The sequence below is a fragment of the Nematolebias whitei genome, chromosome 2, assembly GCF_014905685.2.
Source record: "Nematolebias whitei isolate Nwh7 chromosome 2, NemWhi1, whole genome shotgun sequence".
NCBI lineage: Eukaryota > Metazoa > Chordata > Actinopteri > Cyprinodontiformes > Rivulidae > Nematolebias > Nematolebias whitei.
Window position 1 is genome coordinate 26,399,838 of NC_056499.1, and position 72,089 is coordinate 26,471,926.

The following is a 72,089-nucleotide window of genomic DNA, read 5'->3' on the forward strand; positions in this document are numbered from 1 at the left end:
TCTGTAAATGTCACTTTTTGATTAGCTGTCACCCAGCTCCTGCTGGTGTTTTAACCCTTGTAACATTTTACAAAGTTGCCCACATCTTTTGTGTTAATGGGTCAAATTTAACCAGGACATAATGTAAAAAGTTCAAAATGATCAACTTTAGTCAAGTTGTGTTTATCTGCACATTCAGTTAAATGCATCACAAATTGTAAAACAATAGAAAAACTCAATTACTGCAATTGCAGAACTCTGCTGAAGACAAGAAACTCCCACGCAGCATCATTACTTTAATCAAATATGGGCAAGGAGCTCATTTTTGCATTGTTTGAAGAAATGCAGTTGTTTAATTTGGTCCGAGCACACGATCCTGTGGCATGTCATGTGATGAACCCTTCTCTTCTGGGATGCAGCCCTCTGATGGTCAGATAGTCTGAAACTTGTAAAAGTTTCAGCCAGTTGGGAAACCGTTATGCAAAAACTATAAAGGACAAAGGGAAGAACTAAAAACAATCTGTAAATATTGCGTTAAACATTCAAATTAAAGCCAAATTGGTTTAAACGTGATGAATATGATCCAGTGACAAGATGCAGATAAACAGTAAGCGGAAGCTGACTGATGAGGCAGTTCCCTTGGCGCTGACCATTTTCCAATCCAGCACATAAACATTCCTGGAAACTTCATGTTGGAGACGTTCAATAATTCAGTAGGGACTTCAGTGGAATCTGTAACATTTTTAAAAACTTTAAAAAAAAATCTTGCCTCAGTCAAACCACATACAAAAGTTAGAATCTGGATGGATGGATGGATGGATGGATGGATGGATGGATGGATGGATGGATGGATGGATGGATTTCTGCCCATCATATTCCAGGAAAATATCTCTGGGGACAATTATTGAGCAGAGTTTTGTATAATTTGTGCATCAGAGCAGCAATGCCTGCAACATGTAGCTGAATATGTGTCACGGTGGAGCAGGTGGTGGTGGTGAGAAGTCTAATTTTATTTTCCCTCATCAGTTTCTGTACAACAGGTTTTGGAACAATCAGCATCGAGATCTCTTGGAGATGATCCTTTGAGTCACTTTCAGGACTTTGCAGGGAGCTGAGAATAAATCAGGGATTTGAGTTTGATATTTTCAGAGTTTTGTGGATTATGTTCCGACAGCAGGCCTGTGTTTTCTTTGCTGTAGGTCGTTGTCTTGTTAAAATGCAACATTTCCTTGATATTTTGATCATTCTGAAAAATCTTTTCACCCAAGAAGACTCAGGCCTGTTTTTTAATAGATCCACTTTTTTTTCTTTTGTCCTCTGTTGTCATATAAGACAATAAAAGCAAGACATAAGATGATTCTTTTCTTCCTCTTACAGTGCGAGGATCTAATGAAATACATTAACAAACAGTAAAAGTTAAGTAGTTAAAACAGAAGGAATGAACTCATTTGGCTGTGATTTGGTGAACATGATGGCCAGTGATGTATATAAAAGTGATTATTTTTACAAGGAGCTTGTCTCTGGAACAACCTAGAATGAATACCGGAGAGTATGAGCGGTGACATCAGGAGTGGAATAATAGTGTTATCAGGCAATTGCTGGACAATCAGACAGTCAGTCAAACCAATGAATTAAGGTCACCAAGCACAGAAGATGCCTTATAAAAACAACATAATCTACACTTGATGGACTGTGATGGGGGCCATATACATATGTCACATCAGATGATGTTGCAGTGTGAACATGAGGGGCATTCACACATGTTGTGAAGGTTCTGATCACCCAAGACAGAGCCCTTTAAAAGAAAACGCCTGCTAATAAAACTTATATAATGGAGTCTTTACAACACTCCATGTCGGTGGTCCTCAATCCTGTTCCTTGGGGGCCACTATCCTGCATGTTTTAGATGTTTCTCTGCTTCAACACGATTTTTCAGAATTTAGAGAAGCGCAAGATATTGGACCTCCAGGACCAAGATTGAGGACCACTGCCATCTGTGTTATCTCACACAGATGACTGATATCAGATGGACTACTGGTTTTCCATCCCATGAACAGGTTTTTATGTACAAACAACAGAACAAAGACTGCTGTGTTGGAGTGGTGTCATAATTAGGATGCATGTGCAGCATAATATCACGTTCAGTGACGGATCTCAGTCATTTCTACCTCCGATGACCATATAGCCAAAACTCATCATTGACATCCTGCATGTCCTACCCCACCTCAGCACCCTGTCTTTGAACAAAACAAAACAATGTCTCTGGTGATATTTGGCAAAATACCTGACATTTTTCTTTGCCCTTTTGTTGGCATGCCTTAACAAAGACTTAAAAGTGGTAACGCAACATCCCTACCACACTACAAATGCATAAAAATGTGAAATTTAAAAAGTTGCATCGAGCCACACAACTTCAAACTTTTAAAAGGCAGATCAAAAATCTCAGTCTTCAAGTCTCAAATTTTAATTACGGTGTAGACACATGACATTTTTATGAGCCACTGATGTGCAGCTTCTAGAAGATCTGGATATATTTTATGTGGGCGTACATGAAAGTCCAGTCTGCCCACTCGGCGAGCAGAACAGTGGTGTTCACTGTGAGCAGCTCGCCGGTGTTGGTTGACAGCTGTTAGTCGGGGCACAAAGCACCCTTTATGTGAGTGAGGGTTCCACCCTGTGACTCAGGGAACTACGTGTGCGTGTGTGTGTGTGTGTGCACACATGTGTGTTTGTGTCCTAGCAGAGGTAGTGCGGAGCCCCCAGGGGTGATCTACTGTGAGGTGAGCTCTGTTGTGCTGCACAAAAGAAACCAAGAACACCTTTCCTGCAGCACTCACGAGTCCATCCACTGCCAGAAAATGAGTGAAAATATGTCTGGATTACCTCATTCACATCAAATCTTTGAACGTGACATTTTGTGCCCTTCCCTGCAATAAAAGAAAACTTTAGCCCATAGTTTTTTTTTACTAATTGACACTCCTGAAGGAAGGAGTAATGTTCCCCAAATACTTTGTGTGAAACTCCTCTATCAGGTTTCAGCATCACTGAGAATATTCAAAGAATCACCCACAGAAAAGATTGGAAAGACAGAAAATGGGAAATAAAGTCTTTAGAATGGCAACCAGCTGTGAGTCAAATTTCTGAATTTGTTCTTGTTTTCTGTGTGCCCGTTTTAATTTTATTTAAAGTAATGAAATATTTACTCCAGTGTGTTTCTGCTGGATATATCAAGAGAGAGAATTTTGTTTTTCCTAAAGGCTAAAATATGATATCAAAACACAGCCTCTTACTCAAACTATGTGCTGTGGATATTACACAAGTTTTACTTAAATTACATCATGATTCTTTACCGCCTGTCGCCAACGGCAAAGGTGAACGATAATGTGTTTGCTCATGGCTTTGCGTTCGTTTTTCTGTACAAAATATCTTATGAACCACCAGATAGATTTTTAGGAAACTTGTTACTGTATTTTTCAGACAATAAGGCACAATATCAGTGAACGGGTTTGTTTTCGTGCATAAGGCACAACAGCTTATAAGGCTCACTGTCGATTTTTAAGAAAATTAAAGGATTTTAAGTGTGCCTTATAGTCCGAAAAATTATGGTATTTTCTTAAGTTTAAGTTCCTCTCATCTTTGAGAGTTAAAACTTCTTTTAAAACATGCAACCGTTATGTTTGACTGTATTTTAAACAAAAAATAAGAACTTCTAATTGGTCACTTAGCAGATTTTACACAACAAGAATTATTTTTGTGCATTTCTAGCTTTCTAAAACTGCGATTTATCAGACTGGAGAGGACAAAATAACCCCAGATTATGTCATCATAAATGAAACTTGAGCATCAGACTTCATGTTTAAAAACAGGAAGTCAGTACGCATAAGTCAGCAGCACAAATGGAGGTGTGGAGTATGAAAGGTACCTGCAACAGATGGTCGGGTGAATCATGCTTCTTAGTTTCAATCCAGAAGATACAAAATCCAGCATTTTTGCTTTAGTTTGTTTTTCTTGTAGATTTATTCAGACACTAAACTGCATTACACCAAAAGGGTGACAAATTTACCACACCTGCAAGCAATGTTTCCTGATGAGGCTCCAGGCATATATATAAGGCACCTGATGACTTCCCTTCGACACTGGAGCATTACCCTGCCTATGGTTCATGCTCCTAGCCTTTCTGTGAATCTCTAGTCTAGTGAATACTTACTTTTTGCCTTGTGATCTTTCCAGTGTACCTCCTGAGTCTATCCTGATTACTGGACCTCTCTAGTGAATCTCTTGAAACCTACCTGTGCTCTCTTCAGCTGTTCACCTTGCCCTCATACCACATGCCCTTTTGAGTCTACTGGACCTTCTCATGGTTGTACATTCATTCATTCAACCTTTATTTAGACAGGTTAATCCCATTGAGCCTCAGGGACTCATTTACAAGAGAGATCTGAATTCTAACAGAGTGATAACAACAGTCAACAACAACAATAGGCAATCATAAAGGATGCGTACAATTTTTTTTTTAAAGAAGTGAAAATAAAATGGTAATTCAATGGATAATTAGAAGGAAAAGTGGCCAGAAAACAGCTAGATAATAAGGTGGTGTAGAAAACTAAAAACAGGAACATAACTGCATTGTATCCTGATGCATGCTCAATAATCCAGGTAGAAAAATCCAAAAAAGTTCAATCTGGTCCTCTGGACATTCAAAAAAAAAAAAAAACATGCTTTGTTTTGTTCATTTATTTATTTATTTATTTTTGAATGTCCAGAGGACCAGATTGAACTTTTTGGGATGTCTGCATTGGTTTTTGCCAGGAACTTAACAGATGTTTGAAGCCACTTTAGAGAGGTCAAGGTCAAGCTTCAGATCTTTTTGCAAGATATTCCAGGAAACAGGAGCAGAGTAGGAGAAGGCCCTTTGGCCTAGTTCAGTCCTCATTGAGGGAACACTGCAATGTCCTGAGAGTGCACGCTGTAGCTGCACTCATGCAGAGACATGTAGGAGGAGATGTATGAAGGCAGCAGACCAAGAAGTGATTTAAAGATGAAAATGTACCAGTGAGAGAGTCTGTGTGAAGTTAATGTTGTCCAGTTAACCAGTGAATACAGGGTGCAGTGATGGGTACGGTAGTTACAGCCAGTTATGAATCTTAGTGCACCGTGATAGACAGCATCCAACAACTGCAGGGTGCTTGTAGGAGCGTTCATGTAAATAATATCACCGTAGTCAGTGGAGGGAAGGAAGTCACAGTTACAAGGCGTTTCCTAGCATTCAGAGTGGAACAGGATCTATTTCTGAAAAAGAAACCCAATTTAACTTTCAAATTCCTTACTAGGTTTTCCACGTGAAGCTTAAAAGAGAGATACGAATCGACCATGATACCCAAATATTGATAGGAATCAACAAACTCAATAGTCAGAGAGTCAGAGTTTCTTTATTGTCATTCCACCACATGTACTACGGTGGAACGAAATTATGTACACAGGGTCCCAGTTACATCCAACAATAAAATGTAAAAGAAAAACAATTATAACATCTAAGATATGAACTAAGAAAAACATCAACTATAAATACACTAAGCACTATAGCATAAAAACATTACGCCAAACAGCAGCACAAATATGAGCATGAATCTGTGTGAGCAGATGAGCACGCATGAACACCTCAACATGAAACAGATCAGCAGCATGATGTGATTTTTCACAGTGATTATTCTGGTAAGAGATTCATGAGTGTAGATGCTGTTACTCAGTCTAGTGGTTCTACACTTAATACTCCTCAACCTCCTTCATGAGGGGAGCGGGGCAAAAAGTGTGTGTGCTGGGTGAGTGTGGTCCTTCATGATGTAGGTGTCCCTCTTCCTGCATCTAGAGGTGTAAATGTCTGTGATGGTGGGGAGACTGACTCCAACAGTCTTCTGTGCAGCCTTCACCACTCTCAGCAAAACTTTTCTTTCTGCAGCTGTGCAGCCTCCATGCCACACGTTGATGCTGGAGCACAGGATGCTCTCCACTGCACACCTGTAGAAGGAGGTGAGGACCGAGCTTCCCAGTCCAGCTCGTCTCAGCCGCCTGAGGAAGTAGAGTCTCTGATGATCTTTCTTGATCAGGCGAGACATAGCAACACCATTTGAGGATAAAATCAGAGGAAGAACTGCTGGGACCGACTTCCTGTTTGAAAAAAGCATCCCTTTGGTTTTGTCAGCATTTAGTACAAGTTTGACATGGAACTAATCAGACTGGATGATGTCGAAAGTGGATTGCAAAAGCTGGAAAACCTAACAACTGTTTTAGCTTGACAAGAAACAACTGTCTCAACAGCATAGAAGTGTAAGGATGCATCAGGGATGCACTGATCTACATTACCTACCTATGTAGATTGTAAAGAGGGTAGGTCCTAAGACTGAACCTTGTGGTACACCATTGTTGACTGTTAAATAACTGGAGGAAGTACCATTATGTTCAACACATTGCCTCCGAATTTAAAAGATAGGTAGAGAATCAACCATTGGTGTGATCTGAGAAACCAATTTCTGAGAGCTTATGACACAAGATGTCATGATCCACAGTGTCAAAAGCTTTAGACAGGTCTAAGAAAAGTGCAACACAATAATCCTACAGGATATTGTACAGGATATTGGAACCAAACTACCATCTACTAGTAAGGATCCTGAACGTTCTGATCAACCCCTTATTACAGAACTTTCTACATGACCCATCTCCTTGCTCTCCAGAGTTCCTGATACTTCCTGATCCATTAATAAAAGCACTGAATTTATACTATTGTGTATGAGTTTTTCATGCTCAATCCTTTTGCTCTGGGTGTTCTGTTCTTGTGACAAAAATACAATACAAATTATTCTCACGTATCGTCAATTCTCTGATAAAACCCCACATTTTTCTATCATAAGAAATAGCAGAGGTGAGCGATTCCTTTTTAAATATGACTTCATTATATTGATGCTGGACTGAGTCACCTTTGTTAAAAGATTATAAAACAGTGAGGCTTAAAACACACAACCCTGCTGCCACCTCTACGTTGTTAGTGACTAAAAGTCAGCTCGGTACCAAATCTGATTACAACCAGAAGCAGAAACCAAAAGAAAAGTATGACTGCGAGCCATTATTGGAGGAACTGCTGTGATCATGATGTTTTTCCAGTGAAAGCAGGAGCCAGCGTGGGAGTACATTTATTTTTATGTATGTTTCTTACATTGAAATGCAGATAAGGGCCAGATGTTGGTAAGTTTATATCTATAGATTCATTAGAAGCTGTAAAGATGGAAAGCCTTAACTTGGGTGCTTAATATGCAAATAAACCTACACAGCCTGCTGGAAACTGACACCAGGTATCTGGTAGTCTATCAAAGAAAAATTACTTAAACAAGTTTCCAATTGGTCAGGAAGTTCTACACTGAGACTGAAGTTCAGCATCTTCCTTTCCTTAAATCATTTTGAGACCAGTTGTTTCACTGTGGCTGAGTTCCACGACACTTAAACATTTTCTTTTAGAAGCATAATAACACCAGGGGTTTGAGCATATGCATGAAGAGGTTGTTGAGGTTAGAGTATGCAAGAAACAGTTTCTGCATTGTCCAGTTTGTGGGGATGTGCAGAAAATGGAGGGGTAACAAGGAGACTGTGCAAACTACAGCCCTCTGAGGACGTCTCAGGCTCCGTTGGGCCTGCCTCTACCCATGTACTTGACTAAATCTTTTTATAACTCTTGTAGTCGTGGGAAAAATGAAACTGGGCTTGACATGCCGGCTTCTTTTAAAAAAGAAAAAAAAAATTAAACATCCTCCAGGGTTTCTCTGTCACTGTTGACGACAGCCACCGGTCACTGGTTTGCAGGGTGGACATTTAGCCTAAAAGAAAGTTATCCCTGAAGGTTTCTGGGAGTGGGAGGACAGCTGAATACATGAAGCAGTCCAATAAAGTTCATGAGGGGAATTTAAAAAGCAACTGGCTGCAGACTTTCAGGCCACCCTGCTGCTCTGAGGCTGGAGTTTAAACTTTATTTTTTACATGCAGGGATGCTGATCTTCAAACTGCTTCCAGCGCTGCAGCTCATCATGACCACAAAAGTGTTAAGAACATAAAAAAAGAAGACAAAAAACATGCATTTAAAAAAAATGTTTGTGTCCTTTACACATTCAGATGTGTCCAAAACTCCACTCCAGCTCTGCGTGATCTGTAGGGTCTGGCAAAGGGTTATGTTACCATGACAACTTTGCACTGGGGAAGGATGGACGAGGAGGAACAGACAGAAGGAAAAGAAAGTTCCTGACTAACAGAGAGTGAAGAGGAACGTGAAGGTGTGCAGCTGCATTGTTTCAAAAACATCTCAGGAACGCATACAGAACGCTATCCGTGCTTTCAGGCTTTGATTTCACAAGCCCGGCCCTGCTTGTTGTTTCCTCGTGTCAACGCATTTTCTGCTGCTTTAATTCAACACAGTGATCACTGAAACACAATGAAGAAGTGGCTAAGTTCATAGAGGACACATTGCAAGTAATAACTCTAAGAAAGGAAGGATGTACCGGACCAACTTACACGCTTTTGTATTTTGTTTCAGAGCTAGAGACAAAAAAAAAGGACAAGTTAGACTGAAGTAAAGTAGTGTTGCCTGGCAACAGCAATGAAAATTCAGCAATGTCTGGGGGTCTGCGATTTCCTTTTTAATTTTGTGTTTGTCCTCGTGCACACTGTAACTGTACCCAGAAGAGAAATGGAAACAAAGTAGGAATGCATATCGCCCACCACCTTTCATCCCAGAATTTTATGCTAAAATCATTTTATGATGTGAAAGGACGGAAACACAGAAGTTTGTAAATGATGCTGTGAGAGCTATTTTTCCTCACAGGATGTAATAACACTCAGACTGCGTGTTTAGGGTGACTCTCAGCTACTACCACACCAAATTATAGTTTAATATCTGTGAAACTGACAAAGGCACACCTATTTTGTGTTGGTGACGACTGGCAAGCTGTGGCAGCCATCTTGAATTGGGTGGACTCCACTGTTTTAGAAGCACACAACCAATGATGAATTAATTTCTGGGAGCCTCATTAGGATATGTTCAGTGGTTTGTGACAAGGTGGCAACCGCTATTGTAAATAATTTAAGCAAAAAAATCTGCACAATGTGTTTGGGGTGATGCTCAGCTACTGCCATAGCAAGTTTTAGCTCTGGAATATTACTCATAGACATTCTTGTACTATGTATTTGGCTGTGGTGGCCATCTTGACTTGCAGTGACACTAAAAGGTAATCAATTACAGATGTCCACTGAGAGATTGCTAGGCTGAGTTTCATTCAATTCTGCCCAGCCGTTCATGAGATATTTTGTTAACAGAGAGACATCTTTCAATCCAATAGGTATTGAAAAAGTATTAAATAATAATCAAATCTCATCCAATCAATTAGTGCTCAAATTGTGTGTTTTGAGTGACACCACAGCTATTAAAACACAAACCTTTAGCTTAATATTTATCATATTAGCTGAGTTATAGCCATGTTTGTGTTTGCTACAGTCACTTTGCTGTGGCAGCCATCTTGAACCATCTTGGGGTTGACTCCAAATGTTAATCAGTTGTAGAGCTGCATCCAGTAATTATTTACTGAGAGTTTTGTTCTATGAGAACTCTTGTTTCATGAGATATTTTGCTAACAGACAGACTCAGACAAAACATCCAGGTAATAAACGTCAGCTTCATTGCTAACAGGATACTTTATTGCTGGACGTGTTTGGGTCTTCTTCATGTGAATATCACATGTGACCTCATGTTTATAGAAGAACATCATATAGGAAGTTTAACATGCTTTTGAAACGTTTTGTTTAGTGATGCTTAGTTTCGGTGTCAGTGAGCTCCAGATGCTGTTTGTTTTTCTCTTCTGTAAGTGGATGCAGCGGAGTCGGGGGATTTGTGGTGGGGGAAGAATGCAGGACAAATGAATTGACCTTTGACCCTTTGTTCCAATAAATGCTCTTTTCTGGGAGTTTTGATCTGCTCCCAGTCAAATAAACTGGCTCTCTGTCGCCATCTAGTGACAAGCAGTTTGATTAATTAGTTCTAATCTATTTATGGGCTGGCTCATCTGTAGGGAGAACACTGAACAACACAGTCTGAGTGGAAATGGAGAACTGAGAAACCATATTTATTTCAGAAACAAACTGTCTTGTAACGACAGAGACGGAGCATCACTCCAGTCTGACACAACAAACACAAGAAAAGAAGATTTCTCCCCTCACAGTTGGGATCAAACTGGAGAACCCACAGTTCGGATACATTCATGATGAGAGGACATGCATGCTTCAGCTCGGCTGTGGGGGAGTGACCAGCTGCCTCAGCCAGACTCCAGTCCAGGCACACCTGAGCCGAGGAGACGGATAATGACAGGCAGCAAAAGAAGGAATAATTAGGCTTCTTAAACTCAGGCAAGATTCTTCTTGAGGAAGTTGATGAGTCCGTTGGTGGACGAGTCGTGGGAGTGGACCTCTGCGGCATCCTTCAGTTCTGGCTCGATCTTCTTGGCAAGCTGCTTACCCAGCTCAACTCTGATGGTGCCGAGGGGAAGAAAAGGGAGCATAAGTAAAAGAAGAGCAACTCATGGATTTATTTTAGCTATATAAATATATAACTTAAATCCAAACTATAAAACACGTTATGGGCAAACACTGAATATAGAAATCGATTTACCCCCACTGATCAAAGCTGTTGATCTCCCACATCACACCCTGGACAAAGATTTTGTGCTCGTACATTGCTGCAAAACAGAATAATTAATGTAACAGCAACAACATAAAGAAGCTGAAGCTGATTACCGTTACACTTTGAAGCTAGTATGTGTATTCATGTAATATATTGTGTTTGCTCAGGTTGGCAGTTCAAACTGACTGTTACTATGCAACAGTGTTCAGTGTCCTCACTAAACCTCTGGATGATGTTTCGGCTGTTTGCTACATATCTGATGCTGCTATTAAATGTCTGCCACAATAGTTTCTATCCAAACATCTAAAACAGAAGCAAGACTTGGGTTTGTAATTGTGTGCACACTCATTTGGCATTCCTGTATTGTATTTAAAAAAAAAAAAAACATTTTTGCAAACATATTGTTATCTAACCACTGCATTCTTTGTGTTATTTTAGCTTTTCATTTGTCAAACTGCCCAGCTCATTCAGGAGATGAGTGTTATTTTTTTTACTTTTATGCTTCTTTAAAAAAATTAACTGTATTTACAAACTTTTTCCTCATCAAAATGTAATGAGAGCTCTTCAAAAATCCTTACAGAGCGTTGTTCTCTTTGGCACCTGCTTCAAGATGCTTGCTCTAATTTTGACTTCTTAGGCCACTTTTGGCTTTTAGCTACTATTTTGCTACATTTTTCTAGCCTTTTGTGATATTTAGATTGAAGATAGCCTTATCCTACATTAAGCTTTATGTAGTGTTTAGCTATTTTTCAATAATCTGTCGCTACTTTTGGCTTTTAGCTGTTTTTATAGTCTAATAGAGTCCTGCTTCATTTAGCTTTATCAACCTTATTTAAGTTTTAGCTAGTTTTACTTGAACTAACTGACACTTTTTTAATAGATAATTGCCACCAAGCTGAAAGCCTTTAGGTGGTTGCTCCTTTCACAACCCTGACCACTTCATGCGTTACTTCTACAAACTTTTCTGTCATTTTCTTCCTCTGTTCCTTTTTAATTGAGTTTAATTGGTACTGCCATAAAACTTCTAAATTTCTTTATGTTTTTGAAACACCCCTTAGCTTTACTCTAGGCTGTAAAATATGTGTCTTTCAAGACTTTCAGGAAATGGACTTCAAATTTGATTACACTTTAAAACTGTGTTTAATGGTCTTCTTTTTGCAGCTCAGAGAGGTGGGAAATGCTGCTTTGTTGCCAGAGATTTAAAGTGATAATAACAACAATAGATCTGTTGACAATTTAAAGATATAAAATGTTAAAAAGCAAAAACAAACAAAAAATGCACCAATAACATGAATGATTAATAAAAAGAAAGATTCAAAGATCAGCAATGTCATTTGATAAATGATCACCGATGCATTCACTGAGTCTCACCTATGAGCGCTCCCAGAGTGTAAGGTGTTAATTTCTTGAAGATGATTGAGTTTGTTGGTCGATTTCCTTGGAATACCTGCATCAATGAAGAACAAACACATGAAAAGTCAATTTTACTGCATGGTGCATTTATGGTCACTGGAGGGCACCACCTCCTCCGATCTCCAACCTCTTTAATCAAAGGTGCAGCGTCTTCTCAGAACAAGTGATGATACATTAGCCTCCAAAAAATCAGGTTGAGACTTTTTTTTTTTACTCTGAGAGCTGCAGCAGGTTCATTCTTGATAATAAAAGATTCATATATACTTTTTAAATGTTACCTTGTGAGGCAGGAGTTTATCTAGAGACTCCCCACTCAGTCCATTTGCCTCCATCTCCTTCTTGGCCTCCTCTGTGGTCTTACCCTTCATCAAGGCTTCTGTCTGAGCCAGAAAGTTGGCCAGCAGGATCTAAAGCCACATGAGACAGGTACAGCACGGCAAAGTGTCAGTTTCACATCTGGCTCAGATGCAATGATTTTTATTTTATTTTTATTGACAGGCAGGAGTAATCTTTGCTGGGCAAAGATAAGAATTTTTAATCGCGATTAATCTTAAATATCCTGTGATTAATCACAATAAATCTCATTAATATGTGCAAAATTAAATTATGACTTAAAGTTGTTTAGAACATTTTTAAGATACTGTTTTATATAAACAATGTTCAATACATTAAAAAGGCACTTTTTAACAGCAGTGTTCTCCATATACATACATATATATATACATACATATATATATATATATATATATATATATATATATATATATATATATACATACATACATATATATATATACATATATATATACATATATATACATATCTATATATATACATACTGTATATATATATATATATATATGTATATTAGTATTTTATGATTAAATACAAATTATATTTTTTTGCAGCATTTCCCATCTCTCTGAACTGTAAAAAGCAGACCATTAATGAAGTTTTAAAGTGTAATAAAATTTTGAAGTCCATTTCCAGAAAGGTTTGAAAGACAGATGAATGTTTACAGATAAGGTTAGAAAATTGCTTAAACTTTTTTTCATTGTCTTCACATTTCACATTGTTTTTCACATTGTCTTCTAGGAGACATTAAAAAATAAAATAAAATAAAAGAAGACAATCTATTCCTCCTTGACACCAGACAGAATTTAATTACCTAGGAGACACCCCCTTTTGAGCAAAGACAGGACTTCTTATCAGTCATGAGTCTTATCAGTCTCTATGTTAAAAAGATCCCGACTTCCCTTGGGTTTATCGGTTTGAAACAAGCCTAAAGGCCGGAAACCTCGTTGAGTTTGTCTCCCACAGAGAGCACAGGACATAACACCTACACCAGCTTCCAAAAGAACTCTTCTGATACCCTCAGGCATGTTAACTGGATAACAATCTCAGTTGTATGGTAATTAACTGTGGAAACCACAGGACATTTGTCCAGATGGATAACACAAATATTACATATGTTTTGCACTTATGTTAAGTTTGAAATCAAAGTTGTTTTCCACATTTGTTTTAATGGTAAAGTATCTCCCAGAATGAAAATTGATTTTTATTTGTCTTTTTTGTTTAAGATAACATTCCAGCAATCAGCAATGTGGTAAATGACAGTATATCCTATGAGAAAAGTATGTTGATAAAAGATTTTGCATGTTTTGAGATTACTCATAAGAAGGTTATTTCTTTATTTTGAACTTTGAGACAGGAGTAACATCTTTGAGGTAAAAAGTTTAGCTAAAGACCACCTCCTTTGGAAAAATAGCTGTTGTGACTGGATAAGGTTTGAAAAGTGAGACGCCCCTTCAAAAAATAAGGTGAGCTGACACTCAAGGAGATGGGGTCCCTTGTGTTTGGTCGTACGTTTTGTGACTTCATCTTTAAAAGCAGACAACCATCACAGAGAAAGCATTCCACTTTCTGGGATGACTTTTCATCTGAACAACCTTTCTCTTGGTATCCACTGGTAAGTGAGATGCTACGACCCGGTAGGCTGTGGAACTTCCGTTAATTCAATTTGATTTGATTTGATTAAATTCAATTCAGTTTATTTATGTCACAACAGAAGTCATTTCAGGGCACTGAACAGAAACATTCATATATCAAAATAATAAGTTAACAGAAGCATTCATACAAATAATAATTAAACATTATTTATCTGCTTGGAATTGAACTCCATCACAGAACTCTCATCTTGAGCAAGCCTGAAGGCGACAGTGGAAAGGAAAAACTCCCTCGTGAGGAAGAAACCTTTAGCAGAACCAGGCTCAGGACAAACGGCCATCTGCTTCAACCGGCTGCGTTTGGTAGGAACAGATACACAATGGCAGGTCAAGAATCACATGTTAAGACAGAAATAATATCAAATGAAATCTATTCTATTTTAACAATTCTTTTTAAGGAAATGAGGTCAATTTGTCCTCTAGTAGTGAAAGCTTATTCCGATTCTTGCGGTATACGTACTGGTGAGGGTCCTCCCTGATGTTGATGGCAGCACGACGGCTCAGTGGTTTGCACTGTTGCCTCACAGCAAGAAGGTTCTGGGTTCATCTCTGGACCTGGTGTCTTTCTGTGTGGAGTTTGCATGTTATTCTCATGCTTGCATGGGTTTTCTCCGGATACTCCGGTTTCCTCCCACAGACCAAAAACATTAATGTTAGGCTGCCTTCAGGCCCATGCCTCCCTTGCAAAAGAGATCTGTGATCTCACTGGGATTTGCCTAGTTAAATAAAGGTTAATAAATAAATAATGGTTGTTTTGATGTGGGTCATGACCAGTCTTTCGAAGCATTTAGCGACTATCAGGGTGAGGGCCACTGGCCGATAGTCATTCAGACCAGTCACTGCAGAGCTCTTTGGAACTGGGATGATGGTGGCAGTCTTCAGGCAGGTGGGAACTATTGCCAGGGTGAGGGAGAAGTTAAAGATGTTGGCCAGCATTTTGCAGAGCTGATCGGTACAGTCTTCCGGTTCCTTCCCTGGGATGTTGTCTGGGCCAGTTGCTTTGTGAGGATTATTCTTCCTGAAAGTACTCCATACTTCAGATGAGGTCACACTGAAAAACTACTCTTCCGGTAGTGAGGTGAGTCTTGTGCTGGGTGTTTTTTGTTTTTAATTCAACCTTTATTTATACAGGTTAATCCCATTGAGCCTTGGGGACTCATTTACAAGAGAGACCTATTGGGTCTTCAAAGTATGCATAGAACTTGTTGAGGACATCAGGCAGTGATCGGTCTCTGGGGCATTGTGAATCCCTTCCTTTACAGTCTGTTATACACTTAATGCCCCTCCACATGCTCCGTGGGTTTTGTGAGGAGAAATGTCCCTGGATCATCTGTGCACATGTGGCTTTGGCCCTTTTAATACCAGCAACCAGCTCTTTCCTTGTCCTCCTCAGCTTCTTTGGGTTGCCAGACCTGAAGGCAGTGTCCCTGGCTTCCAGCAAAGTGCGAACTTCTGCATTCAGCCAGGGTTTCTGGTTCGGATAGCACTTCAGGGTACATTCACACCTGATAGTCCAGTAGACTCGGTTTGGTTGGGGACCAATATTCATGACATTTTGTTTACATTTGAGCTTGCGCGTTTGCATTCACACTGCACTGTGCAGTCGAGCCAACCTGTTGAACCAACCTGTTCCCCCACTCGCCTGTGGGGGCACTGCACCAAGAACTACTGAAAGAAACAACACAAAAACCTCTGAAGACACTTCTTCTTCTTCAGGAAATAAAAACAAAAAGGGAGTGGCATCAAGTTTTAGCAGTTTTAGGAGTAATATTTTGTCATTTTTCGAAATGGACTCAGCATGAGCAGAAGATGAGGCAGAAGACCATGGAAAATATTGTTTTTCACACAAGACGGCTCCATGTGAAGTAAGAGAAATGCGTGTTTGTTTGCCCTGCGCTGTACTCCACTTCTTGCTTGTGGAGCGGGGCCGGTCTGTTTGCATTCACACTGCACTCGAACCGCGCTGGAGTTCTCTTGTACCGGACCGAGACCTAGGTTTTAGCCCGGGCCAGAGTTCGCCTTTTTGTTCCGTGACAGAGTTCGATGGCGCGTTCACACCTCCCCAAATGAACCGGACTTTCTAGGAAAACAAGCTAGAGTTCGATTAAAGCGGACTAAACAAGGCTGGTGTGAATGCACCCTCACAGTCCTGGTGGTGGTGACATCATCGACACACTTGCTAATGTATCCAAGGACCACAGATGTGTATTCCTCCAGATCTAGCTCCCCTTCATTCACAGCAGCTTCTCTGAAGACCTGCCAGTCTGTACACTCAAAACAGTCCTTCAGTATGGAGTCACTGTTCCTCACCCACCCCCTGATGTTTCTTTGTGTTGGTCTGGAACGTCTCAGCAGGGGGAGGTAAACAGGGGCCAGAAAGATGGAGGTGTAATCAGAGAGTCCAAAGTGGGGCAGGGGACAGCTTTGTATGCGTCGTGTATGTTGGTGTAAACAGTCCAGAGTGTTATTTCCTTGTGTTGGTATGCTCACATGCTGATAAAATCTTGGCAGAGTGTCCCTCAGATTTACGTTAAATCCCTCAGATTCAACCCTAACCCAGCCACCACGTGAAAAGCCTCTGGATGCTTGTTTTACAGTGAACTGATATTCTCATGTAGCTCCTGCATGGTGTCCCTAGCATTAGCATCCAGGCTATATAGACAGCTATTATAAACACCACGTAAACTCCCGAGGTAAATAAAGTGGTCGACACACACACAGTTGCCCTAAAGCCTCAGAGCATGAACTGTTTACCAGAGTACAGTTTGTGGACCAACTTTTTTTATGTAGACGCACACTCCCCCTCCACATGTCATCCCCGTTAGTTCGCTGCAGCGATCTGATCGAAAAACAAGTCTGTCATCCAGCTGGAAGGCTGAGTCCAGCATGCAACTATTAAGCCATGTTTCCATCAGAGTACAGCACATATTCTCATCTCCTCTGAGGCATCCACTCTCAATCGAAGCAGATCCATCTTGTTATTCAAAAAGCGGACATTGGACAGAAAGAGAGAGGGTATCAGGAGTCTGCCAGCCTTAGCGTTAGCTTTCAGTCTCACTAACAAACCAGCCCGGCATCCTCTCTTCTTCTCCCGGACACAGCACCTCCTCTTCCCATTTGAGCGCTGCTGTCTCCACGCTGATGTCCTTAAGAGCTGTAGTCTGCTGAGCGTAGTTTTAAGATTGTTGTTGATTACTGCTGTATTCAGTGTTAAATCCTCTCTCGTTCTCATCAGCTAGTTCGGCTATAATTCACACACTTGCAGCGTGCGGAGTCAGGCTTGGAATTGATTTCAAAACTCATAAAAACTGGGCTCTCACCGAGAGCCTGTGAAGCTGTGGCTCTGATGAGCGAGGCCATCTTGGTGGCCACTTGTAATTTCTTGTAATATCTAATATCTTGTTATTAGTCTCATTTAGTCTCGAGGACTCATTTACAAGAGAGACCAGTTTTAAACAAAGAACACAGATGAGGTACAGACAACACTAGACAATCATATAAAAGAATTTAAAATGAAAAGTAAATAGAAGAAATGCTTAAAACAAAAACAGTTACTGTACATTATAAAGCGATATAAAAACACTATAAACAGGAACATGTCGCGTTAGTTTTTGCCATGAACTTAACAGGTGTTTGAAATCCCTTAGAAAGGTCAAAGTCAACAACTTCAGATCTTATTGCAAGGAATTTCAGGTTACAGGAGCAGAGTAAGAGAAGGCCCTTTGGCAAAGTTTGGCCCACACTGAGGGGACACTGCAGATAATGATGTCTCGAGAGCACAAGCTGTAGCTACATTGATGAAATGACATGTAGGAGGAGATATTCATTCATTCAACCTTTATTTTGTACAGGTTAATCCCATTGAGCCTCTGGGACTCATTTACAAGAGAGACCCGGTTCTAACAAAGAACGCAGATGAGGTACAGACAACAATAGACGATCATATAAAAGCATTTAAAATGAAAAGTTAATAGAAGAAATGCTTAAAACAAAAACAGCTACTCGGGGTGGGCGATATGGCTCAAATATAATATTGTGATATTTCAGAGCATTCTGACGATAACGATAAATTTCACGATATAAAAAAAACAACAGAAATCATAGTTATTTATTTGACAAAATTAACTTAACATGCTTCTTTGCAGTATTACGTAAAATAAATAAAAAACAAGGGGTAATTTTACTGAAATTACTTTATTTAGTAAAGTATTCAGTCTACAAGTATAAAAATAAAAAATAAAAATGATCCTTCTGTTATTTAGATTGAAAATGTTTGCACGAAATATAGATTAATAAATCCACCACAAAAACTAAAGTGCAGGTGAAGTTTTCCAAAATAACTAAATAAAATGAAAGCTTAAGATCTGGTGAGCATAAATGTAGCTTAAACAAAATATATGTTGCCTTTAAATGAGCTATAACTTCCAGAACTTGTAATAAGGTGATCAGCTGACCCTGAAGCTTGTGGTGTTTCAGCTTCCTCTGTTCCTGCAGGAATGATTAATTTCTCTGATGCTCTGTCTTTCATCACCTGACTCTGTTCTTGGTCCACGGACTGTGAACTCGAGACAGTTTAGCTGCGCGTGTTTGTACCGGCAGTTTAGAGAGGGGGAGATGCAACCCGCGGAGTGGTGAGAAAAAAAAAGCGAGTGGCAGCTTAGAGCGGGGAAGGGAGAGACAGTTGAGTTGTCTGTACCTGCAGTTTAGAGCTGGATGGAGAGACAGTTGAGCCATGCGTTGCTTGTTTTTAGCTAGCTAGTATTACGCGCAGCTAATTAGCGTTACACCCATAGATATATCTATGGTTACGCCAGTACTAACAGGTGGAGGGGGGTGGGGGGTGCGCAATTCGTTGTGGTCGTTCGGCGCACTCGGTTCTGTCAAACGGGTGGTGCGCCCTGACGTATTATGTCATGAAATTAGCATATTTCGGGGGAGTGGTGGCGCAGAGGTTAGAGAGTTGGGCCTGTGATCCGAAGATCGGCGGTTCACGCCCCGGCCCCAACAACATCAAAATTGTGGGTGGGGTAGGTGAAACATCCACACTTGCCCCCACCCTCAATCGCCCCACTCTGGGCCCATGAGCAAGGCCCTTAACCCCCACCATGTGCCTCCTAAACAGGTCTCTCTTGAAAATGAGTTATCGTGGCTCAATGAGACTACCTGTATAAATAAAGGCTAAATGAAAAAAATATATACATATATCATGATATAATTTTTTTTGCCCGGGCAAGCTTTTTTTAACCAGTATTATCGTGAACAATATGATATGGTCCAGCCCTAACAGTTACTGTACATTATAAAGCGCTATAAAACACTAAAAACGGGAACATGTCTGCTTTAGCTTTTGCCATTAACTTAACAGTTGTTTGAAATCCTTTAGAGAGGTCACAGTCGACAACTTCAAATCTTATTGCAAGGTATTTCAGGTTACAGAAACAGAGTAAGAGAAGGCCCTTTGGCAAAGCTCACCAAGTACAACGTGTCCAGAATGCAGCAGCCCAATTTTTAACCAGTACAGGCAAAAGAGAGCACATTACACCAGTTTTGGCCTCACTGCACTGGTTACCGGTTCACTTTTGAATCCAGTTCAAAATACTCATGTATGTCTACAAATCACTGAACAGTTTCGCCCCCCTTATCTCTCTGATCTGCTACAACCGTATGTCCCACCACGTTCCCTGAGGTCAGCGGACCAGTTGCACCTCACAGTTCCAGGAACTCGTCTTAAGCGCAGAGGTGACAGGGTCTTCTCTGTAGCAGGACCAAGAACTTTGGAACTGTAGGGTTTCTGGGGTCTTGTCTTACATGTTGTGTTTTTCCTCATGTTTGCCTGTCACCCCTCAGCTTTTCTCCTCCTGTGTTCCAGCACTGTTGCACCTGTGTCTAATTCTAATCACCGCAGGTGTCACTCATTTCACCTTGTTAGCGTCTGTATATATTCAGCCTCTTGGTGTCTTGTCAGTGTCTCTGGAGTGTCCTTGTCCTAAGGCTTCATGACCTGTCTCTCCTGTGTGTCCTCCTAAAGTAAGTTTGCTGCCCCGACAGCATTTTGTTTTGTTTATTTAATTAATAAACTATTTTACTTATTTACTGGAGCTTCATTCGTCTTCCTGCACTTTGGGTCCCACAACCGGAAGCAGATCATGACAGGAACGAGTTACCTCTGCTTGTCAGACAGGCCCCTTCCCTCTCGGTTTTCAAGTCCCGTTTCAAAACCCACTACTATTCGGTAGTGGTGGCGAAAGTACTCAAACACTGTACTTAAGTAAAAGTACAAATAAACAGACAAAAATGTATTCTAGTAAAAGTAGAAGTACAATATTAACATTTTTACTTAAGTAAAAGTAAATAAGTACTTGCTTTAAAAATACTTAAAGTATTAAAAGTAAAAGTACTTCCTGAATGTATTACCCAATGCAATGGTCTACAATATCATTAAGTGTACCTACCGTATGTATATTTCTGTAATACAATAATAGTGTTGTTCCATTTTAATGAACAATGCTGCAGATAATACATGTTTTTATTGTGTTTACTCTGTGACACAGTTCACACTTGGACTTGTGATTCTGTGCGTCAGAATTTCAGGGATGACCTGCAGAGTTAAATGTCATTAATCAAAATAAGAAAGAGGAATGATTATACATTTGAAAGTTTTTATTTAACACAAAGCAAAACCAATGTGTCATTTTAACTGCAATAAACACATTGAAGTAAAAGTTGTCTGCCTGAACAAAAGGAGCATAGACACAACTAACAAAGGAACAGGCTCTGATCATTTCAACTCCAGTTAAAATACTGTCTATTCAACCTTGTAATGGGTCAATATTGAACAATATTTTAACTTCCTGACACCATTTTTAAAACTTGGACCTGAGTGTCGAGACATTTGGAGACATCTCTTGTCTGCTAACATCATGAACTGACACATTTTAATATTGCAGCAAGAATTTCTTGTTCAAGTTCAGAGGAAGTTGTTTTCAAATATTTTTTTAGTCCGGTCTGGCTCTTTTGGGAGAGAGAATCTGTCCTGTTGTACTGAGCAGTCTTTCAATAAGGCCCTGGGTGGCGTGTATCTTCTGACTGACTCTCTTGCTGTGGAATACATTTTGGGTGTGTTAGTGGTGCTGCAGGTGCACCCATCTCAGTGACATATATACTAGAATATATGTCATTGGCCCAGCTCTTCTTGAAGGTGGGTCTAACGTTACCTGCCCACTTTGCAGTGATTCACTGGACCAGCTCCCCTCTCACCATTGGTTAATTTCAAAGTAACAAACAAATCAAAAAGCTGCAACATGAATGTAACTTGTAATGCTACGCATTATAGAAATGTAGTGTAGTAGAAAGTACAGATACTTGATGTAAAATATAGTGGAGTAAAAGTATAAAATACCCACATTTAACTCTACTTAAGTAAAGTACAGATACATGAAAAATGTACTTAAGTACAGTAACAAAGTATTTGTACTAAGTTACATCCCACCACTGCTATTCGGTGGCTTTCAACACCAGATGATCTGTGTTTTGAATCTGTATGCTCCACACTGGTTTGTCATCATTATCTGCATCGTTTTTATGTCTATATTCTGATTTACTTCATTTTGTATTTTGATTTGTGTGTTACCTGTTGTTCTGTCTGTACAGCACTTTGGTTGGCCTTGTTGCTGTTTTAAGTGCTCCATAAATAAAATGGTATGGTAAAGTTCGGCCCACGCTGAGGGGACTGCAGGTAATGATGTCTTGAGAGTGCACGCTGTAGCTGCACTGATTAAATGACATGTAGTAGGAGATATGTGAAGGCAACAGACCAAGAAATTATTTAAAGATGAAAATCATACCTGCCGAGACCATCTTGAGTGCCAGCTTAGTTTAAACTTTTTATTCCACGAATCTCAGATAAGTTTACTAAATTATTCTGATTTAATGTTACTATCTTAACTTTAACTCCATTAATATTCATCTCATTTTCTAGTTTCACCTGAACCCTCTTTTAAATTCAGTAGACTAAACTCAGATAAATATTTCTTCTCAAAGTCCAAAAAGCTATATTATCAGTCCCATTTTCATGTGTTACCACTATTTTAATATACCTATATGCAAATAAACGTTACAAAAAAGGTGGCCAATGTAAACCAGGTTATGTTTTAAAATATAAATAAGGATTACATCTCGTAAAAGAACTCACGTTTGGGGGTTATTCTTTTGAGACTCATTTTTAAATGAAAGATTTCAATTATCCTCCAACGAGGTGGTGTCCCGTAATTTTAAGAAAGAATTATAAATTATCCTACATAAATCCTATAAATTATAAATATATAGTCCATAATCCTATAAATTATCCTATTTAAATATCCTCTACAATTGTTACACTCTGAATGTCTGTTTCATTGAAGTTTTCATGACGACGGCAGATGCCAGCATTACCTTGTGGTGCAGGTTGTCTCTGATGGGGTGCTGCGTTTGAGCTGGGATCAGGAAGTCAGCTGGCACCATTCGGGTTCCTGAAATCAACATGTCTGACTCAATTAGTGCCACAATTTCCACACGTATAATTTATAACCCCCTTGTTGTGTATAGCATCTACCATTGCTACCACACAGACAAGACGCACTGAGGAGCCTCCTGGAACAGTGTTTGTACCTTGGTGGATGAGCTGGTAGAAGGCATGCTGCCCATTAGTCCCAGGCTCTCCCCACACTATGGGCCCAGTGTGGTAGTTCACCCGTGCTCCATGGTTAGTGATGTACTTTCCATTTGATTCCATGTCGCCCTGATTAACAAACACTCACTATTAGGATGTATACTATTCAAAATTAGACAAGAAGTCAGGGAGTTTTAATTGCTTTTTTGTTTCCTGGCTTCATTTTGAACAATCATATTCATTTCTTATTTTTTCAACACTTCATCAGTTTGTTTTTATGCCTGCAATCAGGTGGTTTGGATTCATTATTTTCATCACCTACTCTCATTCTCCATGTTTCCTTTGTTCTCTCTCTTTGCTGCTGCCTCTGTCTGTGCCCCTCATCTTGCTTTTAAATGTAGGAAACGAACAAATCATCTTCTTTTAAGCATAAAATATATTTTCTGGGGAGCTAAAGTTTTTTTTTTTTTCAAAGTTCTGATCTTATAACACTTTTTTTCTGATAATATGAGCTAGCACAGTTTTGTGAGTTCTGCTGCTGCCTGAGGACAGACCTGTTGGAAGTAGGCGGTGAAGCGGTGCATGTACTGGTCGTAAGGCAGCATAGCATGAGTCTCAGCGTGGAAGAAATTGATGTACCAGATGCCCAGCAGAGCCAGCAGGACGGGAGCATTCTTATCCAGGGGAGCAGTACAGAAGTGTTTGTCCTGCAGCAGAGAAAAGCTAGTTGTTGTTTTTTTTTCATTAGGCATTTCCAATTTACAGAGACCTCATAGTTATTGTATATTTGAGAGCTGGATCAGTCTGTCTCATCCTGACGTACGTACCATCCAGTGAGCTCCTGACAGAAGCTTCTCAAAGTTGTCGAATCCTGATGAGGAGATACAAAGAAAACATTGTTTGCCCATCAGGTTAAGAAATAATTCCTACACACTTGCTGAAGCCAGTACTAGAATACATTTTCAGCTGTGAGAGCAGCATTCATCCAGCACTGCAGTCCAACTGAATTATTGATGCAGGTATTGAGTAGATTTCTTCAAACATCTGTGCACACAATCATGAGCCTGAGAGAACGACTGCTGACCACCCTGGTGAGCTCAGACTCTTTGGTTTGTTCCATCCTCACAAACACAATGGAGATATTTTAGCATCTTGACCAAAATGATTTAAATAAATGCACGTTGAGCTGTTGTCTCTGCACAAACATTTATTTTGTTTTTCCACAGTACATACCAATATGCAAGGCAATAGCCATTCCAATTGCAGACCACAAGGAGAAACGTCCACCAACCCACTGTTAGAAAATACAAAAATAAAAATATTAATCTATACACGTGTAGGTGTTTAGTATTGCTTAGTAACACTTATTATGGACACGAGTGTTGTCAATTTTAACATGTAATTCATTTAAAGCATTCTGTGTTTTTGGTGATTGATTAAAAATGATTGTACAACTTCAGTGATTTTCGAAAATAAGAATTGGGTGCAAAAATTTATCTTTTTGTGTGGATTTTCTCCAATCAACACAGGGCCAAAATGACCTGTACAGGCTCAAATATATGCATACATCCCCACTAATATTTGATGAAACATGTCTACTTGCACCGTTATATTCTACCATGTTGTTGTTTACTATATTTCTTTTGGACCTTGTAAATATTATATTTCCATTTCACTTTTTGGTACTTTATTTTGTACCCTTATTGCATGCTTTATTTTATTTTATTGTTATCAAGTCGGATCGGTTCTTCTCATCCTGAACATTTCATTGCATTTTTGACCTTGTGTTAACCTGCATATGACAAATAAATAACAGAACAAGTTGTGCCTTGCCTCTACAACACGAGTTTTTTCAGACATCTACAAGTTTCTGACATAAATCTGGCTGATTTAGTTATTCTAATTAGTTGGTTTCCTGGCATAGACCTGGCTTTAAAGCATAGTTCACACATTTTCAATAAGGCTGAGGTTGAAGCTTTGGGAAAGCCATTCTAGGAGCTTAAATTTAGCCTCTTTTATCCAATAAGAAACCAGTTTAACTGTCTGATATAGGAATGATTATTTTGATGCTTTTATGTCAATTTATACTTATTTTACACTCATTTACATGTAGTTTGAAAACACACTTATACTCACTTTTGATGCAGCTTATCTGCTTAAAGTCAGGCCTGTGCTGCAGATGTGTTTTGGAGTAATTAAAGTTCTCTGGGGGATGCTCTAACCAGAAGACCGGGCCCAATCTTAAGGTTACAGTGACCCAGATTTTGAAGGACATGTTTTTATGAAGCCATCACTCTGTTGCACAGACTGCTTTGATGATGGGAAAACAGATTTAATTAAATCTGCCCTCCTGGCAACCATCAAAGTTGTTTTTCACTGCTCTCACGCGATCCGGTCAGGGAAAAGGTATAAGAGGAAGTGACAGGCAAGGGAAACTTTGGAAGTCTTGTGTGGACCAGCGCGCGCGGTGCCATGCAGTTGATGATGTGATTCTTCTTTACCTGGGTCGAAAACGACTTCCCGGCCAGTGTCACGGTGAGAAGTTCTTTCATATCATTTTGTGTGTTAAGAGTGTACGAGTGTACATGTTTTTTGCTTGGCTGTTTTCTGTGGCAGGTTAATAAATGACACTTATTATTCCTAGCAGTAACAGTCTCTGGTGTTTTATTTTTTCCTTGTCTGAATATCTGTGCCGATCGTTCACGAGCCCTTTTGATAAAGAATTTCATAATACACTGTCTCAATTTTACCTGTCAAGTTTACAGTTTAGGTTGAAAAGTTTGGAGGTTGTCCTTTTTTAAATTATTCTGCCCATTTTGTGCAACACACCAGTACCACAGCATGGTGCTACCACCACCATACTTGACAGATGGTCCAGAGCTTGAAAATCTCACCATGCCTCCTCCAAATATACTTCTTATCATTGTGGCCAAACATCTTTATCTTTGTCTCGTCTGACCAGAAAACTTTTCTCCTGACGACATTTTGCCTTTCCACGTGATTTCAGATGAGCTTGAAAGTGAAGCTTTTGGTGCCCAGGCGTCTTTTCTGGTCGGCGCCCTTTTAGTCCATGGTGATGTAAAACATCTTCACTGTTGACACAGACACTTAAAAGATACCCTACAACCTTCAGCATCATTTAATGAAAGATTTAATGTATAGATTATATCTGAGCATGGATGAATAATTTTGACCATGTGTGGGCAGGAGAAAATCCACACTAAATTAAATCCTGTGCTTCTAATTCTTGATAATAAAAATAAAAAAAATAAAAAAACTCAATGAAGTTGTTTAATCATTCCATCCTGGAAAATTTCCACCCCTGATTGAAGTAAAACACTAAAAGCGCCAAATCAATGGCATGCACACCCAAGATGAAGGATGTAAACTTCTAACTCTATTTCCTACAAGTCGTACTTTTATTATATTTACAAAAATAGCATTTAACATTGGATAAAAAGCTCTCTTCATGAACTAACGTATCATTTATTAAAGTTGTGTTTGTCTACTTGATCCTTTTCTGTGTGGAACAAAAAACATTATGTAATCTGTACATGGTATGCCATTGTCTCTGTGACATTAAAGGCATATTAAAGGTGCAACCTTTTAAATACTAACAATCTAACTCAAAGCTGCTCTCTGACCTTTGATGTGACTCAGCCTTTACTGTAACCTCTACGAGAGGAAAGGTCACCACCAATAATAACTGAATCTAAAGAGAGGGGCTTCTGATTACCCAACAGCTGCTCCCCCGAGTGTCTGTCCCACCTTCTTCACAGGTCAAAAGTCTAGTGTATTTATAGCAGCTGCTCACATGCCCTTATCACAGTGTGGGGATGCAAAGGGGGGACCTGCAGCACAAAGAGCAGACTGAAAGTCTTAAAAAAGCACTCACATCCCAGAATTCAAACATGTTCTCCGTGTCGATGCCGAAGTCCTTCACTTTGGGCTGAGAGGGCAGACAGAGAAAAGCAGGAAAGTTTAGATGTTTGGATGCAAATTGAGATTCTACCATTTAAAAATATATTTCGTAGAACTTACAGCGTTTGTGGAAAGAGCAACAAAGTGCTTGGCGACAGCAGATTTCTGTTGAAACACATGCAACGATTAATAATTGTATTATCAGCCAGAACACTAATTGAAGCGTTCTTCACTCACATCTTTGGCATGTTCAAGGAACCAGGCTTTGGCTGACTCAGCGTTGGTGATAGTTTCTTGGGTGGTGAATGTCTGCAAACAGAACGTGGAAGCATTTAATGCAATGTTGGCCGACTCTCGATACCAAAACTTAAAAGAAACCATTGAGCGAAAAATATTCAAACAAATTTGAGTTGTTGAACAGCTGTTTATAATATTTATAGTTGATTTTCACTGCCAGAGCTGCAACAGTAGACATGAAAGTCACAATGCTGGCTCACAGGATTCAACTCAGTGAATGGAAATTTCAGCTAAAGTCTCAAAGACTTGCATCTAATTAATGTTTTAAAGGCAACACTTTGCAAAGCTACCCTGGTTAAGTGTTAATAATCGTATTGAGGTGGTCCTGCTACCTTAGATGCAACAATGAAGAGGGTTGTCTCAGCATTGAGCTGTTCCAGGGTTTTAGCGACGTGAGTCCCATCAATATTGGACACAAACCAGACACGGGGTCCACCCTTTGAATACGGCTTCAGGGCTTCGGTCACCATCAGAGGACCCTGCAGTTCAAATCAAATGAAATACAAAATCGGAGATATACAGGTGTGAGTCAGTAGAGTTCTTTTTATTATACTCACAAGGTCTGATCCTCCAATTCCGACATTAACGACATCGGTGATGGCCTTCCCCGTGTAGCCCTTCCACTCTCCACTGCGAACCCTCTGCAGCCAGCACGATCAATAAACTGTTACAGCTGCAAAAGCTTCATGGATTTTCAGTCTCTATGTTAGTTGCACTCACATGACAGAAGCCCTTCATCTTCTCCAGAACCTTGTTGACGTCTGGCATCACATCCTTGCCGTCAACCATGATGGGAGTGTTGGAGCGGTTCCTCAAAGCAACATGGAGTACAGCGCGCCCCTTTGGACACACAGGATGTTTTTCTGCACGTCATTCACTGTTTTTACTGTTTATTATATCAAAAAAATAAATGTGCACTACAAGTTTAGATTAAGTTGTGATTGACGTTTGGCAATCAATGAGCACCTCGGTGAAGTTGATCTTCTCTCCAGTGAACATCTTCTTTCTGGCAGCTTCGATCTCTCGGGACTTGGCCTGAAGACAAAGTAAATTAGTTCTACAGAATCAAATATTCAAACCTGTCATAAAATAAAATCATTTTCAGACTAATGACCACTCTGTCAAAGATGCATGTGTAGAATGGACGGACGCTGCTGGTTTAAAGAAATGACAGGTCAGGCTGATCGTTGGGAAAAAGTAGAGACCATTCAGATGGAATTACCAGGTCGATCAACATTTTCATGACTTCATCTGTGATGAGATTCTTGGAGTAATCCAGGAGAATGTCTCCATCCTCAGTGTTCAGCGTGAGGCTGTCCACACACAGGGAAACAATGAGCAAAACAGCAGACACTTTGTGTGAGGATGGTGTGGAATATCAGAAGAGCTTTCCGCTTCAGTGTCAGAGTTTGCCAAGTGAAGTTTTAACACAACTTATTGACATCCACGTCCACCTCGTCTTTGGTTTAAATTAAATGATGCAAATGTTTTAAAAGCAGACATACCTGAACTTGTTGAATCTGTCTTTATCTGCCTCAAACATGTGCCTCAAGTTGAGATTCAGAGCATGGGCTGTGTACCAGTCCTGCAGCTTCTGAAAGTTGGGGTCCTGAGTGAGACCCATGTTGCTCAGAGGTGGGCCTAGCTCTGCTCAACTGTCCGAGCTGAGAGGAACTGAAGAGGTCAAACTGAAGAGCTTTTGAAGATCACCCAGTCCGGGTTCACGCACGCCCCTCCTGCATGAGACACATGATATAAAAGCCTCACGCCTGTCACACATCCACACTGTCCTGCAGGGTTACTGAGCAGCAGTATTGTTTTTCTTTCTTCTCATATTTTATTTTAGTTTTTTTTTTTTTACAAAAACACATGTTGATGAGGTAAAGTTCCTTCATACTGGTTGAAGTTATAGTTTTTTTGTTCAGCATTTTTCTTTGTTTTAATCTAGAAAGTGATTTCTTTCATAAGCCTTAGGGTAAATATCAAGTTGATGTTGTGTTTACTGAGTGGATTGATCTCTATTTTTTATGTGGTCTGGCACAAAAGTACTCTGCACCACGGAAAAGCAAATAGTTGCTGCTCAATATTAGAAACTGGTGTGACAAATAACTACACACTCTGACTGCATTTTAAAGCTAAACACGCAGAATGTAATATCCTTTCTTGAACATTAGAGGGCGAGAAAACTTCATCCTGTGGATTGACAAATATCTTTTTATTCCCCAGCTACATTTTAAAGAAAACGTGAACAACACAATGATTTCATTAACTGAACTAAAGCCAATTCTCACAAATGCAACACAAACATTACTGCTGAAACAGGGAAGTAAAACAAAATAAAAATCAAACAATTAGGAGGAAAAATTAAATTCAGAGCTTAATCTACAAAGTTTTCTTGACTCCTGAAATAAAGTGATTACAAACATATACTTTTAATGTTTAAAAAATAAAGTGTAATTTATGCATAAGGAAAGTGCTATAGAGTCTAAATAAAAAAAGACATGATGCAGCATGTATAGTTTTAATCTCATCTTTATTTTATTTAAGTTTATTAAACAAATTGCAAAACGCAACAAATTTAGGGCTAACTGTAAAATCATATTGTGTTAAAACTGTGCAAGCAAAACTTTGACAATTTTTTGTAAAAACAAACAAACAACAAAAAAAAAGCACTGTAAAGTAATTATTTTATTTGGAAACGTTTAACCGGAAACGTTTCTAACGCTGTCTTGCAAATCTCAGTTTTATTTTGAAAGTTCTACCGGAAGTGTTTAGATCACCGTGGACTTGCTGCGGTCACTCGCAGACAGGGAATTCGCTGTCAAGAGGGTGGATACCTAAAGCTGGTAAGCTCTGCGTTGATTTACTTAACGTGTGCTTCTAATTTTCTCGTGCTTTATTGGAGCTGTTAGAAACGTTTTTTGTAAAAGTGTTGGACTGTAAGTAAGCACCGAACCGCTTACATTAGTTCGCGCTTCCCACCATGTCAAACCCATGTCGCAGAGGGCTAGCTCAGTAGCTAACAGTTCCTCGCTTAGCTTTGTAGCTAACCTGTTTAGTATCGTCGCATCGATGATGCCTCCATTATCGGACGCAGCTTACTTGGACACGAATATTTCGATTTTTCTCCCAGATTCGACATGTTACGCTTCTTCGAGCTCGTTCACAACCGATTTCAAGAGCGCTGCTGTAACATGTTAACATCATTTCAGTATATACCCTCATACAGCGGCACACTAACCCAGCATGGTGAATCGCCTTCTTCTGCTAAGACTTATCGGAGGAAGAGCGGTTGGCGCTCTTCCTCAGCCTCCGTTGTCGCTGTCTTGTGGACACCGCTTTAGATTTGATCCGCGCATTGACAGCTTTCAGCCGAGGCGGTGCAGATAAGACGGGAGGATGTGTTTAATAAGCTTTACAAAGCCTCAGCACCGACGTGCTTCCGTCTTTTGTGTCCGATAACGGACCTACGTGGTCCTGGGCGATCTCAGTTTGAAGTTATGCGCTTCAGTCAGTGGTAATGACCCACCAACGTAAAAAATCGACATGACAAACGGACGAACTAAGATGTCTTAATGTCTTGGTGTATTGATAAGGTTGCCATGCCTCTTGTTAAAACAGTGCACGAGTGTTCAGCTGTGTGTGTGTCCGCCGGGGCTGGTGTCATACTGGAACACGGCGGACCCAGTTGTGCACCCCGGGCACAAGTAGGCCGTGTTGTAGGTGCTCGCTGCTCAGACGGTGACCATGCTGGAGCCCCCTCAGCCACACCGCATTCAGGGCGTTCAGAGCCGCATTAATAGCTGCGACATAGCGCTCCCATGATTGGAGCCATGTCATCCCAGCTAGTTTCGATGAAACCGGCGCAGACGGTGCTTGCGGGGATTCTCATCCTACGTTTGTTGTTTTTTTTTTTAATGACTAACCCAGTCTTGAATAGTGTGGAATTTGTTTTTAGTATTTTTACAGGCAAGCATGAGCATAATAAACCGAGCGTAGGAAGTCACCTGTGTTCTGTCTGGGCTTCTAAGCACGCAAAAAAAAAAAAAAAGCTTTTCAGATGCTATGCAAGATGTGGAAACTCCAAGTCACCCACAATGGCAGCATGTTGCATAGCAGCTATGTGGTGATTCTGAAGAAACTGATAAACATTTTATGAAACTGGCCAACAAAAACAACAGCTTTTTAGTGTATTTGATGTGAATTGTTATGCTTCTAATACAGTTTCTGTCATTAAATGGTTGTCTGTGTGGACACATGTTCATCACCTTGGTTTACAGCTAAATTCAGCAATCAGTTTTGATAGTTGCGATCAGTTATGACAATTCTCCCGTTAGTTTGTAATATCTTGACACATCTTATTTGGATATGATCTTAGCATCAACCTTTGCTTTAACGTCTTATATCACTCGATTTCCTACCCCGCAATGACTACCTGCGCTTCTGTTGTGTCCTTGCAGCTTTTCGTCGCCGTTTTATTTCCGAAGAAAGAATAACTTTATCTGTTTTTCCTTTGGACCTAGTGTTTCTGATTCCATCATTCTCCCTCGGACTCTTGATTATGTTCGGGGAATATAAAAGGACTCGATATCTTGTCACATGCCAGGCCTGTCAAACATGTACTTGTCTATCAAATGTAAACAAATGACTCATAATTGTTGGCAACAAACTTTAACTGAGCTGATTTTGCTCATTTATCACAAAATATGCAGTAGATGTTTGGTAGTGAACGGTGGGTATTTAACCATTATTGTTATCATAGATGATACACGCATACAAAAAATTAAAATGACTTTACAATTATATTACACAGTGATCCCTCACCTATTGTGAGCGTTACATTCCAGAGACCTCTGCAGTATGTGAAAATCTGTGAAGTAGCGCTATTATATTAATTGTATTATTTATATAGGTAAAACAAAAACAAATTTTGTATTTATCATTTGTGAATGTCTATTGTTGTCGTTGTTGTCCACTATTATCATACTCTTTGTTAAAATTCAGGTCTCTCTTGTAAATGAGTCCTCATGGCTCAATGGGACTAACCTGTTTAAATAAACGTTGAATGAAAAAAGAAATGCTTTATAAACCCTTCCCACACTCCTACAAAACTTTCCCACTCTTATTAACATTTCCTACACTTATAAACACTTCATCTGCTCTTAAACACTTTGGTGATGGAAATAAAGATGATGAGATGAATGTACAGTACATTAAATATAAAAAAAACCTCACAATACAGTGAAGCCACAAGAAGTGAACAGCGAGGAACGACTGTATTTAACTGCTGATCATTATCTTGTGTTGACTTTATTGAGTGGAACCTAATATCCAAGCCATTAAACTTATGCTACTTTATAATTTTCTTTAAATGATAACCTAGTTGTTTTTTTATTGACACTGTTTATTGAATATATGAATCGGGATAAGACCGTAAACATTTTGTTTTTCTTTTGCAGCAGTGTTGTTTCTTGCTATCTTTGTTTTAATATATAAATTTTTTAAATTAGGCGCATGATGTTTAATCAAAGCCTGACCACACTACAAATTTACAGTAGATATTTGTACTTAAAAATTGTCTGAAAATTGCTATAAAAATCTGAAAATTTATCCCTGGAATAAAATGGCATTTTGAAATGGAAACTGTGTTAGAACCTTGTGCCACAAGTTCCTGCTAAACAGTGTTCCGATATTAAAATAACCTGTTTTAGACTATAAAAACTAAAAAGTTACTACTTTTGAAGATAAAGCAAATGGCTTTGCTGTTACTGGTTGATCCACTATGAGATGGTGCTGTTTATAAGTTTGTTGCAGCACCTCAGACTGAAGAAGTCCTTTGGATAAAAGACAAAACATTTCAACAAAGAAGAATCCTTCCAGAGGTACCTAACATAACCTTGTTAGGTTTTGATGTTACTTTATTTAGTTTCTTTATTTTTTGGAAAATTGACTTGCTTTCTTGAATTACCTGCATGTGAACACAGTTCCACAAATATCAGTGTTAAAATGTGTGCCAACATGTCTGATGAGAATCACAATAAGCTTTATTATCATTGCACCGAGATACTAGAACATGTACGTACAGCGTGAGTATTTGTAAGATGCACCTAGGTACTGAGAAAATTTGTAATTTCACGCATTTCTAATTGCAAATAATTGTTCAAGATCAGCTCACACAAATGCTATTGATTATAAGGATTTATAAAGTTTTAACATCATGTAGTAGGAATCTTAACAAGGCTGAGTCAGGTCTTATGAACGGATTCTACTTTGTTTGAAACATTTTCTTTTTTGCAAAATACTTCTTCAGTCTGACTTTAGAATGAGTAAGTCTTTAGAGTTATCTACCTGGATTATTGAGCATACAACAGGACATATAGTACCGTAAGTAGTTCTTGCTTAGGTCACTGGAGACGTAGTAGCAGAAGACATGAACTAACTCACAATATTTAAGTAATTAATCTCAATAGGAGTCAGAAACTGGACTTGACTGCAAAGAAACTACAGTGAACCCTCGTTTTTCACGGGGGTTACGTTCCAAAAAGAACCCGTGATAGGCGAAATCCGTGAAGTAGTAACCTTTATTTTTTTTACAATTATTATACAATGAAATACTCCATAATACATTCAAACCAAAGAACAAAACCTTTTTATACGCCCAAGAATTTGTTTAACAAATAAAAGTACTGTATAAACGTTTTTTTTTACAAATAACTACTGTACTGGAGAGACTGTTTAGCCAATCAGAATGCAGAACACAATGCACGATGCAAATCCGTGAAGCAGCGAGACCGTGAAAGGTGAACAGCGTTATAGCGAGGGTTCACTGTATACTCTCCAGAAGTGTTATATTATCCTTGTTTAACCTATAATTTTGATATTTTCCAAAATTGTGTAAGTGATGGGAAAGACTATAAGACTGGAAACTCTACTGTTAAACAGTTGTACGATTTTTGTTAAAAGTAGATTAACTTTGTTCACTATATAGATTGACCTGATGTCTAATGTTAAATCACAAGTTTTGCCATAAGATAAATATTTTCATGGGCAGATTATTCATTATTTTTCTTAAGTTTTAGCAGGCCTGTGCGCATCATTATACCAACCCTGAACCTACATGGTATGTTGACTCAGTCGTGTCACCATAGAAGTACAGGTTTCGCTCTATAAAATTCCTGTCTCTGCTTAAGCTCAGTCTGTTCATTTATCTGTGTTACCAAAAGGTCAGCATAGTTGTTGGACTACATTTTAGGCTCCAATTGTTTCTCCCTCTTAGCAGTGTTGTCATATTTTTTGCCCGCACATGATATGACGAGGAGTGACACTTTTCTTCGGTCTTGCATTCAGTCTGGATACATGTGTGAGGAAGTCAACATCGAGTCATGAGATTACTGTTTGCGCTCGCCTTGGGTGGAGTTCCAGGGATGTTTCCTTAAACAAAGGAGCTTTCTGGTGTTATCGTTGGGTCGGGGTTTAAGATTATACAGGTGAGCATCACAGTGGAGTCTCTTACAGGGTAAGGTGGGAACAAGTCCTATTATATTTCAGAATTCCTTAACAAGAATAACATTGTGTTTCAGGTTTTTGTTTTGGGATGTTTGAGCAACGTGTATATTTTTTGTCCTGTTTATGCAAAGTAAAAAGATTTAAACTTATTTTTTTCCCTACAGATTTGAAATATTTCTTGAAGGATTTTTCACCATTTTGGGAGTCAGTGGGTTATAGCAGAGTCGATATAATCAGTGCACCCAGAAAGAAACCAAAATACTGTTCAACAAAACTTAGATCATAAATATGCTGTGATAGTTAGGCCGCTTCTGGCTGATGTACAAGAAAGATACTTTGAATGAAGTTCCCTCCACTTTTTAGTCAACAGAGGTATAAGGAAATGTTTCAGGTTTTCCAATGGACAATCTCTTGACAGAATCTGGTTGACCGCCAACATTTTTGGTTGTCTGTAACTTTTACAATGAAGAAGGTGAAAAAAGTAATTTAATAAGTATATAGCACTATAGACAAAGTTTACTACAGTATATACAAATGTCCAGTCAGCCATCTCTTGTGTCTGACTTGGAGTTTCTAAGGTACTGAGTGGCAAACGCTTTCAGTAGCTGCTCGGGTGGAATTTCCTCATTCTCCCCGTCATCAGATTTTGCAAGAGGCATTCACAGCATATTTAAGGCAGGGATTAAATCATAAAAATATATTTTGAGTGAAAAGTTTCTACACCGGAGTATAAATTAATTTAAAATTATTATTTTTCATTTGTCAGACTGACATATCTCTCTCCTAAAATGATTATTTAATTGAAGGGGATGCTATTTACAGGACTTTAGCTCATATAGTCATTTGTTACTATTTATTTTTCATATCATTCTTAAATTACACTTATCACAGTAGCTAACCTCTCAGAATGGTTCTAAATATAATCAAGTTTAGCACAACCAAACAGTCACAACTTATTATTAAAGCACTGTAGAATTGAATGTAGCAGATATTTATGATACACTACAAACACCTGAAACTGACTCTCACAGAGAACTTGGTGAGTTTAAGGTGAAAAATTAAAGTTAAACGGAGACACACGTCTTTGCTGTAACATATATCACATAAATGTTCATCTTGTGTTTTAATTATAAGAACTAAAGCAGTAGAAGCAGCCTCCTCCCTCACAGTGAGAGACACAAACAGGTTGAGCACTCTCCCATGGCGGCGCTGTCTCTTTTGAGGAAGTTTAGTCATGCGGGCAAGTTGTACGTCTGTACGACGACGACGCTCAACACATTATTATTATTATTTTTACTTTTATCACTAAATATCTTCTGCAGCAAGTAGGTAAAATAGAACAAGTACACAAACAAAGAGAAAAGACATGCTTCCCTACAAACACCATACCATTCAAGTCACGAGTCCACTATTTGTCCGGTAATGATGTCCACAGCATCTAAAGTTTAAAGTTTTACTTTTACCGTAAACCATTAGACATTTAAATTACACACCAATACAAGCACACACATGCGTTTACAGATGACAGAAATTTGTTGCGGCGATGGAAAACTTTAATCCATGTCTGTTTCACTTGGTTGTCCACTGAACAACCTCGAGGTTAAATGTGGTTGTCCGAGACAAAAAACGATTGTCTTGGACAAACGAAAACCGCTTACGTTGACCTCTGGTCAATATCCACCCACGCTGTGTGGCACGTAGGGGTGTAACAATACATGATTTAAATCCATTAAATGATTAATGATTCAATTATATCGTGGCAAAACTAAAACATTGATTCATATCGTTATCTTTAAAATACGCTTTTATTTTGACATTCCCAAGGCACGTCTGTGTCACCATTTCCGTGCGCGGCTGCGCTCTGCGGCCGCCTCAGCAACATGACAGACGAGGCAGAAAACAGAATGAAATTCACTCTCCTGCTGGATTTAAATCAACTCTGTGGAAATATTTTTGGTTCCAGCAGAAGAACGGCTCAACAAACAAAACTCATGTCGTATGCAACAGGTGCCAGAGTGAGTTAAAATACTCAGGAAACAATAAATTTGGCCGCTCACCTGAAGAAGAAATACAGCCTTGATATCCATGATATATCAATATCTATTTTTGTTTCTTTATAACTGAAAGGTAATCAGGGCACTTTGAAGTTAACTGGTTTAAAAAAAATGCACTTAAACATGAGAAATGTGAGACTATACTGAACAGGTCATTCATTTTTATTTTTTTCATTGATTAAGAAAAAATGTTTTTTTAATTTAAATGCCTGGTGCCTGTAATAACAGAAATAACATGGTTCAATCATATTTGAATTATTTTTGTAAATTTATGTATATGTAAATGAGATGGGCATTTGATATCACAATATATTGATCGCAGACTTGTGAATCGAATAGAATCGACATCGTATCGTGACAGACTGTGATATCCAGAAAAATCATATTGTCATACAAACAAATCAATATAATATCATATTATGGTAAAGCTGGTGATTTACACCCCTAGTGGCAAGGGTATTTTAAATGCTCCAAACTAACAGTTTGTGCCACATCTGGGATAATGATAGAGGATTATTTTATTTTTTAAGATTTATGATTAACTGAGCTTATTTTCTACACAAATTGGTCTTTCTTAAAAAAGCGGAAATAAACAGAACACCTATCCAGACAGTTAGCAAGTCCGGGTGCAAATAAGTGGAGGTAAGGACTTGTAGCCTGGGAAATCTCACTCTGGTCTCCTGGGAAACCAGTTCAGTCTTTGTTTGTGGTCTGCTATTTGCCCTTCAGTCAAACGCTTGCTGTGAGATGCCTGATTCCTCGTGCACTGGAGATCATCAAAGACTGTAAAATAAGAATCAGGGCTACCATGAAACTTGTTCAGTGAGACTCTTGTCTTTACAACCCCTGCAATAAATCATGCATTTCTTAGCTCGTGCTTTCAATAAGCATGTCAGATTTTAGGGTCAGCAACACAAAAGCAAATTATTGAGCTAATAACAATTTAATCTGTTGCTTAACTTCATTGCAGCAGTGAGTGTATCTTTATACGATGGAGTGTTTTGCCTCATACTAAAAAACAAAAATTTTTACAGCGTCCTGGTGGCTGGAATGCAACACAGCTTGCAACCTCAGAATACAGTCTGCTGAATATAGGCTGAAGGAAGCATTTTCATCCCTGCAGGTTGTCACCAGCCTTTCATGAATGGCGCTGGCGCCACACCCTTTCATCACTGTTTTCACTTGTTGAAGCCCACTGGTTTGCCCACTAAGCCCACTTTATTGTACACAACTATTTACAGAGGATATCTTGAGTTTATTCGGTTTGCTTACTAGTGATATTGAGAGGCGTTTGTACTTGACTCAAATGATCAGATTAGTTACAGTCTGAAAGTACTTAGTACATTTGAATTTGTCTGTTATTTGTTACAGTTACTTGGCTGGATTATAACTAAGTAAATAAATATATCATATATTGCAAGTTTTGACTTTTGTGTAAAGAAGTTGTTTTTGTTCATGCAGTGATTTGTTACATCAGTATGAAATGCTTTACTGGTTTTAAAGTATGCTGTTTACCAGAAAAACTAAAAAAAAAGTAGTTTTAGTTCCAAACTTTCAGAACAAAACTAGAATAAAACCAGGATTTGTTGTTAGAGCAGAACCTAGCACTGAGAAAAACCACCAAAATCTGAAGCTGCCAGAACGAGAAACTCAATATTGATGATAGAAAATCTATTCTTGTGTTTAATGTTTAATAGTAGCCAAGGCCCTTTTTTTCCTCCTCCTCACAAAGTCATGCAGCTGCATGTGCAAGTCTGGTATTTTTTTTTGTGCACTGGTATGAGACTGGGGCTGCTACAATACACTCCTTGTCTTCTGTGGGCCAGAAGAGCCTGTCTCAGCTCCTGTCACACAGTTGCTCATGGCACTTGTCCTGTCATTTGGACTGACCTCCTCGACCCATCTGCTGATTCTCAGACTTAACAGAGTCTTATTTGCTCTTCGAGAACAATCAGTGCCGTTTCTCTCGTCAAATATCCAGCCTTGAACTTTGCTTTTTAAACCCAATCAGTAGATTGTTACACATTTGCTTGGTATGTGATATTTTGTGGCGATTCTTCACAAGTATTGTTGGTTTCGTCTGACCTGCTTTTCTGCTCCTATCTGAACCCACACGAAGAGGCTTCTGGGAATATGCATTCCATTGCTTCATTGACAACAGATGTAGGGGAGAACATAGAGGAGAACTTTTTTTAACTTTGAACTGAACCTTTTGGAGTGTCTAAAAACAGTGCGGTGTCGACTCTAGGGCAGCTGTTTTGTCCATGAACGCTGAAATAGACTTCATGAGGGAGCTAATGTGGGGTCTGTGGCTGAAGCATCAGAGGCTTGTGTTTGCCTCACAGAGGCAGATGGATAAGGAGCTGTCAGCATTGGTAACAGTTGTCCTATCCCCAGCCACCAAGTTGTGACGTGACAGTCACACAAATACGGCTGAGTATTCAAAAGTAGCTGATGTTACCATCATCGAGATAGACAACTCTTCTGCCTGAAGAGATGAGCTGGTTCATTTAGTTGTCTGTTCAGGAAATTCAAGTAAAAGGCTCTGTGCACAAACTTGTTTTGCTAAAGTGCCATTAGTTTAAAACAAGCTTGTGTTTTGCTAGCTGCAGTTGCGTGCCCCATATGTTTGAAAAGATTAGGATCTAATTTTTGATACTAGGATTTACTGGCCCATATCCAGTGGCATACTTGACTTGAAATTTTTGTTGCTGGCGACAGAGAGTTTGCTTCAGGAAACCTAAGCCCCCTTCCTGTTGGAAGTAAAGCAGCTGACAAGTAAGATGAGTGGGAAAGTAGAGCTAACATTAGCCCTAAGCTCCCCCTGCTCAAGGTGGAACATTGAAGTGGGCTGGCACAACGCCAGGGCATCTGAAGAGACACTTCATCACATGTGTTTGTTTGGGTGTCGTCTATAATACAGTGTGCTCTGCAACAAGAGGCTGGCAGCCAACAGAGCTACCCCAAGAAGCCCGGAGGCTTCATAAATATTGGAACCATGTCTGCTCGTTGTGAGATAACTTCTGTTTACGTTTGGCCACTAGGATGGAAATGTAGACCACTGACTCTAATAATTGCCAGTTTGCCACACAGAGAAAGTAGATGGTTGTCTTTAAAACATTAATGTTGCTTTACTATTTGAGCTGTGACTTATAGTAGCAATGATGAGCATTTCAAGCAAAAATACTGTTCAAATTAGCAGTTATATACTTGATTATCCATCCATTCATTCATTTTGTGTAGAGATGACTGGTGCCCATGTCCAGCCATCAGTGTGCGAGAGGCGGGGTACACCCTGGACAGGTTGCACGTACAGTCGGTAAATACTTGATTATTTTTGGAAAATGACAGTCACGTTAACTATTCAAATTCATATATTTCAATGACTCTTCATATGTTTAAAAATCATTTCCCATCCTCAATATGAATGTTGTTAAGAGCTTAAAAACAACAAACAGCATATTAATTCAATTCGATCCTTAAGTTGTTAGGTGCCAATAACTATGAAGCATGTTTTAATGCTAGGCATTCATGTTTATAAGACGGTTTGATATGTATTTATAGACACTGTGATCAAATATGCAGTACATTTAAACACAATTTAATTCTGCTAAATATGATGATGTTTAATACATTTTTCTCACATTTTTTCCACTTTAAAGATAATCCAGTTAACTAAATAATTGAATGTGGCATTAATTAATTAATGTGGCTACCTTTAGATAAACCTGGTTGTTAAAAACAACATTTTATAAAAATATCACAGGTAAGTAAGTTTATTTCGGCTGCTCCCTTCTGCAGGGGTCACCACAGCGAGCGAACTCCCATGAACGATTTGGCAATTTGTTTTTTGCTGAATGGCCTTCCTGATGCAGCCTGGGCTTGAACCTGCAACCTCAGGATTATAAGACTGCAGCACTGACTGCCAAGCTACCGCAGCTCCAAATTAAATTGTTAAATTAAGTTTTTGTTAATTTAATTAATTAAATTGCTCCCTCTGTTAAATAGCATCACTGAACATATGGAAGACAAATGCATCATTTCAGAAATTTGTTGCTGTTTTTAGTTTTGTTTAAAATGTTAAAAAGTTATTGTGTGAATAAAAAATACTTTATAATTTATAGACTTCAATATTAAATATACATTTTTTTGTGTAGCTGATTCTTTTATCTACCAGTTGTTTGCAGGTATAGGTACAGGTAAACAAAAACTCAGTAGTTGATAAATAAGTTGTAATTAGGTATGCATTGAGCATTCATGGAAAATTCCATGATTTTTCTTTGTATTGCAAGCAGCAATATTTATTTAACTTTAATTTTTTAATATTGACCCCTTTATTTGGCTGATTGGTAACTCTAAATTGTCCCTAGGTGTGAGTGAGAGAGTGAATGGTTTGTTTGTCTCTGTGTCCCTGTGATGGACTTGTAAGTTGTGACCTGTCTAGTGTGTCCCCCGCCTCTCGCACACTGATGGTTGGACATGGGCCCCAGTGATCCCCGCGACCCGAAAAGGAAGAAGCGAGTAAAGTTTATGGATGGATGGATTGACTCATTTACTTACTAAATAATTTAAATTCAATATTTCTTGTAAAGATCACCATTTTTTTTGTTACCAAAAAATAACAAGGATGTGTAGTATGAGCACAAAGGATACATTTTGACATAAAACTGCAGTTTGCTATTTTTGTTGGCAACAATGTCATTGTGATGAAACCATTTAGCAATGTGCTGTTTTTTTATGGAATAAATATAATTGTTGAGAAAATGCTGGCCCAGTTGGTTGACAGATCAGTCAATTTATTGGGTTGCACACAGTTTCTGAGTTTCATATTTATCTAAACTTGATTATATATTTTTAATGATTCATTGTAGATCACAATACAGAATGACAGCCTCAGGCTAGTTATACTCAAGTTTACTTTCTACTACATGAAGGCTAATATCCTATTAACTGTGTTAACCAGTAGGCAGTGTGAGGCGTCTTGCAGCTTTTCACTGTGCCTGTAATCCTAGGGATTTAAAAGGTTTGCACTCTTGCGTCAAATAACTGTTCTCAACTCAGTCTCAGATTAAACTTTTATGTAATTTGAGCTTAAAATGCTTTTTTAAATAATTAATTGATCAACAACTGCTAGAATGCGAACTTCAACAAATGATTTTCTGTCATTTAAAAAGTAAAAAAAAATTCAACCCTTAAAAATAGATGCATTGTTAGGATAAATCTAAACGTATCATTCATTCAACCTTTATTTATACAGGCTAGTCTCATTGAGCCATGAGGACTCATTTGCAAGAGGGACTTGTTCCAGACAGAACATATAAAGTACATACAACAATAACAGTAAACACTGACAACAATAAACTACAGTAAAAATGCAGTTTAAAAAAAGAGTAGTGTATAAAACAATAAACCAGGGTGCTGTAAAACAAGGTAAAGTACTAAAAACAAGAACATGCCTTGACTTTGCCATCAAATGTTTGAAACCCCTTAAAGAACTGAAGGTGGACAACTTCACTTCCTGTTGCAAGGTGTTCCAGGTTGCAGGAGCAGAGCAGGAAAAGGCACTTTTACCAAGTTCAGTCCGCACTGAGGTAATAATGCAGGTAATGATGGCCTGAGAGCGCATGTTGTAACTGCACTGACGGCGTGACAAGTGGGAGGAGATATTAGAAGGTAGCAGACCAAGGAGGGATTTATAGATGAAAATGAACCAGTGTGAGAGCCTACGTAGATAATGATGACCAGTTGACCAGTGAGTACAGAGTGCAGTGATGGGTACGGTAGTTACAACCAGTTATGAATCTTAGCATGTCATGATAAACAGCATCCAACATCTGCAAGGAGCTGGCAGGGGCATCTTTCACAAACATCTTAATAGTAGGGATGGTAATTTTTAGACACCTCACAGTTTGATCCTAAGCATAGAATTTCTCGACCTAAAAATAAATAAAAATGCCAAAGAAGTGTTTAACATGGCTCTACAACTGTAAAACCATTTATATTACCGTAAATAAGATTTTGGGAGTCAAACTACTGATTACAGCAGCATAAGATTCTGTGGCACTGGAAGTGCATGCATTAATTGTTATAGCTAGCTTTTCTGCTGTCTTCAGTGTTTCAATGACTTTGTTTTTGTCCTGTTTTAGGGCGTGGGCATGGGTTTAATGGTATATTTGACACAGGTTGATCATGTTTTTTGTGGCTCCAAACTGTGAAACATAGCGTGCAATTCCTGGTTTTTAACTTCTGATTGCACAAACCCTTTGCAATAAATCTCGCAAAAGACTTTGTCATTCACTTCACCTTTTTTTGAGTTTGATGGAAACTTTAACATTGCTCACTCAATGACCTTCTGGTCATTTTGTTCCGTTTTTCTCCTCTGAGTGGAAATTTATACACAGCTTGCATGTATATTGCTATTGTTGTTTTTCACTTTAACTTTCCTGAAGTTTAATATAATCTAACAGTAAATCATATATATATATTTTACATTTTTAATTGATTTTGAACCCACATTGCAATGCATTGGGGGAAAAAAGATAATCCCCACTTCTAATTAATTGTTGCTACAGTGAAGTTTAGTTGGGATTATTTTCACTGGCTAAATCAAAACAACCTGAGCTGAATGAATGTAACCTGATTCTACTGATTTTTACTAAAGCCTTGACAAAGAAACCTTATCGGTAGCTGTGATGTCATGTTAGGCATCTGATCCACATGTCAAAGATAATGTGATATCAGATCGATGTCCCCGGAGTATGTGGATGGCAAAATGTGTAGACCACTGTAAACCAGCAACAAACGTGCACCGTGATTTATTTTCAAGCTACAAATCTGAGCTACATCTGTTTTGTGGAAATCACTGAGTTTTGTTGAAACTTCTAGGTTATCATAGTCAACTAAAACTGTCAGATATACAGACCCTTTCCAAAAAATTAGAATATCATGGAAAAGTTGTTTAATTTCCATAATTCCATTCAAAAAGTTAATATTGGATTAATATTTAATAGATGATAGATTCAGGACCCACAATTTAAACGATTTCAAGTATTTATTTGTTTATTTTTACATAATTTGGGCTTCCAGCTCATGAAATCCATGAAAACAGGATTTCAAAAAATTAGAATACTGTGGAGAAATCAACCCACGCTTCTCAGTTTTTGCAGAGAAAAAAAAAAAGAAATTGGGATCACAAATCAATCAAAATATGGTACTTTCAAAACAATATTTTAATCTTGAATACTTGGTTGGGAATCCTTTTGCCTTAATCACTGCTTCGATGCGACGTGGCATTGAGGCAATCATCCTGTGTCATTCCCTGGGAGTTATGGAAGCCCAGATTTCCTTGATGTTTGCAGTCAGCTCTTCTTTGTTGTTGGGTCTGGTGCTCCTCATTTTCCTCTTGAGAATGTCCCATAGATTCTCAATGGGGTTTAGGTCTTGTGAGTTGGCTGGCCAGTCAAGCACTGTGGCATGGACATCAAACCAGGTTTTGGTGCTTCTGGTGGCATGGACAGGGGCCATGTCCTGCTGGAAGATGAAATCTGCATCTCCATACAGATCTTTTGCATGAAGTCCTCTTAAACATTCTAGTAGACTGTTGCGGTGACCTTGGATTTAAGAAAGCATAGTTTACCAACACCTGCACCGGACATTGCACCTTAAATGATGATTGACTGTGGATATTTCACACTGGACCTCAAGCAGTATGGGTTCTGTTCCTCACCCTTCTTCCTCCAAAACCCTTGGACCTTGATTTCCGAATGAAAGGCACACTTTCATCGGAAAAGAGGACCGAGGAACCCAACAGTTGTAGCCCATCTCATGGATGTGTCTGAATGTTGTGCTTTTTGAAGCTGTGACTCCCGCCTCATTCCACTCTTTCTGGATCTCTGCCAGATTCTGGAATCTTCTCTGTTTGATAATCCGCTGAAAACCACGACCATCTCTTTTGCTGGTGTGTCTTCTCCTGCCACATTTTGCCCTTCCACTAGACTTTCCATTTATGTGCTTGGACACAGCACTCTGTGAACAGCCAGCCTCCTTAGCTATGAACTTTTGATGCTTACCCATCTTATGGAGCGTATCAATGATGGTCTTCTGGGCAGTTATGTCTGCAGTCTTCCCCATATTGAACTGAACTTAGACAATTGAACCAAACTGAAGCAATTTAAATGGCACCTGGAGAAACCTGTGCAGGTGCTTTGAGTTTAGTAGATGTTTAGTGTGTCACACTCAGTTTAAAACATTCATGCCCCGCAACATTTGGGCTGATTTCTCCACAGTATTCTAATTTTTTGAATTTCTGTTTTCGTGGGTTTCATGAGCTGGAAACCCAAATTATGTAAAAATAAACAAATAAATACTTGAAATCATTTAAAGTGTGGGCCCTGAATCCATCATCTATTAAAGATTAACTTTTTGAATGGAATTATGGAAGTTAAACAACTTTTCCATGATATTCTAATTTTTTGGAAAGGGTCTGTAAACATGAATCACTGGCAGAGTAGGTCATACCATTAAGATAAACCCTTACTGGCCACAGTTTTAAATGCCTTTCTCAGTGATCTGTCCTCAAAGCATTTTTTACAAGTAATAATTTAAATATAAAAATATTTCTGGATAGTCTAAAGATAAAAATGAGAGTGGAGAGTGTGAGGGGTGACTGACATGCAGTTTCTCTCAGCCAATGATTCAGGACAGATAAGGGAGGGCTGATATATATATATATATATATATATATATTTTTTGCCTTACGTACCCCTCTGTTTGTGAAAGGAAATGAGGTTCAAAGGTCAAGAGAATTCTGGTGGAGATGTGTAATGGAAGCTGTTGCACATGTGGGGCAGCTACGCCGCTGTTTAGCAAACCGTCACAGCACACTGGATAATGATATCTTGTTAAGGATAGTGTTTTCCTTCCACGAGCCTCTTTTCGTGACTCATATCCAAACATGGACACTTTCAGCATGGTGCTACAAGATAACATGGTTTAAATTTTCCACAGGAAAGCTCTTGTGTTTGGAGAGCAGTGTACAGACGAGTCTAATTTATTAGGCTGATGTTTAGTGTTCCTTGAACAGTATCATCTGGAGTTTGTCCTCATCAGATACAGTGCCAGTAAAGTATCTATAATACAGAGGGATAGGTTTCACAAAGACAAAACAACCACATTCAAATATAAACAAGAAAATTTCAGCTAAAACTGTTTTGGTCGCAGTTTATTAACGGATGTATATTCTTCTACACTCAAACGTTTACATTTAGGATGACATTACTGATTTCATGTAGCTGTTTTTAAAAAGTCCTTTAAAGCCTGGTTGAGACAGCTTTTTATGCTTTGTTTCAAACATTTTACAGATGAGCCTTATAAATAATCTGTTAATTATACTTAAATTAAACATATTCTGCAGAGTAGAAGTCTTCAAACTTTTATGATGTACTGGCAAACCTTCTTTTGTTATAAAAAATGGGTGACGCCATATCCCGCTTTGGTCTTGACAATGTAAAATATATTCTTAATAATTGGAAAAGGCCAAAGGGAGAAGGCCGAGTCAGACAGAAAGGGAGTATTGTGACTCCTATGTATAACTCAAAAGACCTCAGTGCGTTTCAACAATGGCGTCTTGCAGGAATTCTTTTCTGCAGCTGTGTTCTGCTAAAACGGACCCAGCCAGAGATTCTTTGCTGAGGCGCTCTCTGTGAGCTATTGGTGTTATTAATCGTCTGGAAATGCACGATTTTAAACGACAGTTCTTTACTAAACAGTTGGGAAAACTGTGACTAAAGCCATCCTGATTGAAAGTATGTTTCAAGTGTCACAGCAAAACTTGATACTTTCCTGTTAATAATAGATTTAACAATTTATTGTTGTGAGAACAACTTAACAAAACTGGTCACCTTATATTTAGTAGCTTTCACTTTCTAATCATGAAGAGGTGTGTTTGACTGAAGACAGTGGGCAGAATGCACTTTCACAAGTGTACGGTACTTGTCTTATACATGATCCGTCATAATCTTATTCTCAGTCTTCTTTAAATTCAAGATTTCCTTTGCTGTTACAAATGGAGCAGATAAGGCTCTGTAAAATAAATTACAAGTGTGAAACACCAAATGTGAAGAGGTGAACATTGTAAGTAATAATCCATGATGATTTTTAAGTAAAAACACATTTTAAAAACCAGTCAAAGGCAATTTCTTTGAAACTTTTTATATTTTGAAGACTTTGGAAGTGACTATTATGATGCAGAATGGTCATATTGTAAACACCCTTACTTGGCCAGTGGTCGGTTTCCTGTATAAAAGTAGTTGTCGTTATGTATATTTCACCAGCTTTATCACTGGAATTATCCTGCTGATCTATAAATGCCTAAAGGGCCTCACATCCTCATCCCTCCGACTTACTTCAACTTTATGTTCCTTCTCGGTCCCTGAGATCATCAGATCAGCTGCTTTTGGTTGTCCTGAAAACCAGGTTGAAGCTCAGAGGAGATTGTGCTTTTTCAGTCATGGCTCGTAAACTTTGAAACAATCTGCCCCCAGCATTAAACTAGCCTCCCCACTCCCTGTTTTTAAATCTCTTTTAAAAACCCATCTGCTTTCACTGCTTTTTTAACTCATTATGAGTTGTTTTAGTATTTTATTGTTCTGTTCTATATTTTATTCTGATACTTTAAAATTATTATTATTATTTTTTTCTTTTATTCTCTAACTTTGTCTTTTATTGTTCAATACTTTGGTACTTTGTTGTTTTTAAAATTCCTTTAGAAATAAATTTGACTTGACTTGATGTATATGCTTCAAAATGTTTGGCCTATTTTCTCACATGGTTCTTAAACTTAACCATAAATCAGACTGTAGCTACTCTAAAATTTGGGAAGAACACCACCAGATCTTTACATTGTGAAAAAAGACTTTCTGTCACTTTAACTTCACTTCTGCTTTTAGTGTAGCCAGCCACAGAGGTTTCATACAGGATTATGAAATACAGTAGTCCCTTGCTAATTCGCGGTTTGTTTATTGCGGATTTGCTCTATCGCTGTTTTTCAAAGCAAGATTGGACATGACACACAATCGGTTGACTGATGGATGAGCTGCACGATTGGCATGGACTTTTTATTTAAAATAAATTATATTAAATTATTTAGCACCTTTGTGCAGCCCAGAGCAGCAGAAAAAGCATCCTCCTGTAGCTTTGGGCAGCCCTTACTACAGGATAAACTTCCTCCTGCAGCTGAACAGCTGATCTGCAGAGTGGAGAAGTGGGCGTGGCCAAGAGCGCTTGCAGGTGGCTGAGAGCAGCGGAGGCACAGGGAGGGAAATCAAGACATTCTGTGCTCATTTAGAGCGTTTAGAGTTTAGAAACATTGTTTAGAATATTACAAATATTTTTCACTTATTGCAGGGCTTTAGGGTACGGATCCCTCGCGATAAACGAGGGACTGCTTTATTGCTAAAGACAATATTTTTGAAGACATTTGACTATTTGGTTTACTGGCACTCTACTTAACATTAAGACATGTCAAAACTTTGGAAATTACCTTAATATGTCACATCATGTACACTGTACTGTTTTGTATGTGTCAGCAAAGGAGTTGAATTTAAGCCCATCCTTCCTTTTCAACATGATGCTAACCCTTTCTTCTGTTTCTTTGCCCTTTCTTCCCACAGGAGATGACCTAGAGGCCTTACAGATACATTTGTGCTTTTGTCGCTCTAATCTGCATCCTCAGAGATCAGTGAGATCTGGAAGCACACTTGTTTCCGCGGTGAGTAATATCTACCTCAGCCAGCAGACGGGGGATAAACCAGGAAGCTGCTGGAGATTTTAGACCAACAGACTGAGCTATTAGATGGCTGCTTGCTCACTGCCTGCCGAGTCCGGCTTTGTGAAGAGGATTTGAGACGGACTGGATCTGTCTGCCCTTGGCCTCCCACTGCTCCTCTGCAAAAGAAAGAACAAAGCCACTTCCTCTAACTCTGGCATTTATTCACTTTTTTTTTTTAAATGTCATTTTCCCTTTTTGCTATCGACTAGTGTGTCATTTTCTGTGGATGCATTTTTTTTCAGCTTTTAAATGATTTTTCTACTTTTACTAGTGCAGACTGGTATAGAGTTGTATATGTAAATACATATGTGTATACTGTATGAAGATATATATTTTTTCCCATCTGAAGGAAAGTTGATGCACTTTAAAATTTTGCTGTGATACTTTTCCTCTTCTATTATGATAATTTAGCTTGAAGCTGGAAACGGTGAATCTGAGGTGTGTGTTTTGTTTTTTGGCTGGGCATGAAGTATCTGCAGCGGGGCTGCTTGTAAGCTTTTTAACTCAACCTTCCAATTTTTGGATCCCCCTCATTGTCACACTCACTTGTGTTGCCACTTCATTAGGAACACTGAGATGAACCTCTGGTAGGTGGACTTCGTAAATCGTGACTCAACTTGAACATTTTCAAAGCTGTCGGATTTAGTGTTTTTGTAAAAACGGAGAAGTGGACTTTGTGGAGGAAACAAATTGCAACAAACAGGAGCTTCCGGTGCTGTTGCACCACTTATGTATTGTTGTAGTGCACAGGAAAGTAAAATGGACTACAAGCGTCGCTTTTTGCTTGGCGGGTCCAAGCAGAAAGTGCAACAGCACCAGCAGTATCAGATGCCTGAGCTGAGCCGGACCCTGAGCGCGCCACTGGCTTCTTCTTGCTCTGCCTCTTCGCCTATGGGCTCTGGGGTGGGCCTTTCTGGCAGCTGCCACCCACCTCCTTCTGGAACCACGACTGCTGTCGCTGACATCCAACAAGGCATCTCCAAATATTTGGACGCTCTCAATGTGTTTTGTCGGGCTAGCGCCTTCCTCACAGACCTGTTCAGCAGCGTGTTCAGGAACTCTCACTATTCCAAAGCAGCTATGCAACTCAAGGACGTGCAGGAACACGTCATGGAGGCGGCCAGCAGGCTGACTGCAGCAATAAAGCCTGAGATTGCCAAGATGCTGATGGAGCTGAGTGCCGGGGCGGCAAACTTCAAAGACCAGAACGACTTCAGCCTGCAGGATGTTGAGGTAGGTGTTCCCACTAAACCCTACGCAATCCCATTTTACACATCAGCTAAAATCTTTGACATGTGCAACTGTCAAATACTGTTGATGTGAGTGTCTTACATCTGACATACACAAACGCACAAAACTAAAAGCAACTTTTTGCTCTCTCAGAAATTAACTAGGTTATGTACTTGGTAAAGCACCACGTACTTTCTCATTTTCAACCATCGCTGATTTGTCTTTTAGAAGTAGTGCTAAGATGCTTGCTGCCCACTGTCAGAGGGCTGGTTCTATGAATCAGTGTTTCCTGGCTCAAACACGGTCTTCACACCCAGTGTTAAGTTTGTGTCAATATCTGAGGGCGAGGTGTTAAAAACACTGAGGATACGAGAGAAGTTATCTTTTGTCACTTTGAATACCGCACCATATTTGTGTAACTTTGCATTTGCTCAAACAGAATGGGAAATATTGTAGCTGAGATAGTTTTCACAAGAGTTAATCTGATTTATGTATTACAAACATAACTAAAGACTCGGGTGTTACTTTGAACCCTTATTTATCCCTTCTGATTCTTTTGTATGCATTAAATTTTACACACCAGTAGTTGTAATAGTTGTCGTCTGATTTATGGTAGAATTTTTAAGCTTTTAATTTGCTGCTTTGAATTAAAGTGACACAAAACACTGAACAGATTGAACAAAACAATTGAACAGAGTGAGGTTGCCACAGTTTATTCTAAAAACACACAAGCACAGGAGTTATTTCACACTGAGAGGAGGTGCATTTAATTCAGTTCAGTTTATTTATATAGCGCCAAGTCACAACAGAAGTCATCTCAGGGCACTGTACAGAAACATTCATATACATAAAAATAAGTTAATAACGTGTTGTAAACTCAATCGTCCAGGCAGTTAACAACAAAAAGGGTTAAATTGTGTCATCTGGACCAGTTTCAAGTGAGAAATGTTTCGTCCCCCATCCAAAGGACAATGGGGGTAAGATGTCTGGATGGAGGATGAAACGTTTCTCATTTTAAGAAACTGGTCCAGATGACATGATTTACTGGTAACTCGTTTTGTTGTTTAACCTGTTTTGTTGTTATCTACCTGGATGATTGAGCTGTTGTTATCTACCTGGATGATTGAGCTTACAACCCTTTTTCTGAACCACTTTGGCCTTTGTTGTCCTCAGGCTGTTTCTGTGAGTAGCAAGTTGGCCATCTGACCTAAAACATTTGATTGTTGTACATGATGATTGATTGTTTTGGATGGGTGTGTTTTGCACGTGGTAAAAGCCTACTTTTGAGATTACAACAGGAGGTTGGCTTGAAACACAGCAGTCAGTGAAGGCTACCTATGGGACAGATCTGGTTGGCAGGCCGTAGACTGAGGAAGTCCTCTGGATGGGGGATGAAACGTTTCTCAATGTACGAAACTGGTCCAGATGACACAATTGAACCTTTTTTGTTGTAAGCTAATAACAGTAATTATCTAAGTAGCAGACTGCTTTGAGTTTAACTTCATCGCAGACTCTCATCTTGAGCAAGCATAAAGGCAACAATGGAAAAGGAAAAACTCCTTCATGAGGAAAAAACCTCCATCAGAATCAGGCTCAGGACAAACGTCCTATTTATTTAGTATTTAAAACGTCCTTTTAAGAGTACTGGTCTAAGCACAGAACCCTGAGGAACTCCATGACAAACTTTCGTGTGTGAAGAAGTTCCATTATTTAAATTTACAAATTGGAATGTATCAGATAAATATGATTTAAACCATTTTAGAGTTGTTCCTGTAATCCCAATGTCATTTACTAAATGTAATACAGGTGAACAATTCCAAGAATCAATTATAGTAATTCATATATCTCATTTTTTCCAACTAAATCTAGGTTATGTGCAATCCACCTAAAGCCCAGGTCACAGGGTTCATGAATGCAGACTGGATAAGTAATGTTGACACTGTCAGGTCTTTAACAGAGGGCCATAACAAATGACAACATGTGCCTGTGATGGGCCCCCAGAAAGAGCTGACCTCAGTGAGTCTAAATTAAAAACACTCTTCTTTTGCTTATCCTTGAACAAGTAATGATCGTATGGTTATATTTGTGTTGAATGTAAAGTTTGGTAATTTTTTTTTAGTGTTATTAGTAATTGGGGTTTTTAAGTTTCTGCTTTTTATACTACATTCATAATCAATGTCTGTAAAACTATTAGTGTAATATGATCTGTACGCCCCATCAAAGTTGCCTAAAGAACGATGCCTTGGTAACATGAAGAAGGTTCAATGTATGTAGAGCAACTAATAAGATGTGCTCCAGCCACATGCTTTTTATTATAAAAAACAAAACAAAAAAAAAACCAGATTTTTTTGCTCTGAATAGAGGATTTTTTTTTAAATCCAAAAACCTTGCTTCTTTATTCTAGGCACATAAATTGACTACAGCTTTTACAATGACACTTTCATCAAACCAGTTATTACAAAAATTATAGGACAGCATTTACCCAATTCCTAAAGGTGTCTGTGGGCTTGTGTGAAAGAAGATATTTCTTTAATATCCAGGCAAACATTGGCTGAGCTTTGGTCATGGATAGTTTTTCTTCTGCCTGTTGTGACAGTATGACTAAAACACAACACTAAGAAGCAAAAGTTATTGAGACTGTGAACTCCGTTGCTTCCACTCGATAAGGAATCGTTAAACAAGACTATTATGTTGCAACGAACGGGTATACATCAGCAGCCAAGGCTCGTGAGGGACTGCAGGACCTCTGTGGATGTGGCTAAGCCAAAAACAGGAAACACTTTTGCACCGCAGTCAGTAAATCTGACTCCCTGTGGTTGTGGATATGCACAGATAAATATTAGAGGAAGCCCAAGTCTGTGAAAGTTTAGACCACATGGCTTGGAACTTGCACTTGCTGTCTAGACCTGGGCACAATGGCACATTTTTTAAAGCATAAATGCAGACTCACTAAAGCTGGACTTTGCAGTAGCTCTATTAGTTGTATTAAACTCTCTGAAAAAACACTCCATTTAAATAATGTGTTAGAAAAGTGAAGCTCATTGTGCCACATGAGAGAAAACTGGATGTAAACAGCCCTGTTGGAGCATTCTTAAACTTTATAACCACCAAGCATTTCTGTTAGTTTTAAAGCGGTGTTTACAAAAAGTAAAGGTCAAACTTGACAGACTGCATAACTGTTTGGGTTTGTGATGAGTCATTTATAGCCACCGGTTTGTGTTTATTTCTGCAAGGTTTTTGAACAAAACAGTACATGTAGAGCAGACTTGTTTAGCCATAACAGAAGCTACTTTATGCTGTAATTGAGGATGTAGTGCGAGTTTGAATATAAAAGTTTTTTTTTTTCTGCGTTAAGGAATGTTGTTTGGCAACTGAACACACTGAGGTCTTCAAAAAGAACCAAATATATTTCTGAGTGAGGGGAGTTGTGGTATGTGAAGCTTTTTCCCCTATTTTCTTTTTCTCGTTTGGTTACAAATCCTCTACTACTTTCTTTGGTTTTTGCCCATTTTTTTATATTTCAAAAACAGTGTGGTTCTCTGGCTGCTTAAAGTGACTCAGCTGCTGAATATGTGTGGAAAAATCTCCTTGTTTTAGTTTTTATTTTATTATTTGTAGAAAGCTTACGTTTGAAGCACAGACCAAAAATCAGAGGTAAACAGAAGGAGGGAGGATCGTAGCTGCTGTAAGGACTCATAACAAGCACTCTGAATCCTGTGCACACTGTGGGAAACACAAAGTTTAACACCTTTGGTCTACAGCTGTTAAAAACAGGCTTATGTCAGATGGTGGATAATTTGAGGGCTTGGTCTGCAGTAGTGGGAGTGAGAGAGATGTTGTCATGGGTGATTTCTGTTGACTGTTTGGACTTGTCCATTGTGGATAAACATGACCAGCATAGTATACAATATTTATTAAACTCAATATTGACATAGGTCTGAAGTAAGGTGTGCTGGTTGGTATAGCATAAAATGAAGGCTGTTCAGCCTGAGGCAAAATATTTGTGGATGTGGGTGAAAATACAAACAGAACCTGTTGAGTTTTTGACCTGGAGGAGCTTTGGTATTGTATTATGCAAAATTACACAAACAATGATGTAAAATACACTTTGATTTATCATGGCAATAATACAGCAACATGCCTATTCACAATTTTTAAATGGGTGATGTTCTTTATCAGGGATGTTCGATGCAGCCTTTTGGTTTATATTTATTATTATTTTGAGGTTTTCCTACTAATTGTGACGGATCCCTGATGCCAACTGAGATAAATGATAGTCATGGCATTTCTGTACAGTAGTCCCTCGTTTATCACAGGGGATCCGTACCCTGAAGCCCCGCGATGAGTGAAACCCGCGAAGTAAGAATAGTAGTACAAGGAGTAAGTAGATGTTTATTTTTGTATATATATATATATATATATATATATATATATAAAGGCGATTTAAAACCTTCCCAAACTCTTGCAATATTCTAAACAATGTTTCTAAATGCTCTAAAAGAGCACAGAATGTCATGATGATTTCCCCCTCTCTGCCTCGGTGCTCTTTGCCACCTGTAGCCACGCCCACTTCTCCGCTCTGCATGGAGATCAGCTGATTAGCTACAGAAGGAAGCCTATCCTGCAGTGTTGGTTGCACAAAGGTGCAGCAGGTGCCAAATAATTTAAAATAATTTATTTTAAATAAAAATTCCATGCGGATCGTGTGGCTCATCCATCAATCAGCCAACTGTGTGTCATGCCCATTCATATTTTGAAAAACCGCGATGGAGCGAGTCCACGATAAACGAACCACAAAAGTGGCAAGGGACGACTGTAGTTTCTTCTCTCATCATGATGGTCCAAGCCACTTGGAAATAAAATAAAAATAATTATCGGTACCATTTTATGCACACGTGTAAAATTCATCAAATTTTTGCTAACTAAAATATACTCTCTATGGTGTTGTCTTGAAATTACCTTATCCACATGTTTTGATATTTTATTGCTGCTTTCAACCAGTTGTAATAACATGCTATTAAAATATATAATAACACATTGTATCATTAGTCTTTTGAAAGAACCATGTTCAAAATATTAAACCTGATCATAGTGTTTTTAAAGTTTTCATTGAACTCTTTTATTGCACTTTTATTACCCGTTTTTGACTGATGGACATGTCTATTAAAGGTAGTCCTATTTATGTCCGTTTAGTTGATAACTTGAATTGTAAAGAAACAAAGCAATCAGTTTTACTTCATAAAGTGACCAGTTTTAAAAGACTATGACTTTCTCGTTTCCCTAAAATGAAAACAGAATTATAGTTCAGAGCTATAAAGAAAATGTAAAATGTAAAAAACAACAACAAAGCGGAGATGTGTGTTGAAGCAGTTAGTGAGGATATGAAGGTTGTTGGAGTGAGGACAGAGGATGCAGAGGACAGAGTGAGGTGGAGGAGGATGTCTCGCTGTGGCGACCCCTGAAGAGGGAACAGATGAAAGAAGTCAGAGCCATGAAGGTATTAAAATGTAAATGATGTTTATGTTGACTGTTTTAGGTAGCACAGACAGCAGTGTTGGGTCACTATCCAACAATCTGAATATCCCATTCCGAGATCTGGATCATTACAGTTTTTTATTACATTACTTTACATTCCTTGATCTGGTGAACTGATAATGCAGGTGTTCTCAAAATTTGGATGTATGAAAGTTATTGATTCCTAAGTTGCCTTGTTTGGTTGTGAGAGGGGCCAGCATTGGCTTGTAGCACTCTCTATTTCTCATATTTTCCATGACTGTGTGGGATCTTGCACAGCCAATCACATGTGTTATCCATTAGCTTGTGCTGAAGCCATGTCCTATTTTTCTTTTTTTAATGCTTGGTTATTGTAGCCTTTGTAACGCTTGGTTGTTTTTGATCTCCGAGCTTTTGCTCATGTTATATTATCTTCATTATGATGGGCTGCATATGGCGATATGAGCTTCATTGTCACTGTGACCAGATAGCTATAACTTTGCAAACACACTAAAGCTTCGTTAACTCAGCTTTGATTAGTTTTCTAAATATTAGGAACAGGTTGTATCAAGTTGTTCAGTGAGCTGGGAGTATAGCACTATAGCAGTATATTGTTCTATTTTTAAATGATATAATTGGTCTTAATGTTGAAAACCTTTTGACATTTGATGCATGATCAGTAATCCAGGTAGAAAAATCTAACAAAGTTAACTCAGGTCCTCTGGACTGACTGACAAAGTCTTTTAGATTAAAGACAAAACGTTTCAACAATTTTTAAAATTTATTTTAATATTTACTTTTTAAATTTTTGCATCCGTCCAGAGGACCTGACTTGACTTTAGGTTTTGACATACTGCTCTTTGAATTTAGAGATAGCGTTGTTGCTCTTTGTCACAAAAGATTGAAGCTAGATCAAACTGAGTTGTTGGAACATTCGAAGGTTTTACTGGCACAGTGAAGTGAAATCTATAATTCAGAGAGATAGTTTTGACATTTGACATTGATTATCTACCAAGAAACTGACTCCATATCTTTCTTTTTATGTTTCTAAAGGAATGAGGATCGAGAGATACACATATTCTGGTTTTGTGCACAAGGGCAGTACTTATTTTCAATTCACGCCCAGGTTTAACCTGCCAAAGCAAATTTTTGCTGATTCTAATTTCTCTCAAAAAATTATAATTAACAGAATGCAAAAATATATTCTGTAAAATTTGTAGATTTATTTTATTTTTTTAAATATCCTCCACCTTGCATGCTGCCAGTGACTTCTTAATTATATTAAAAAAATATATATATATATTTTTATTTTTTAATTATTCCAGTAGGTTAAATCCAACAGATAAAACTCTAGAAGTCAGTGATACTAATTATATTTGAAAATATCATCTGCAAGTACAGCTCTGCCAATCAAGAATTTTGGAAACTAAATTCAGAAGGGTTAACGATTCCTGCAACAACTCGGCAAATACTTTGAAATTGTTTGTCACTCAATTGTTTTTAAACATCAGTGTTTCTCCTACCATTATATAAGGAGTGTGCCCCGCCCTGTCAGCAGAACCGAACGCCCTCCCTACTGAACTGTTCTCCCCGCGCCCCCGTCAACAAAAATCACGGAAGCGATGAGCGCACTGGCCAGGCAAGTATCCGAGGGGAAACACTGACCATGTTCAAATTTTAAGCAACAAGACTGCAAGCCTCTTCATCTCAAAAGAAAACTGAGAACACTGTAAATGTTGACAGTAAGCCTGTCGCAATAAACAATAAATCAATTATTCGCAAGATGAATGAAAATTATCGACCTCATTTTCATTTATCGGCTTTATCGTTTCTTCATGTCTCTCTTTCTACCGAAGACACTGCATGACAAAAGGCTCAACTCCGGTTCTCTTCACTGACCCCTCCCTTTTTCTTTTCTCTTTAAAATCCATTTTGACCGTCCAAAATAAATCCCGCTTTTGCATCGTTAAAAGCAGCTAAGCTGAGAAGCTAAGCTACGAGCTAAGCTAACAAGCCGACCTCGGGAAAAACTTCCATATTGTCGAAACTCCAAAATTCACGGTTGAAATCCGTGCCTTCGTGGAAAAAGTTGTTTTTCTCTGCAAAAAGAAGCTGAGAACTTGTTTACTGATTTTTTTTTAATTAAAACGTTGTGTGAAAAATGCTATGCTAAAGAGTTCAAACCACACCGAGCGTCTGCCATTTTGAGAACCGAAAAAAGGAAAAAGAGACAGCCCACGTCACGTCAAGAGGCCTCCCTCCTATTTTTCTTAGAGACACGCTGCTCACTTCATCACTCTCCATCCTTCGGTTCAAACAGTCTTATACTGCCATCCGGTGGTCAAAAAAGGTATTACACTCAAAACAAATTAACCAACATTTCTTCTTAAATTTGATAATAATTACTAATGTCAAATTTCAAACAATATTATTGTTTATTGAAACAATTTCTGAGACAATTACTCACCCAGCAAAATTTATTATTGTGACATGCCTAGTTGAGAGAGTTTGGAAAATTCCTCGTGATACAACAAAGTTTAATCAGGTCATCTGGACATTTTCTTTTTTCTTTTTGTTGATGTTGAGACGTTTCATCCTTCATCCAAAGGACTTCATTAGTCCAAGGAGCCACAACAAACTCAGGCCCATGAGCAAGACACTCACATTGTGGACCAATCAGTTTGCTGGTGATAAGATTGTTTCTGGGGCACACCCTCTCCCTCATCGACTCCTCTGAGGCAGCCATAGCCAAAGTGCTTCAAAACGTCAAAGTTCATGCTCAATAATCCAGGTAAAAAAATCCAACAAAGTTCAGTCAGGAGAGCGGGTGGGCCCCAGAAACCATCTTATAACCAGCAAACTGGTTGGTCCACTGTGTGACTGTGCTGCTTGTGGGACTGAGTTTGTTGTGGCTCCTCGGACTGATGGACAAAACTTCTCAACAAAAATAAACCGTCCAGATGACCTGACGACTGAACTTTGTTGGATTTTTCAACCTGGATTATTGAGCATGAACTTTGGTGTTCCTCATGAATAATTTTCACTAACTAGTCTCCCAACACTTGCAACCCCTTGAGATACTGGCTTTGGTATGGTAATCCTTGACATCAGTTAGTTCATTGATTTTTGTCTTTGTGTTCAGTAGACTCAGACTGATGGCCCATCGACAAATGAAATACTCCAGATGGAATTAAAACAGTATGGCGTAGTATATAATACATACATAGGACAATTTGTTAAACCGTTATTTAGACAAGTTAGTCCCATTGAGCCACGAGGACTCATTTACAAGAGAGACCTGTTACAATACATACATGAATACAAAGTATACAATGAATACATAGTATAATTCCTCAGTTATGGCTCCAACCACTTTTTTGTTGTTGTTACAAAACCAATGAAACTTCCAATGTGTGGAATTTCATACCTTTTATTTAAACCATATAATTAGGCTTTACATTAAATATCGTGTTGGCTGAAAGTGGCAGTGTGCTGCAGTTTCTGTTTGCTGTCAGAAAGCAACAGCATATTTCCGTCCTCACTACTCAGCAAATCTCTCGAGATATTTTCAGCAAGTACTTGAAAAAAGAAAACCCAATGGCCACGGTGAACCCTGTGGTGTTGTGTTTCTCTTGCACAAACTGGAAAACAAGACAGACGTATTCTCTCAACAAACACAATTCAACATGCATCTTAGTAAAGTGGAATGGTGTTTTAAAAATAAAGCAGTGCACATTTCTACAGTGTTAATTCAGTTGTTTTTAATAAAACACACAGACCGCACAGTCATTTTTAAAGATATCACGATAATGCACAACTGCTTCTTTTTATGTATTTATTTTTTGTACAAATAAACACATATGGGACCTTTTTGGTCGTTTGACTTGTGCTTATAGTTCATTTTTCACCACAAATGCAGTGGAAAATATGGCATGTTTGTAAAGCTGCAATCATTTCAGTCTAGGTCTTTTATTTTAAATGGATTTTACAGGTTTTGCATTCTACTTCATTACAAAGTCATGACTAATTTATAAATTAATGGGAATTTCTTGTCTGGTAATCTGGAAATCAAGGTAAATATTAACAAACGTAAAAAACATATCTTAGGTGAAGTTGTTGATTAGGTTGTAATAGACACTTTGATAAAGATGTGCTTTTGAACAATCCATGTTCTTATCATTTAAAGGAGTAGCCAGATGACAGTCTGCTGACAGTCATGGGTTCTAGTGGTCAAATGTGATGGATGATTCAGCAGTTAAATGGTGTAGCACTGTTTTACAAAAAAGTGCAGAAAGTAAAAAAAAAAAAAAAGCAAACTTAATATCCTGCAAATCAACTCAAGGAAACTTTGTCTGCATAACAATCATAAATAAATGTACAGAATGAGACACGTCGTTTTTGTTGTTCAAATTAAGAAAATCAAATGTAATTCCTGAACGTTTATTAATCAGAGTTGGAAATGTCCCAAGAAGCAGGGCACACAGTCATCACCTGATAAACTATTTGATCACAGAGGAGCATTTGTTTGGAGAAAAGATGTAATGTTGGTTATTGATGAGTCACAGGATCATGTGAATGTATTTACTGTATTTTTCGGGCTATAAGGCGCACCGGATTATATGGCGCATTAAGCAAAACAAAACAGTCAGATAAGTCAGTTATTCAACTCATTCACAATAACCACATAACAATCGGTTTGAGGTCAGTAAGCACAACCAGAATTAATACATAAGGTGCATGTGATTACAAGGCTCACTGTCGATTTTTGAGAAAATTAAACGATTTCAGTGCGACTTATAGTGAGAAAAATACAGTACTCCAAGGGTATCCATATTTTAAATGTCTAACATTTGCTATTGTCTCTCTAGGTGCTGGGTCGGTGCTTTGTCACGGTGATGCAGGTCCATTTCCAGTTTCTGTCACAGGCTTTGCAGAAGGTCCAGCCTGTGGCCCAGTCCTGTCTGGCAGAGGCTCTTGCCCAGGCCCAAGAGCGCTGCGCTAGCTCCCGCTCCCAAAGCTCTGACCTCGGGCCCCTAACAGAACTAGAGGAAGCCTCTCGCTCATGGAAAGGTGCAGCTCAGGTATGCAGCTGTAACTCCAGGGCTTTTCCAAGCCTGAGACATGGAAAGACGGGCCCTGTCTGTGGAATTTGGAAAAAACATCTTGTTAAACATTCTTGTGAAATGCTAGCTGAATGATTTCCAGCCACAGTTTCCTCTTTCCTTTTTGCTAAGTTGGTAGCTCTTCTGTGAACCTGTTCCTATGACTGCACCCCTCCAATTACAACCCATGTGTAGGACCTTACTAATTCACAGGCTAATTTGTCTCTGACTGTCTTTTGAGTGTTTTTGTATTCTGAGAAGCAAAGAGGAGAGTAGTGGGCTGATTGATCTGTGAAAATTTTGGCATGTAGAGTGTTTGCCCTGAAGAAAATTGGGGGGGTGCATATAAGATGACCGCATGGAGTGTATTTCAGAAGCTACGCCCCATTTATTTAGTTATTTTACCTTAAAACAAATCCCCCCCCCCCCCCCCAAAAAAAAAAAAAAAAAAAATTGGATCTCACAAGGTAATTGGGGCAGTTTAAGGTAAAAAAAAGTTACCTAGTTATTGTTTTTGTAAACAAAATATAAAAGTGGAAATTCCAATTTATCAGTACATTTTTGTTGTAGTGTGTTTTTTGTTGCTCCATCTCAGAGCTCTGCTTTGTGCTGTCGTGTCTTCAGGCCACAGCTAGGCTGAGAGAGAGGGGCCGGGACGGCTGCCTGGCAGGCATCCAGGTTCAGCAGCTCTTTTGCTCCAACAACACCACCATCCCCGAACACCAGCTGAAGGAGCTCAACATGAAGATTGACAGTGCATTACAGGTACAGCTTCAATGGTCTGATCAAGCCTGAAGGTGTAGGGAAATGATCTTGACATAACCAAGAGAGTAAATTCTTAAAAACGTTCTAAAATTACTGGTCATGTTTCCTCCCAATCCAGGCCTATAGAGCAGCATTAGAAAGCCTGGGCCACAGGGAGTATGCACTGAAGGCAGGCTTTCATCACAACCCCAAGGCTGTGGAAGAAGCCTTACAGGTGGGTTCACCCATACTACTTAATTTAAAAACATGTAAGTTTAATATTCTAAAGTGGAAACAAAGTTTAAATTTGACTGTTGAATAAAGTTGATTACTATATATTAACAATTTTATGTTACCATAGCATGTTAACAAATATTTTGTTGTAGGTAATCATCACGGTGGTCTGTCAGTGATGTGTTTGGACTGTTGTGTGTGAACAGGGCTGTTGTGGTGAGGCAGAGGCTCAGCAGGCAGGCAGGATGCAGACCACCTCCCAACCCATCCAGTGCGAGCTTCCCACCATCCCTGTGCAGATTGGCTCACACTTCCTCAAAGGAGTGTCCTTCAACGAATCAGCAGCTGAAAACCTCAAACTGAAAATGGTATACATTCTTTGACAGCTCTGCTTTCCACTTTTAAATATCAAAATGTTACTTTTCAAAATATGCGAGTTTGGTGTCGGCGCTTTAATAAAAAAACCTCTGCTACTATTTTAGATAGTAAAAGCTTTAGTTGTTTATTTTGCTACTCATATGGTTGAACATTAATAAATGTTGAGAGCAGGCTGATTTGTTGTCTTTTATTTTTAGCACACCATGCTGCATCTCATTAAAGAGGTGCTGGGCCAGAATGGAATGACTTCCAGGGACGACTCTCCAGTTACTGAGGTCCTCAATCAGGTTTGTCCATCCAGTTGGAGAGGAGCCTGCAAGACAGCTGTGCAGCTGCTGTTTGCCCAGGCCGGTCTGGTAAGTAGAAATATCGATTTGGAAGGTTAATGTGGTTTTACCACAGTTGAGGAGTAATAAATGGAGTAAAATACATATATCCTGATGCATGCTCAATACATATACAGTAAAATATTTTGCTTTTATATTGAGAACCAAATGGCTCAAGATGCATTTTATCTGAGTTAGTTAAGCCTCAGTTTTAGTACCTGTGCATGTTTTGTAGACGAAAGATGGTTTAGAAGGGTCCTGTTCTTGACAAGTCCGTCATATTTTAGTCACACTTCTGCATAAGTTACTGTGTGCTTAGTGTATGTCAAGGTTTGCCATGTATTCTATTATCTTTTATATTTCTAATGGAGATGAGCATATCTTCTTCATGGCTTATTGGTGTAAACAAACACTCAAGAATCCAAAAGAACAAAAACATTCCTGTAGCATGTGAGCGAAGGGTAGTCTTGCCTGGACAGGTCTGCAAACACAGTCTCTCCCTCCCCCCTTGTTTAACACAGTGAGGGAGGGTCAACAACTGGATTTCTTTAGTAACACCAGTTTGTTTATGCGGCTTTTTTTCTTTGTGTGGTCTCCCTGTTTTGTATATTAAAACTGAGTATTGCCATCCTTGTGAACTGTAAAACAACTCTTGGATGATGAATGAGCTCTTTGCATTAACCCCTTATCTGAATCTATCAACACTCGGCTTGAAATAGATCACACTGCAGTGTGCATGCACACACACATAATACATTCCCCGTTCTTTTTAAAAACACCTGTATTACATGGTCATGCAGGGCAGTGTAGCTACTCTTCTTTTTTGTTCACTCAGATAGCAGTCAATTTTTCTCACTCCAAAATGACGTGTTAACCAGGGAGTATCTAGATTTAATCAAGCATCAAACACCATGAAGTCCTTTTATATCTTCACAAAACTTGTTTTAGTCACAATTTAAGAATTTAACAGTCAAATTTATATTAAGAAAATCACTAGTGTCAAATAGGATGAAGAAAGTGTTGTTTTTTTTTAATCTGAAAGACAAAAGGTCAGCTTGACAGAAGTAAAGATTGTAGCCATATTTGGTAAGACACTTATCACCTATTTCCTTAATTCCTTGAAGTGTTAACAAACGCCGACAGTGTTGTGGTGTTTATTTCTGATTATTTTAGTTTCTATTTTCAGAGTACAGTGAAGTATATGACCGCTGTCTTTATTATTGCTGTACACTGTCATGCCCCCATCTCACTCCCGTAGTTAATTTTGTTCAAAATATTTTGCTGGTCTGTTTGTCTCTTAAAAATAAAAAAGAAAGGAAATACAACCCAGGTTTTTTGAGGATACACATGCTCTTATAATAACAATAGTCATTTCCTGAAATCCAGGAAATGGGCTCCTCCCTTCTCTCCGTTTCTGTGACCAAACTCATGGGTTTTGAGGAGCCAAGGTCACCTTTGAACAAACGTGAAAAGATTTGCTCTCAGCAAGTATGAAGGTTCACCGGTGTGTCACTAGCTGATTGAAAGCATTCAGCTTCCTCACCTTGACTCGCCTCAAACCGCTTGTAAATTAATACCGGACATCAGCTGTAAGGGTTTGACCTCTGGCTGGTGTTAAATCTAACAGGCTTCTATTGAATCTTACTGCATATATAAAGGCATTGATTTTATATGCTAAATATTAGTTTTGTTTGCTGTAGATTAAAATCATATATATTATGCAAATACTGTTCTTGAATTTTTAACAGAAGCAAAATTCATTACAATAAAGCAGGAGATTCTCACAGTCGTATCTTTGTCTCAACAGGTGGTTGTTGATACAGCTCAGATAGAGAACAAGGAGGCGTACGCTCCCCAGATCACTCTGGAGGGATCCAAGGTGGTCGTCCAGGTTCCTTCAACATGGTGAGACCATCAAGATATAAATTTTTTTTTTAGAAATTTAAACTTGCTCGCTTATCTATAAAAAGGAAGTTTTTTTTGTAAACTGTAAACTTTACACAACACACTGAAAAGGAATACAACATCTGTAATTTAAAAGTTGAGGTTCTATGGGTGTTCTGTGAGAGGAAAACATCTAAAATGATTTTTGAGTTCACTTGAAGGAACGTTACATATTGGCTATTTATCTTTTCAACACACACCTGAGATTTTTTTTGTCTGAGACATTGTTTTGAAAATATTCTAGTTCATGATTTGTTTTTTCTTGTGGTTGTTCAGGTGTTTGAAGGAGGATCCTGCCACAATGTCCCTGCTGCAGCGAAGCCTGGACCCAGAGAAGACTCTTGGACTAGTAGATGTGCTGTACACAGCTGTGTTCGACATCAACAGGTGGAAGGAGAGAAAGTAAGTGGATTATAAGTAATTCTAAAGAACTGCTCAGTTTTTCAATAAAACAACTGTTGAGCTATTTTGTCATCTCAAGTGCTGTGTGAGGAAAAAATTTTCATTTTAATAAAATTATTAATTTGACATATTTTCTCCTCACCAAAGGGAGCAGGCCTTGCCCATTATTCAGATACAGCTGCAGCGAGAGAGCCCAGATTATGGCTGCCAGATAGACTTACCTGTTGGCCCCAGCTCCAAGACCTCCAGCGGATTACCAAAAACAATATCTAAACTGACTTCCAAGTTTGCCAAGAAGGTCTCATCCAGCTCTAATAGTGGAGGCAGCTACTCCATCCCCAGTACTCCATCTCGCAGCATGGCGACAAGTTCTGAGGATAAAGCCAAAAGCCTAGGCCACAGTGATGGGAGGCTACAGAGCATTCTACAAATGGGCAGCATGTCCTGTACCCCTGACTCCACTCAGCAAAATCAGCTGGCTAATGGTTTACTGGCTGAAGACCAGGGCATGAACCTGCCCACTGACCAAGAGATGCAAGATGTCATTGACTTTCTCTCAGGATTCAACATGGGCAAATCCCAGCAGGCCTCACCCCTGGTCAAGAGGAGGAACTCTGTGGCCTCTGCCAACCCTGCTGAACTGAAACCCCCGAGTGGTCCTCCACCAGCCTCCCAGTCTATCTCTCATAGTGCCCTACAGCCCCTGCCTCAGCCTCCACGATCGGTGCATAAGCAGCAGCCCCCGCCTCAAACACAGCCACTACCTTCACAGCAGCAACAACAGCAGCAGCAGCAACAGCAACAGCCCCCTCCTCCCTCTCAGCAGTCGTCCCCACAGGCCCTGCCATACTACCAGCACCTCTTGCAGCCCATCACTCAGCAGCAGGTGCCTCCTCCTCAGCTTCCTCCCCAGCAGTCCCCATCACAGGTCCTGCCACAGCAGAGAGTGGCCAGCAAGTGGCTTGGCACTTCAGGGCAGCAGCCCCCACCACAAGCCCCCCCAGCAGGGTTGTCACCCCTAGGTCCCATTGGACAGTGGGGATCCCCTGGGCTGCCGGACCTCAGTTCAGATCTGTACAGTCTGGGCCTGGTCAGCACCTACATGGACAGCGTCATCTCAGACATGCTGGGCCAGAAGCCACAGGGGCCTCGCAACAATACCTGGCCCAACAGGGACCAGAGCGAGGGGGTGTTTGGAGCCCTAGGAGACACAATGTCTTTTGACCCAGCAGGTGGGTGCACCCTTTGATACATGCCACAAATGGAAGATGAGCAATATTACATTATTCAAGTAGCCTCTTGTCTGAACTTAAATCACTCTTGGCTCATGAAAGAAAATTAGTTTGTAGTGTTCATATTAAATTAACACAGAGGGGTTTGCTAGACGGGATCAAATCATACACAAAAGGCAAGATTGTTACGTAAACAAAGGCTCTCTAATACCATACGGTAATTATGTTTAGCTGCTAGGCAGAGGATAATGGAGTGAGGATATTAGATGAGTGTAATTGTGTGTATTTATGTACCATCTTGTGCCCATTAAGATAGTTTGATCTAATTAATCTAAAAGGTGTAAGATAGGATAGACAGCTGTTTCCTCCATCATGGGGCTGCAGTTGTAAGTAGAAAATAAAATGCTGAATTTAGCTTCTGTCAGTTTCTATTTTTACAGTGCAGCAGACTCTTTTGTTGGCAGTCGAGGTCCATTGTGCAGAGTTGACTTACGGCTATTGTGATTTTTCTGCTATGGTAGACAGTCTGGGTAAAAGGATTGAGCTTCTGGGAGCGAAAGAGAAAAGCTGAGGGTGTCAGAAACTCAGTCGTGTTTATTCGCTCTCTCCATGCACAGTTGGCTCTGACCCGGAGTTTGCACGATACGTTGCCGGCGTCAGTCAAGCCATGCAGCAGAAACGGCAGGTGCAGCACATCCGTCGCCCCAGCAACACACGCAGCAACTGGCCAATGCCTGATGAGCAGCACAGGACCTGGCCCCACCCAGAGTATTATAGTGAGGGGTATGTATCCCTGTAACCCTCTGACTAACACTGACAGAAAACAGAAGTTTTTCTCAGACGAACAGCAGTACATTTTGATTAACCTTTACTTATTTAACCAGGCAAATCCCACTGAGATCACAGATCTCTTTTGCAAGGCAGGCCTGGACCTGAAGGCAGTCTAACATGCATGTTTTTGATCTGATGGCACAGAACACAGTCATTGTTTACTTAAACTATGGAAAATTCAGCAAAATGCAGTATTCAGTATTCCCTTGTTTGTTGCAGGTTTTACGTTCCAAACCCTCCCGCAATAAGAGAACATTTGCAAAGTAGCAAAGTAGTTTATTTTAATATTTACATATATTTTAAGGCTTTAGAAACCCTTCCCCCACTCTTGCAATTTTCTAAACTCTTAAGCCTACATCATTTTAACAACATATGTACAGTACTGTACGTGTAGCTACTAAATTTTACTTGCCAGCTCTGCAGAACAGCAACAGCTCTCGTTCCGGTCCGACTCGGTTCCATTTCTGCAGACGTACCCTCCACACAATCAATGTTCTAAACTCTTAAACTTACTAATTGTAACAACATACTTGTATGTAGCTAATAAATTTTACTTACAAGTGCCGCTCGGAGGTCCGCGTGGGCCAGCTAGGAGCTCTCAGGTTCACTTCTGAGTCTGAAGATCCGGTTCAGTGAAGCTCTTGAGCATTTTTGTGTGTGTGTGTGTGTGTGTGGGGGGGGGTGACTTTTGGTTGGGCGGCGCTGGACCGTAGGTGGTTGATTGAGTCCAAGTCTGGATGAAAAAACTCCCGATGGGCTACAGAAACAGGTCTGGACCTTTCGGCGCGCATCCCAGCTTAGAAGTCCTTGTGGGCGTCTACCAGCTCTCAAGATTCACCGATGGGTCTGGAGGTCTGGTTCGCTCCGGTTCTGGTCTGGTTCGGTGGGTTCCATGCGACTTCTCTGCATCTGCTGGGCGCCGATCAGATCAAAACTTTACCTCTGTTTTTTTTTTAACAGAAGGAAGCAGGGCTTCTGGGCGGGGCCCTGTTGCCTTCTGGGAAATGTGGTTGTTATGAGTGGGAGTACAGTGGAGGATCACTGAGAGAAAACTACAAAATGGTGGTGCCTGTCCAAAGTATTTTATTTTTTTGTTAACTTTTTACTGTACAGTACTGTATCCAGTACAGTCCCAATCACGTGTGTAATATTAACATTGACAATCGTGTCCTGTAAAAGTTTTTTTTGTGTACAATATTTTGGACTGTACGTTCACAAACTACGATAGAGCGAGTCCGCAAAAGTCGAACCACAAAGTAGTGAGGGACTACTGTACTATGTAGTTGATAATGCACATAATGTGCAAAAATCTGGTATATTACATTTAGATAGGTTTCTGACATTTCCTTATTTTTAGACTTTATTGTTTTTATTTTTTGCCAGGCTCCAGATAACATCTCTAGTGACAATTAACAGTTTTCAAGCCAACACATGTTTTTAGCCACAGGCTTAAAACTTAAAGCCAAAAACTTCCCCCCCCCCTCTGTTTGACTTGTGAGGCCAACTTTCCTGCAACACAACTATAATACATCATAAAATTTAATTGCATATGTCAATCAACTTGCTTATTTAACATTGTAAAAGTTGAAGTTAAAGCAACTTGGGAAAGTCTGGATGCCAGGTTACCTGAAGAGTGGCAGATATGACCTATAATGGAGCCACGTTAAATTGTTTGTTCTTTCTCATTGTGGAAATCCTGCCAACAAAGCAAACAGAGACTTGATAGAAAGGAATTTAGTGATAAAGAGAGAGCCAACGAAGTGACACTGAAGATGCTGGCAAGTATTTGCCTGCCTACTTTTGGGACAAATATGTAAATTTACCCATTGCTTGTCTGTAGTACTTTAACTTTTTTTTCCCATTTAGAATTAAGTCCTAAACAGATTACACTTCTGTTCTGACCAATTTAAAACTAAAACAGTATTATTGTGAGCGTCATTTTCATGGTTATTTGAAACAAAGTTTTGTCAAAGTTTGACAGCTTTTTAATGAAATGCTTTATGTGGCAATCAAAAATGCTGCGATTTAATTTCAAGTACATGTGTGAAAAACCATCATGCTTGCAGGTTACGCCAAACGTAAATGAGCATTGCAACCATGACCTCACATTTATCAAGCACACTTGTCAAACACTTTTTCAAAAGACAATATTTTTAATAAATTAATAATTTGTAGACACTTACAGGTATACAAGACATCCAAAATTTTTTCTGCAATACATAATATATTACTATCCTAGTGAAGTGTTCAGGTTTTATTTAACGTAATGGTATTTCTTCCAACTATTTAACTGTCAACAATGGTGTACCACAAGGCTCAGTCTTAGGACCCACCCTCTTCACAATCTACTTAATGAAGGTCAAATCATCCCTGATACATCCATACATTTCTACTGTGACGACACACTTGTTTATTATCGAGCTAAAACAGTTGCTAAGGTTTTCCAGCTTTTAAAGTCTGCTTTTGACATCCAGTCAGATTTGTTTCTGTCTCAAACTTGTGCTAAATGCTGATCAAATCAAAGGGATGTTGTTTTCAAACAGGAAGTCGGTACCAGCAGTGTGCTGTTTGCTGTAAATGAAAACACCCACTGGAAACGCTAACACATCTTATGGTTGAATCCTCAGTGAGGCCGTGAACAGCAGCTGGTCAGCCAATCAGGGGGATTCAGCCAGCTCTAGTGATGAGACGTCGTCAGCCAATGGCGACAGCCTGTTCTCCATGTTTTCTGGGCCAGACCTTGTAGCAGCGGTTAAACAAAGGAGGTGAGTCCTAAACTCATCCACTGGTTTCTGTTTGTCTCGTCTGTTTCTTCCCGCCCGTCAACACAGCGTTGGTCATTTATACTGAGCAAGCACTTAGTTGAGTTTTGACCCTCCTCACCGACACGGTCTGTTCTCAGTGTTTGAGAATATTTACATGAATTGTTTCTGAAGCTGTGAAAGCAAACTTGAGCATTACTGTCAAATTTATTTAGCCAGAATCCTAACTTCAGTTTGATCTCTGAACATGAGCACGGACGATAAGTAATGAAACTTTTTCCTCAGAAAACACAGCTGTGTTGAGCCAGAGGTGTGCACCCTACCTTCACCGCCACTACACCACATTGGTGATGATAACCAGGTAACGTTTGAGTCACAGTGAAACAACGCCAATAATTTTTAAATTTCAGGAATCTAATTGGTCTTATGATTTCTTATTAAATGCTGATGCATCACTTTGCTCCACAGGACAGCAAAACTAAAACCTGGCCCCCGAAAGCACCGTGGCAGCACTCTACTCAGACAAACACCATGCCCAATCCCAGTTCTTCCTTGTACCAGATGAACATGCCTCCTTCCTCCCAGTGGAGTGACTCCATGCAGATGCTGCAGTCTCCTGTGTGGTCTACTGCCAGTGACTGCTCGCCCTCTGCTGGGATCTCATCTGGCTTCCCCTTCAGTCAACAGCAGCAGCAGCAACAACACAAATCCATGACCAAGGGCTTCAAATCCTTCCCCCTCAAACCTGAGCATAGGCCCTCTTACCTTCACCAGTACTGACCAACGAGTCCAAGGTGCCACCGAGGACCTGCAGCTCTGATAACACGAGCCTCTAAATGGGTTCAGCTGCACCACATCCATTCAATTGGAAGGTTTTGAAGCCTCAGAGGCAACATAAACATACTGGTTCAACGTTTTTGTATTGATATTTTTCCATGTCAAACATCCCAATTTGGAAAAAGGAAAAAAAAAAGGCATATTTTGAAGTTTTTCCAACTGCCATGTTTTAACCATGAAAGATGCATGTGTCATGCTGGCAGCGGTTAGCCTAGTGGTCGTTTCTCTGTCTGTTGAGCTGACGTATTCCTCAGACAAGAGCTGGAGACGGCTCGGCCGTCACCCACTTGCTTCTGCAGCTGTACGTGTTTGTGTTTATAGAGGAGGGGGATTACGAGAGGTCTTGAAACGCTCTCATTTTGCCCATGAGTATACTGTGTCTACATAGCTGTAACTGCCAAATCTCACGCAAGATGACTCAGAGTACAGCTACCATCTACTGTTTCATAACTTGTAAAATACTAAAGTTGAAATATAAATATGTAGTTTTTATCGAGAAGCTTTGAGCAGGCTCAGCGTAAATATAGTTAGCCACTTCATAGGTGTAATTTGACAGAAATACACTTTTTCATCAAATGACCAGAGTTAGGAACCATAGTTGTACCTTTGTGCCATGTTGGTATTGATAGCACTTGCAGATTATTATTTCCAACCAACCAAAGTGATGTTCTGAGGTTGAATAGTGCTAGGACAAGAAAAGGGGCATTCTGAGATTGAAACATGAAGACCCCATACTGAATAAGAGCGCCATGTTCATCTCTCCAATTAGTGGTGGTTTGCTCCAAATTGACACTAACTCGCATAAACCCTAACTTTTTGTTTATTTGTTTCATAATATATTTTTTTTGTGAATAATTATTGACAGTATTAATCTTATTTTTGTATTTTCTTACATATACCATAACTGTAAGTATTGTAGACATATTGCATAAAACATATTTTCCACCTCCCAATATGTGAAAAAGCACATTTCTTTTTCTACAAAGTTTAACTACACCATTTATCAACAGAGGTTACCAAATACGCCACGCTAAACACTAAAACATTGTGTGATGAGGGTGTTTTTTTTGAGCCCTTGTTCCATCAGTTTCTACAGCAGTGGGCTGCATTTAAAAGCCCAGAATGTTATCTTTTTGTGATGTTTGCGGATGCCAATGTTGCCTGTATTTATGAAATGACTTCATGTTTTCAGATAACTAACATACTTAACATGTTTACAGAGATTTGTTTGCTGTATATACATATATATATCTTTTTATAGTTAATGTGCTTTGCACAATCAAAGTATAGGGTTTGTTGCTTTTTGTCTGTGTTATTTCCTGAACTGTTGCAGCCTTTTTTAAGACATTACAGACCTTGGACTGTAATTGTTGGCTTCTCAACTGTGTAAAAATGGTTTACTAGTGGCTTCTACAAAAAATTGAGAAAATAATAAAAATAACAAAAAAAACAAAAACATGTTGACCTGATAAAAAATATGAAGGGGGACCGCTTGGCGTATGTTGCTTTTTGTTCTTTTGAGCTGGCAACCGACTCTTTCCAAGTGTACCAGCAATGCAAAAACAAATAAAAATGACTAGCATTTTGAAATGCAGACTGTTTTTTTATAGACTGAACTACTGGAAACAAATATCCACTGTGACAATGTAGGCAACAAATGTGTAAAGATTCAAGGTTCTTTATTTGCATCACGTGGTACATGAACAAAATTGTGTACCCAAGGTCCCAACTACACCCAAATATAGCAAAAATATAAAAAGAAACTGTAAACAAGTATCTAAGATATACGCTAAACACTAATAATGTAAAAATAATACGGTATATTAAACAGCAGCCTGAACCTGAGTCTGTAGTGAGCAAACGGGTATAAATAAAGCAGCATAAACAAGAGATGAGTTTTTTAATTTTTATTTTTAAATCAAGTTTATTTGAGGTACTTTGTTGTGCAGGAAAAACATATAAAACATCACATAAGAAGCAATGGTTCAAATTTGAAGTGGGAATGTGATAAGTAGAAAAATAATTTTAATAAAACATTCACTGAGATCCTTCATGTCCATTCATAGCAGGGGTCGAAGCGTTGGATAAACCCTGGAAACACAAACATTATTAAAATCAATCCCTCACAGATCAAATACAAATGTAAGATGTTTAACTGTGTTTACATTTGATGAGGCCGGACTGTCAGGACTGACGTCTGCTATGGTCGCCAGGTA

At 39.1% G+C, this 72,089-nt stretch overlaps 3 protein-coding genes across 3 annotated transcripts in view; 1 reads left to right on the forward strand and 2 right to left on the reverse strand.

The window, feature by feature from the left end:
* Positions 1-10,279: 10,279 nt before the first annotated feature.
* Positions 10,280-28,641, reverse strand: gpib (glucose-6-phosphate isomerase b). Its single transcript, XM_037697587.1, has 18 exons — positions 28,477-28,641; positions 28,194-28,284; positions 27,938-28,006; positions 27,692-27,811; positions 27,529-27,612; positions 27,304-27,450; positions 26,912-26,983; positions 26,795-26,839; positions 26,649-26,702; positions 23,987-24,047; positions 23,581-23,624; positions 23,308-23,460; positions 22,753-22,882; positions 22,537-22,613; positions 12,379-12,507; positions 12,059-12,134; positions 10,676-10,742; positions 10,280-10,533 (listed from the first exon to the last, which is right to left on the reverse strand). Exons 1-18 carry the CDS (start codon positions 28,593-28,595, stop codon positions 10,410-10,412), a joined length of 1,662 nt encoding a protein of 553 aa, XP_037553515.1. The 5' UTR covers positions 28,596-28,641; the 3' UTR covers positions 10,280-10,409.
* A 20,183-nt stretch (positions 28,642-48,824) lies between these two features.
* LOC119423597 (granule associated Rac and RHOG effector protein 1) lies at positions 48,825-69,880 on the forward strand. The gene is made up of 13 exons (XM_037691001.1): positions 48,825-49,591; positions 59,950-60,162; positions 60,808-60,948; positions 61,067-61,162; positions 61,368-61,529; positions 61,737-61,895; positions 63,673-63,770; positions 64,086-64,211; positions 64,359-65,443; positions 66,061-66,226; positions 68,902-69,039; positions 69,322-69,397; positions 69,505-69,880. Exons 1-13 carry the CDS (start codon positions 49,088-49,090, stop codon positions 69,814-69,816), a joined length of 3,276 nt encoding a protein of 1,091 aa, XP_037546929.1. The 5' UTR covers positions 48,825-49,087; the 3' UTR covers positions 69,817-69,880.
* Positions 69,881-71,806: 1,926 nt separating this feature from the next.
* The window catches only part of ss18l2 (ss18, like 2), an 840-nt gene continuing 557 nt past the window's right edge, over positions 71,807-72,089 (reverse strand). Inside the window, exons 3-4 of the mRNA XM_037697589.1 lie at positions 72,039-72,089; positions 71,807-71,964 (exon numbers count right to left, since the gene is read on the reverse strand). The exon at positions 72,039-72,089 is cut by the window's right edge and continues 31 nt beyond it. Of these exons, the coding sequence (XP_037553517.1) occupies positions 71,911-71,964; positions 72,039-72,089 (105 nt within the window). The 3' untranslated portion in view covers positions 71,807-71,910. The remainder of the gene's footprint in view (positions 71,965-72,038) is intronic.

Bases quoted from the DNA above. Each gene is read 5' to 3' on its own strand.
- gpib (XM_037697587.1), bottom strand. From the start codon at position 28,595: ATGGGTCTCACTCAGGACCCCAACTTTCAGAAGCTGCAGGACTGGTAC. The intron at 28,007-28,193 runs GTAATTCCATCT...CTTTGTCTTCAG, and splicing joins TGAAAATGTTGATCGACCTG to GCCAAGTCCCGAGAGATCGA. The intron at 12,508-22,536 runs GTAATGCTGGCA...ATGTGGCTTTAG, and splicing joins GAGACAACCTGCACCACAAG to ATCCTGCTGGCCAACTTTCT.
- LOC119423597 (XM_037691001.1), top strand. From the start codon at position 49,088: ATGTATTGTTGTAGTGCACAGGAAAGTAAAATGGACTACAAGCGTCGC. The intron at 61,163-61,367 runs GTGGGTTCACCC...GTGTGTGAACAG, and splicing joins CTGTGGAAGAAGCCTTACAG to GGCTGTTGTGGTGAGGCAGA. The intron at 61,896-63,672 runs GTAAGTAGAAAT...TTGTCTCAACAG, and splicing joins TGTTTGCCCAGGCCGGTCTG to GTGGTTGTTGATACAGCTCA.